Here is a 72,089-nt window from a genome sequence, read left to right on the forward strand (position 1 = left end):
CCTACAGTATGAGTGGTGAAACCTTAAACTAGCCTGTGCACTTGATCAATACCAGTGTATTTAATAGGATCGTCACATGTGCTCGATGCCTGCATTCCTGCGGTATTTGGTTTCGATATATGTGAAGAGAGAGATGCGTTAAAAATGTTATCTTGTTATCTATCGGATGAAGTTAGTTGAGCTTTTATAGTTCATAATTTTTCTCTGGTGGATGCAACAGAATAAGGGAGACAGAATGTTGGGGTGATAAGATGTGAAAGGACCCTGAGGAATGCTGATCTGTAGTACACGCTTGTAGTTTGAAGAAGCACCACAATGCCGTAGCAAAATCCACATCCTTCCCCCAGCTCCGGTACTGTCTTTTATGCTACCATGTGTTGCAGGACCAGGCTTCGTTTCCGTCGAATGATCCAACACAGTTCTGTCACAGTAACTCAGCTTCGCCTGTTTCTAAACAGGTTGCCGAAGGTGGTAGATGTAGCTTTCTCTGACTTCTACTCAGTTTCGACTTACATTGGAACAATCATATGCGCAAAGCAGTAGGGGGCGGTAGCGCAGAGTCTGAAAGGTAGTTGCAAGACACATAGCGTCTACCTAAAACCACGTTGGAATTTTACTGTAGCAGATAGGTTCGAGAAAGGTGGCTCGTTTTCGAGATATGTGAGTGCTAGAAGTATGAAATGGCATCGAGACAGAATGCATTATAATTACTGGAGAAATATCTAGTGGCGGTGGTTTCAGGTGGTTGCACATCTCTGTTTCATGCCACTCTACTTACCAGAATAACTTTCAAAATTGGATAATTTTATTACGACGATGCATCGTCGGCGATGTGTAACTGCACTGTTGGTGTTATAATATACACTATGGCGAACACCATCTATATTCAGTGGCATGGTATTTGTCTGGAAAAGCCACATCATTCGTAGCTAATGCCACACGTGGATTTATAGAGCAAGTATAGCTTTTAATATGGATACTTGTGTGCACCTGTAGAACCAAGACCGCTTGTGACAGTAACAGTAACAGTTGTTGCGATTGGATTTTTTAACATATGAGGCGGTTAAGGCTCTCTTTCTAAGACAGAGTGCTATCACTCACAAGAAACACTTAGGAGACATGTCCACACATCGCTGATTTTCTCTCACTATTATTTTGTATCATAGGTAGTCAGATATTGACGAAGTATTATACTTAGTAGTAGGGGGTACATGATAGTTTTGGCTTGACCATCAGACTTATAAAGTATGTGTTTGTGCTCCAACATATGCAAAGGAAGTGACTGTGTCCATTCATAAGGAAGGTATGGATTTGATGTTTAGTACTGTGACAGCAAAGGGAAGAGTATGTCAAGTCATAGGAATGGTACTGATATTCCTACTTCCAGAGCCATATCCGTCAACAGGGTGTATTTCCAAAACTTCGCTCATTGTCGAATGTTGTTCAACTGAGACCGCGATCGTAACATTTAGTTGTAAGTACAGGGTTAAAATATATATGTGAGTGATTTCTTAGGATGATTGATTCTACCTGTCTGTGCTTAGCCTGCAAAGCTGGTGACCTTTGCGGGGATTTCACGTTTCCCTTTAACGGTAGGAGTTCTCAGAATGGAGAGGCCTGTTGGAGTGTAGGAATGTAGATGAATTAACGCGTTGTCCTCTAGACTACCAAACAGCGAACTAATACTTAGTATGTGTTGGATAGCTTTCGTGACCAAGAGAAATTTTGCGATTGAATGTGGAGGTGCGTCTGCGCTGGACCGTTATTCCCCCCATGTAAATTGTTCGGTTGACTGCTTTAGCACATTTCGTACCTTTATTTAGTTGAGAGAAGATAGATTGTGGTGGGTGCATCTGTAATGTGGATGACACGTTCGCCGGTGCTCTAGACATGAGAAAAACTTTAGTTGACCTTGCAAATTATACCGATGATTTGGAATCTACTATATCACTGACATCGGTATTCATGAGTGGAAATATCAGTTTTCTCACATTTTTTCGAGTTTCCGAGTAAATGTCTTTGCAGACATGACAGATTTCTAGCTAGTCAGTGATTTACAGCACGCCCCACCTAGCTAAGGTTTCGGATTTCTAGGGAAATAATTTCCAGTCTATATCTTCTTAATTATATCACATGAGCGGTATTGCTATGCAAGTGATATTCATATGTGCTTGATATCGAGAAGTACTGCGAAAATGGTATGATATTCTAGTAAACCATGCGAAATTAGATATGTTCTTGTAATCTCAGAGTCTGGAGATGGGTGTAGAAAATCGATCAGACAAGCAAGCAGGACCAGACCACAAATAGTAATGCTTTTGTGCCGAGGGGGCGAAACAAGGCCGAATTTGTAGAACAGTTCTGAGAGTGACTTCGATCCACTGAGGGCGCTCTGGTCCCACCCAGCTGCATGATAAATATCTACTGGTGTGAGTATACATACTGTGCTGTCTGTCTTCGAGGTATATGTACAAATGATGTAAAAGGGCTGATTTTGTATGGCACAGGATACAAATTGTATGTTTAGTACGTCCAGATGGTAGGTGGTGATCTATTGCTGGATTGGAGATCAGCTTCACGCTCTAATATTCAAGCTCATGTCCTCGATGGGAGAGCAGTGTAATTCAGTAGGTGTCTTTCCGTATTTGATGATATGTGTGGTACTTTGAGACATTTCATTGTCGGTGAAATATGGCGACCAGTGTAAAATAGTTTTTTGCTGCTGAAAGTGACATCTGTAGAAAGAAACAAAAGGCAGATGGTGCTTCCAAAGGACTGAGGACAATCGTGATATATAGCCAGTGTGAGTGTAGGTATACGATAATTTTTTTTCGGGTGCTGCACAGATAGAAAAGATAACTGCACTGTTTGTGTAAAATATGTATATATTGCATTGTAAAGTTATTGTGGCTTATGTTGTGTAAGATGTATATATATTGCATTGTAAAGTTACTGTGGTTTATGTTGTGGCATAACTAGAGAAGACGACTCTGTGTCCTACTGTGAGGGATGTATAGATTTAGCACATTGATAACTACAAGGGTATGAGAGAGATGCTTTATGTGCAAAATTATGTGTGCTGTAGATATTGAGATTCGTTCCAGAAGCACAGCCGTCACAAGGATACAGTACCTGTACATCGATCGGTGTCAGACTGTAGCAGCAATTGTAATAATTAGTTGTAGTTACACTGGTAAATATGTTCCTGGCTTCCATTATTCTCCTGAGTCTCTTATGTATTTGATTATCTGTAGATGACTTTGCCTGTTTAACTGTCAATGCCATTTAACGATCTGTGAAAAATAATTTTACCACTTAAAGTCTTGTTGCAGAAAGAAAGAAAAGGTTGATGATGCTTCTATGCCGGCGACATCAGTAATTTGGCGGGTAAATTCAATAAGAGCCAATCATAGTGCTCGTTTCATTCATAAGACATCCTTTGTGCTGGCATATAGAAGTCTCTGCTTAGCGGTGGGAACGTTTGTGTGTGTTGAAAGCAGGAAACGTAACATGAGATCAACAGGATATCACGTTAGGGCCGCTAGGAAGAGTGCAGTCGATGTTATTCTTCGCCATTTTCGTAAACAGGCTCTGTTAGGGCAAGAATTTCCGTGCATACAAGCTGAGACATCACGAAAACTCCTAGAAAAGTGCATGTTAAGTATTTCTGGGCCACTATGCAATTTACTAGAGTTCTACATGGTTATTATTTTTGATATCCATGTGGCTTCAGTACAACACTGAGAACATTACTAGATGCGCTTGTGATGGTTTGTAGCTACACACGGCGATACGTCAGCCACACGTCATACACTGTCTGGTAGAATCACTAGGGAGAATGCATCTTCTGCTATTCTGGAATGGATTTCGGCAGCGTCGCTCAGCAATAAGCTCTTCGCCGGACCATAGGTAGATGGAAAATTGACACCAGCAGTGGCAAATACATGCTCATGTGCGCCACCTTGGAGGGTAAATTGTTCTTCACTCCTGTCCGGTCACGTCAGTAACAGCGCCTAGGTGAGCATGTATTTTGAGAGGAATTTCTCAGGTACCAAGTACGAAAGGGATGTCGCCACCTCATATTTATGGGACCCGATCGGGCACCTGTGTGTGGTTTGACAGCTGATGGCTGCATAACTTCGCGTGGGTGTCTGTAGCCTCCTGTTTGGTATAGTGCACAGGGGGGCGGTGGGCAGTCTCTGCGCATGCCTGTTGCACTATTTTGAGAGTGGGTCTATGGTCTGCACTATACAGCATTTGGACTGTTTACAATTGATTTCATGTCTGCCCATCTGTCTACTGCATTATTTAAGGGGAGTTTTCATGTCTGTACTGAAAATATTTTGGTGAGTTGGGAGTTGTTTGTGTGTCTGCAAAGTGTTATTTAGGAGTAAGTTTCAGATCTCTGGGTTGTGTGGCGAAACCCAAAGCACGTGTTTTGTATCAGTCTGATAAATATATTTCATTCCCAAATAAACTGTTCCAAAAGAAAAAAAGTACACTTCTTCCTTACTCTCTCCATCAGACCAGCACAGGCTGAGTCATTTTCGCGCAGTTTTCCCTCTCCAGACCACCATCTTGGATTACATCACATGAGGGATGACAGCACCCCCTGGTGGCAGTATTGCGTATTAGGTCGCTTAGAGTCTAGAGCTTGTGGTGGAGACCCTGCCTGCAAAATAAAAACTTATGTCCAGCACAGGCAGAGTCGTTTCCCCGCCATTTTCTCTCACTATCTTGGATTATGTCACAGAATGGATGACAGCGCTCTCTGGTGGTGGTACTGTGTACTAGGTCAGTTGGAGTACAAACCTCATGGCGAACACACCGGATGGTGGTGTAGCCTTTAATTGTTTAAATAAAGACTGGTGCATAAATTCGACAGTTGATGATTAGCAAGCATGTCTGCAGACTCTTTTAGATGGATTATTATTTTGACAATTTATGGGTTGATTAGCTCTCTGGATATAAACATATTGTATTATTTATGGATGGTTTGCAGGTCTGTAGGCTGTGTGGCATGTCAGAGTGTGTGTTCTGTATCACTGTGATAAATATACCTAAATAAATTTCTCCAACATAAATAAAGTACAAACCTTCCTCTCTCCACCAGCCCAGTGCAGACTGGGTCCTTTTCTCACCAATCCCTATGAAAAGGTGGCTGTCCGGTGACTTAGGTGAGTAGAGGTGAGCTTTCCTTCCCACAATTTTCTTAGGTTGGTAGATGTAGCCCAACTGACCTGTCTTTACTGCCAAAATTCAAACTTGGCGCCAATTCCTAGGAAGAGGTAATGGTCGGGTGACTTAGTTTAGTGGGAGTAGCCCAAGTAACCTATCTTCCAGCGATTATCTTAGGTTAGTAGAGGTAACTGCAGTGTGATGCATTATCCTGTTGGAATTTCAACTTCCAGCCATTTTTCTGGCGGAAGGGACGGGAGGGGGGTTGGGTTAGTGGAGGTAGCCCAATTGACCAGTCTTCCCGCAAAAATTCAAACTTTCCGCCAAAATCCGCCATCTTTGATGACGTCACTTCCACCATCTTGGCTGAAGTCATGAGTTGTTGCCAGGTCTACACGCCGCCATCTTGGATACATCTTGATACAATGCAGAGTGCCTCAGAACGCAGGTTGCCAAACACTTACTTTATGAGCACAGCATTGTATTACAATGAATCATGGTCTGTGGGGAAACCAGAAACGAAGAGAATAAAAGAGTTTGAGATGCGGTGTTGTAGAAGAAAAAGAAAAATCGTATCGAAAACACCGGCAAGGTGAAGGGACATGGTGATAGGACACCTATTAAGTCACCCGGGATTATGTTCCATTGCATCCATGGTACAAGAGGGTTGCAAGTACTGCTTTGTGATGAAGAAGTGGAACGAGAGAGTGATTTGGAGCAGACTGGATCGAACAAATCAGAAGATTGGTGACCGAAAAAAGAGTTTACCTTATCTCTCATCATTGAATTTTATTGCAACTCTTCACGGATATTGTCTCCAGTATTTTCGTTTTATATTATCTATTGGCTCGCCGAAGTCCATCTATAACTTGCGTGATTTACTCTTTGAGACGAACATGTATTGTAAAAACGTCATGTAACAAACGCCTGTAACAAAAAAAAATTAATTTATATTTTATTCATTTATTTCAGTCAGATTAGAGCCTCCAGGCTTTCCCTGACTGGATCATGGGATCACACACACAGGAGGATTGCACCATTCTTTACTTAAATAATGAAAATAATTATAATGCTATAAACGGTAATACTGGCAAGAACTATAGAAATGCCGGCCGGTGTGGCCGAGAGGTTCTAGGCGCTTCAGTCTGGAACCGCGTGACCGCTACCTTCGCAGCTTCGAATCCTGCCTCGGGCGTGGATGTGTGTGATCTCCTTAGGTTAGTTAGGTTTAAGTAGTTCTAAGTTCTAGGAGACTGATGACCACAGATGTTAAGTCCCTTAGTGCTCAGGGCCATTTGAACAATTTGAACAATAGAAATGTAAGATGATTTGAAACTAAATTTGCGTATATCTAAGATAATCTGAAAAAAAAACTTGTTGCAATAATAATAGCACACTACCCCTTAGTGTTATTACGGCTAATAACAATAATAATAATAATAATGATAATGGTAGAGTATACGAGTATGGTCGTAGATGGATAAGAGTTGAAAGCTCCCCTACCGTAAAAAGTACAGCAGTGTGTTATAAGAGAAAGAAAATGAGCTAAAATGCTACAGCTAGTGACTCCGGCGAATTGGAAGGACCTTGCGGGAAAGGAGAATGCTTTGTTGCTTGCAAGAACAAAGAAAATGACATTGCTGTTAGTTTAATAGGTAATTAGATGACTTCTGAAAAAGTATATTTGTTTCAAGTATCTATGATTGTGAGTGACATTATATTGAATTCGGCTTACAGCTACCGAAAAGCATTCAGAGAACGTGACAATGAGGTGAAGTGAGAAGAGAAAGAGTTTTATGGGTACAGGGCGAGGAGAGTAATGACAGACTGCATATTATCAATTAGGCAGGATTTATGAAAATCTGTGCGCTTATCTGCACATAGCCAAAATATCAGTGCATCTGATGATGCACCCGTGGTCTAGGGGTAGCGTCTTCGATTCCTAATCAAAATATCTTCGGTCCCGGGTTGAAATCACGCCGCTCCTTAAATTTTGATTAATAATAAGAATTGGCGGCCGAGGACTTCCGGCACGAGAAGTCACCACTCGTTCAGCCAACGGCCTTGTGAAAGAGGGCGGGGGGAGCGGACAGAGGTTCAGGGCAGTCTCTTGTCCTTGGGGTGGGAAACTGCCCCTAAAGGCGGAAGTATCAGCAATGATCAACGGCATGAGGGTGCAGAAGGTAATGGAAACCAGTGCACGAAATACACATAACATGCATCCAGAGGACATGTGGCATGTAATTGAAGAAGTGTCATGATGATCTCTCCAGTGGAAAAATGTTCTGAAATAGTTCTCCATTCGGATATCCGGAAAGGGACTGCCAAGGGGGAGGTTACCATGAGAAAAACGAAAGGATAACGTTCTACGAGTCGGTGCGTGGAATGTCAGAAGCTTGAACGTGGTAGGGAAACTAGAAAATATGAAAAGGAAAATGCAAAGGCTCAATCTAGATATAGTAGGGCTCTGTGTAGTAAAGTGGAAAGAAGACAAGGATTTCTGGTCAGATGAGTATAGGGTAATGTCAACAGCAGCAGAAAATGGTGTAACGGGAGTAGGATACGTTACGAATAGGAAGGTAGGGCAGAGAGTGTGTTACTGTGAAGAGTTGTTCTTATCAGAATCGACAGCAAACCAATACCGACAACGATAGTTCAGGTATATTTGCCGACGTCGCAAGCTGAAGATGAAGAGACAGATAAAGTGTATGAGGATATTGAAATGGTAATACAGTATGTGAAACGATATGAAAATCTAATAGTCACGGGAGACTGGAATGCAGTTGTAAGAGAATGAGTAGAATAAAAGGTTACAGGAGAACATGGGTTTTGGAGAAGGAATGAGCGAGGAGACTCATTGAGCTCTGTAACAAGTTTCAGCTAGTTCAGCAAATACTCTATGTAGGAGGAGGTGTACTTGAAAAAGGCTGGGTGATATGGGAAGATTTCAGTTAGATTACATCATGGTCAGACAGAGATTCTGATACTGGATTGCAAGGCGCACCGAGGAGCAAACATAGACTCAGATAACAATATAGTAATGATGAAGAGTAAGCTGAAGTTTAAGCCATTAGTCAGGAAGGATCAATACGCAAAGAAGTGGGCTACGTAAGTACTAAGGAATGACGAGATACGGTTGGCGATCTCTAAAGCAATAGATACAGAAATAAGGAATAGCTCAATAGGCAGTGCGGTTGAAGAAGAGGAGTGGGCATCTCTAAAAAGGGCCATCACAGAAGTTGGGAAGGAGAACTATGGTACAATGAAGGTAACAACGGAGAAACCATGGGTAACACAAGAAATGCATAAAGTGATCGGTGAAAGTAGGAAGTACAAAAAGAGAAATACAAGTCGCTGAGGAATGAAATAAACAGGAAGTTCATGGAGGCTAAGACGAAATGGCTACAGGAAAAATTTGAAGACGTTGAGAAAGAAATGATTGTCGGAAGGACAAACTCAGCATACACGAAAGTCAAAACAACCACCGGTGAAATTAAAAGGAAGGGTGATTACTTTTAAGAATGCAATGGGAATTCCACTGTTAAATGCAAAAGACAAAGCAGATAGGTGGAAAGAATACATTGAAAGCCTCTGTGAGGAAAAAGAATTGTCTGATGTGATAGAAGAAACAGGAGTCGATTTAGAAAAGATAATGGATCCTGTATTAGAATCAGAATTCAAAAGATCTTTGGAAGACTTAAGATCAAATAAGGCAGAAGGGATAGATAACATTCCATCAGAATTTCTAAAATCTTTGTGGGATGTGGCAACAAAACGACTATTCACCTCGGTGTGCAGAATGTATGAGTCTGGCGACGTACCATTTGACTTTCGGAAAAGCATCATCCACACAATTCCGAAGACGCCAAGAGCTGACAAGTCCTAGAATTACCGCACAGTCAGCTTGACAGCTCATGTATCCAAGTTTCTTACATGAATAATATACAGAAGAATGGAAGACAAAATTGAGGATGCGTTAGATGACGATCAGTTTGGCTTTAGGAAAGGTAAAGGCACGGGAGAGACAATTATGACGTTGTGGTTAATAATAGAAGCAAGACTAAAGAAAAATCAAGACACGTTCATAGGATTTGTCGACCTGGAAAAAGCGTTCGACAATGTAAAATGATCCAAGATGTTCGAAATTCTGAGACACGTAGGCGTGTGGTATAGGGGAGAGACGGGTCAAATACAATATGTAGAACAAGCAAGAGGGAATAATAAGAGTAGACGACCAAGAACGAAGTGCTCGTATTAAAAATGGTGTAAGCCATGGATGCTGCCTTTCGCCCCTACTGTTCAATCTGTACATTGAGGAAGCAATGATGGGAATAAAAGAAAAGTTGAGGAATGAAATTTAAAATCAAAGTGAAATGTTATGAATGATGCGATTTGCTGATGACATTGCTATCCTGAGTGAAAGTGAAGAAGAATTACATGATCTCCTGAACGGAATGAACAGTCTAATGAGTTCAGAGTACAGGTTGAGAGTAAATCGAAGAAAGACGAATGAGAAGTATTAGAAATGATAACAGCGAGAAACTTATTATTAGGATTGATAGTCACGAAGTATTCAGTAAAATAACCTATGACGAACGAAGGAAGGAGGACATCAAAAGCAGACTAGCAATGGCAAAAAGGTCATTCCTGGTCAAGAGAAGTCTACTAATATCAATAATTGGCCTTAATTTGAGGAAGAAATTTCTGAGAATGTACGTCTGGAATTCAGCATTGTATGGTAGTGAAACATGAACTGTGGGAAAACCGGAACAGTAGAAAATCTAAGCATTTGAGATGTGGTGGTAGAGACGAATGTTGAAAATTAGATGGACTGATGAGGTAAGGAATGAGAAAATTTTCTGTGCAGAATCGGAGAGGAAAGGAGTATGTGGAAAACACTGATAAGCAGAAAGACAGGATGATAGGACATCTGTTAAGACATAATGGAATCACTTCCATGGTGTTAGAGGGAGCTGTAGAGGACAACAACTGTAGAGGAACATAGGGATTGGAATACATCCAGCAAATAATTGAGGAGGAGGTTGCAAATGCTATTCTGAGATGAAGAGGTTAGCACATGAGAGGAATTTGTGGAGGGCCTCAAAATTAGTCAGAAGACTGACGACAAAAGAAAAAAAGACGAAAAATATGATTAAAAAGTCGTATTTCGGAGATATAACCCTTTTCAGAGGCAATGAGCTCGCACGAGAAGTACTTTCCATGATAATATCTCTTATAATCAACAACTGGAATGACGAGCGTTTGTACGTTTCCTTTTGTGGGACACAGAGAGATGCTGGCACCTTCTTGCAAATAGTAACTCAGAAATAAGCCCTGTTTAAGTTTTTCTCTAATACATTCATAGACCCTTCACAGAGGAAGAGTAACTTCAGTGTGTCCCACTTGGAATTAAAGATGATATGAAATTCAAAAATTTTGTGCCAATGAGGCTAGAATGTTAAACTAAAATTGCTTAGGTTTTGGATGAGTGAGGTTTAGATCTATATTCCGCACCTGTTGGCACAGGTCAACACTGGTTTTGCTCTGGTTATAACTACAGGTAATCAGTATACATTAGGTATTTACAGCCGGACAGAACTGATGAAAGTCGTTGACGTACTATGAGAAGATTAGGGGAATCCGGGGGACGTTTACGCAGAACACTTTTGACGAAAGCAATGGAAGATTAATACCTCCAGCTATTGAGGACTCTCAAAAACTCCACGGCGCAAGTCGAATGAATGTCTTATTCCGGAGAACATAACTGTGCTTTTATTGGACGGGAGTAAATTTTGTTAGTCAAATATCGAAGCTCCTAGGGAGGATAACTTTTAGAATTAAGAGTAGATAAGTATATGTCCGTTTACAGGGCATTGTTCCACCTCACAAGGTACATTTGAATAATTTCAAATCCTGAAATTTACCACAGTTGTTTCGGAAATAATTTAAACATACATGAAATACATGTATTGGCAGTTGCTAAAGCGGACAAACATCAGCTATATAACGGAATGAAAACATTGACAATTTGAGCCGTACCGGAACTCAAACCACGATTTCCCGCTTTACCCGATCGGTCGCCTTAACCGCTTTGTTATCCGCGCACGAATCACGGCCAGATCCATACTTCCACATGTCGTCGTTCATGCGTCATAACATGTACTCGTACACATTATGTAATTCCCGTTTGGGGGGCGGGGGGGGGGGGGGGGGGGGTTGGAGGAAATTTTACTTGAAAGACGCTGCTTGGTATCGGCGGATAAATACAACATTGCAGTGCCTATGTTGTTAGGGAATACGATACAATTTTCCTTCGGACATGAGTTGTGCAGGTTATGACGCATGAACGACAATATGTGGAACTTCGAGTGTGGCCGTGGTTCGTGCACGTACAACACAGCACTTAAGGCGACCGCTCGCGTAAAGCAGGAAATCAGGATTAGAGTCCCGGTCTGGCATAAATTTCCACTGTCGGCATTCCATTACACAGCGGATGCTTGTCTGTATGCGCAATTGCGAATACATTTCATGTATTTCGTGGCGGGTTTTGTCGCTGCAGTGCTTGTTCCTTATGACATGCAACATAGCATCGTTCCTCTTAATGACACAGGCACTGCAGTATCGAAATTCAAACATGGCAATTGGGCACGTTAATGCAGTTCTGTTGGGGTACTTTTACTCATTATTTTGCATTGCCTCCCTACCCGATAACCCAGTCAAGGAACATCGGTAGGAAACGCAATCTAAAAAGATGAAGGCACGGAAGAACAAAAGTAGAATTTGTTAGAAAAGCAATTTGAACATAATGAATCTCAAGCAGAAAGAATTAAATGTATGGGAGTCAATAACGATGAGGGCAAGAAGCTGCTAAAAGCAAGAACAAGGAAAAATGTGGATAGGCCCCCTTCTGATGTCTTCACTAGTGTTATGCCCAGTAGCAGGTTTTCACATTGTAACTCTTCATGCTCTTCTGTGTTCTGCCATCCTCTTCAGGTTCGTGTAATTTTCGCTTCCCTTTGTGTCGTCTGTTACCTTGTCTACTCCCTCTCATATTTCTCTCACAATTTAGTGTTCGCGTCTCAACGAATGTCCTATCCAGTTCTTCTTCACTTTTCATAACATGTCGCAATCTGATGAAGGGGATGAAAATTGCCTTTGTATTTACTGCTTGATACAACCGATCAGAAAGAAATCAAGAATGGGCACAGTGAATTATATGTAAAAGGTGGACTCACAACGATTCTGCCACAGGAAACCCACAATGTTTTGTGTGCGCAAATTACAACTCGACAATGGTGACGAATAGACCTTTAATTAACGTTCAAACAACTATGTAGATCGTAATATGCTAAGAGGTGGAAGTTTGCTAAAAGTTTGTTTCCTGCCAGTAGAGTTATTGTGTTTTACGATCTTAATTAGTGCAAGAAAGGTTGTAATTTTGTATACTGACAAAAACATAACTCGAAAAGCTTAGTAATGTGGTTTCTTTACTCGTTATTGTGCTCAATGATACGCGTAAACGAGCCCCCATAGGTGCATAAACACGCCCCGTACGCAGGGCACATTTATTTACTCGGCTTGAGCCTACACAAAATTATTTAGGACTCTTAACTGTAGTGCAGAGTTAGGAGTATATATACCACGTTGTACTTTAATAGCCATGACTAAATAATTTTAAATATGATAAAACAAACCCAAAAAATTTAAAAATTCCTGGCAATAAATCCTCGTAGATATGTCCCGGTCTCTCATGTAGGACTTCATGTGCACTGCACACGTACTCCGCTACCCTTGTAGCCGCTTCCTGCGTGTAGTGCACGCCTCACCTATTCAGGGGGACCCTACATTTCTCCACCCCATAGCGGATTTCGAGAAATTTGCACCCCAGATCTCCGCAGAATCGTCTTATAATTGCCACATCAAGATGAAGTGCACATGATAAACGGGTATTCATTTGACAACTATATTATACTAGAACTGACAAGTGATTACATTTTCACTCAATTTGGGTGCATAATTCCTGAGAAATCAGTACCCAGAACAACCATTTACAACAAACTTCATGAGGGAATAACTATACTGTGAAGCTGTTAGATTGCTACTCACCCGCCGAGTAGCAGGCAGTCAAGATGGAAAGAGTGTTCACGTAAGTTTACGACCAAAGCCTAAACCATGCGGATCTCGTGATCCAGTCTTCATTGCCGTTTCTGATGCCAAACATGGAACATTATTGCCAGAAGTCTGACACTAGCGAAACTAATAGTAAATGATGCATTGGCTGTACGTATAGGTTTCTAGTGCCGGTAATTCACAATTTTCCACGTCTGGGCTACAGCTCGCTGCTACTTTAGCGAGCTGCAAACGGTCTGGGAATTGTGTACTTCCTTTTCTTCTTCTTTTCTTTCACTATGGCCTGTATCGTAGACCTGTATCCTCTTCTCCGTATCGAGCTATCTTTTTCTTGGTCTTCCTGCAGATCTTGTATCTAAAGGTACGAAATTTGTTTGTTTTGGAAGAATCTGACATTCTTTGTGGACGTTCTAGCGAGCTTTGTCGATTTTCTCATTTAGAGTATATATCCCAAGCTCTGCTCTTATGTCTTCATCTCTTAGTGTATATAATCTTGCACAGCTCTTCAACTGCTGTAGAAATTTCATTTCTGCCTCTAGGTTTGTACTTTCTTGCTTTTTGGCAGTTCTCCTAAGTTACTTCCAAACAGCAATGTGGGGTATCAAGTATCTTAGCAAACTTTATTTTCGTATCTGTTTTCACTTTATCTCGTAATTTTCTATTGATTATTCCACATATCGTTTGATATTTCTGCAATTTGTTGTGAATGTCGAGTTCATTTTGGTAGCTTATAATGTTCCCCAGGTAACTGAAGTGACTAACTTGTTCGGTTGTTTTGCTTCCTACTATGATCATAGTCCCCAGCAGTTTCGTCCTTTTCAAAGCCATCACTTTTGTTTTTGGAATGGATGTTTTCGTAACATATTCTTTAGAAATTTGGCTCAGTTTATCGATGGATCTTTGTGTATTTCTACGTAGGCTTTCTATCAAATTTCTAACTTGCTGAGGGTATTCATTCTTGTATAATACTTTCCATAAGATTCTCCTAGCTGGATATAAGGTGATCTCTCTTTGAAAAGAGACATCGGTTTTGTAGTTCACTAGGTGCTGAGAACTGGCAGGTATTGCAACATCTGTGGTGGTAGATTTCCTACAAGTGTTGAAAGTGCAAATATGATCACTGATGTCTATGGTTATATCTCAATAATTTACGCAGTTGCATTGTCGTGTTTATAATTTTACTGCTTGTGGAAGTTTTGAAGTTTCAGAAGTTGTGTGGTAGTACGTGTCCGTAACCACAACTCAGCATCAGCATACCTAAACCAGTACACGACCTTGGAAGAGGGTGAATTATTCTCCGAAAACTGTTTTTCAAAATGTTCCATGAAGATTACAGCAAGGACTGTTCTGAGGAGGAAGGGTCCCATCGCTGACCTTCCAACTGTTAATATATGCTGCAATTAAACCGGAAATAATTTTGTGTAGCTAACCTTACGTCATCTGTGACACCTGGGTTAACTCTTGATTTATCTAGTATGTAAGAATTCTTAGACACTCTTCAATAGGTATATTATTGAATAAGGTTCTAATATTAAATAAAATTAGCTTGGCATTAGGGGGGATTTGCATGTCTTTTAACTTGTTCACTAAGTCATTTCGGAAAACCATTACTAGGTTACTAGGTTTAAAAACTTGGTTTTGATCTTGATCAGGTCATTTAAACTCTCTGCCTAATATGTAACATGGAACTGAGAATGAAGACACCACAGGACGGACAGGGATATTACCTTTATGGATTTTAGGTAGTCCATAAAGTCTTGGAGTTATAGGATCCATTATGGTGAGAAAGTATGCATCAAAGTCTAATGGTATACTTTTACACTCTTTAATAACACTTAATTTTATCATTATAGGACTGTGTGTGGTCTTTCTGCGTCTGCTGGAAGAAGTTGGTGGAGTTTAGCAAACCTTCCACGTTGTTAACATATTTGTTCATTAAGACAACATATTGCTTTTGTCTGTGAGGATTGCTATGGCATTATTGTCACTCATTTTGTTCTTGAATTGTGTAATACTTGTTCTTTCGATGGTGCAGCAGTAGAAATGGGGTTATATATTCCCAGTTCATGGGTCGAAAATTGATCAACACCTTTTACCCAATGCTAAACATCGCGCTGTAACTTCGGAAAAGAATGGAATGTACAAAATTACTTGTAATTGTGGCAAATACTATGTAGGTAAGTCAGACAGGACAATGTCCACCCTCTTGAAGAAACACCATACAAGTTGGAAACTAGTAAAAGGAGACCATCTACTTAAAGAAGGCCGTATTTACTAGGTCCAATATGAACCATTACATGACTCTATAAAGGAAGAAAGAGGAACTTCCTTGATATAATACAAATTACTAAACATTTGTCCATCTGCCCAACCTTAGCACTAAATGACCAGACACTGTTCCCTTTTTAAGCTCTTTTAATTGTAGATTCTGCTCACAGTCCCATCCAGGGCATCTTATAAATTACCGCCTTTACTTAAATGCCCCGTTTTTCCTGTAGTTCATTTACTACAATTTCTCTTGTCATGTTAAAAAAATACTTTCTGTATTCACGTGACTAGTGTATCTCATATATTTGTAATTTACGATCTATGAAAGACAAGACATACTTCGAACATGTCACCAAAGTTTATTGTTAAATTATTTTTTTTTTCTTTGAACAATTGTTACAATTTGTATATAATTCATTTGTCAATTTTTCACATATTTTCTCTGAATTAAATAATCTTATGCCATATTTACACTGAAATAAATCCTCTCGTTTCATTCCTAAAACTAACATAGACATTTTCATCTCTGGAAAAGGAGATACTGTGTAGATGCACTAGTTTAAAATCTTTAAGGCAACAATATTTCATTGCACCACGTACTTACCTTTGTACCTGTTGACAACCGAAAACGGTTTGCGAAATAAATAATAAATATTGTAGAATATTACACAATGTTTTCATTCATAATGCATAAAATATTCTACCAAGAAGCGACAGAACAGTCAGTCATGTAAAACAGAATAGCAGATTTACCAGTGCGTAGCGATGTTGCAGCCGCAGCTGCAGCGGGATCAACAAACTGCTCCGGAACGTGTTAAGTTCAAGATCGGACACCAAATAAAGAGAAAAAAGACTAAAGTCCAGAAGGAGTTATCGATTTACAAATGATCTACCACCATCCAGAATGGTGAAGTGTTCATCGCGATGCAAGGCCAAAATAAGAAAAGAGCTAACATGCGATAATTTCACTCATTGCTCATAACCAGAACAAACAACATGAAAAGTGTGTTATATGGAAACAATGTATATAATGATATCAAGTATCACTCTCTCTGCCATATTCAAATGTAGGAACAACATAATTTTCAATAATCAATGTGCCAGTACGTAACAATAAAAAAAAAAAATGGCTCTGAAAACTATGGGACTTAACAGCTATGGTCATCAGTCCACTAGAACTTAGAAATACTTAAACCTAACTAACCTAAGAACATCACACAACACCCAGCCATCACGTACGTAACCATCGATTTGCTTGCCGAACCAGCAGCAGACTGAAATCCATCGACGTCGCGTCTATAGAGTACAAACATGTTGTAAAAATAATTATGTGGGACTATTTTTTCCAAAGCTGGCTGTTACTCTGATTTGTTATTGCTTCTACAATATGCTCTTCTACTGTAAACAGGACTTCTTTAGCTTGTTATCGGACCGGTAACAAGATTATTAGCACATTATATGCACAGCACATTATTACGTACGGCAGCCTTGGATACTTCAACAAATACGATGCGCTTCCAGTATAGAAGAACTTGAAGTGCCTCCACATTAGTGTGACTGTGACGACGCCTTGAGTTCGCTGCTCCGGATTGTTGTGCTGACTATTTTTGACATAATAAATCGTTAGTCATGTCAGTCATGTTCTACCAAATACAACAAAACTTTCGAAAGATTGCTCGCAATTGACGTGGTGAAACTCTGATCGAAATTTTATAGTTGTAGCCTTACTCGTTGTTACTTAACACTTTTATTGCTGCAGCTTGTTGTCGCTGTACCAATCTGACACAAAGAACATTCAGTTAAAAACTAATCATGGTCTGAAGTTTCTTCAAGATACTTTCCCACTACATAAGTTCCTACAATGCTAAAAAAAATTGTATCCTCCGAAGAAACTCTAAACACACTTACGGGTTGCTTACAGCACCACTATTGTATCCCATTTCTCTCTTCGTAATACGTTACAAACTTATTTCCACAGATGTGTTTCTACAACTCATTAAATAATGTGCAGCTATGTAGTGAAAGAGGTCAGTTGAAAAACCAAATACTAGTAATATTTCCTTTGGCATCAGCTAAGTACGATGGTAGCTACCATCCTTTCCATATCCTAGATCTTCAGGTCGTCTTATCCTCCGAAAATCGATCACTGTAATAAAACACATCTGATACAGATTGTTCTTTCTGGATAAAATCCGAAATGAATGTGTTGCATTGAAGGAAAGAAACTGGAGAATGGAGTAGAGTGTTCCTGTTCATGCAGTGTGTTCATAGGTCTTTTTAGTTACTGTATGCTTTTTATCTATGTAAACGACCAGTAGACGGAGTGGGAAGAGAACGGCTCCTACAGGCTGTAAGGATACATTACGCCAAACCACAACTGCCACGAAAATACATCTAGTTCACTGAGAAAGAGACCTTACAGACTGATCTTTTTCGAATTTCTTCGTACTTTCCAAACCAGAATTTTAAAGCAGTATGACGTGCTTCTAAAAAGGACTCGAGAAATTGCATTTGAAGATTAGAAAATTTCAAAGTACACTCCTGGCAATGGAAAAAAGAACACATTGACACCAGTGTGCTCCGGACACTGCGAGAGGGCTGTACAAGCAATGATCACACGCACGGCGCAGCGGACACACCAGGAACCGCGGTGTTGGCCGTCGAATGGCGCTAGCTGCGCAGCATTTGTGCACTGCCGCCGTCAGTGTCAGCCAGTTTGCCGTGGCATACGGAGCTCCATCGCAGTCTTTAACACTGGTAGCATGCCACGACAGCGTGGACGTGAACCGTATGTGCAGTTGACGGACTTTGAGCGAGGGCGTATAGTGGGCATGCGGGAGGCCGAGTGGACGTACCGCCGAATTGCTCAACACGTGGGGCGTGAGGTCTCCACAGTTCATCGATGTTGTCGCCAGTGGTCGGCAGAAGGTGCACGTGCCCGTCGACATGGGACCGGACCGCAGCGACGCACGGATGCACGCCAAGACCGTAGGATCCTACGCAGTGCCGTAGGGGACCGCACCGCCACTTCCAAGCAAATTAGGGACACTGTTGCTCCTGGGGTATCGACGAGGACCATTCGCAACCGTCTCCATGAAGCTGGGCTACGGTCCCGCACACCGTTAGGCCGTCTTCCGCTCACGCCCCAACATCGTGCAGCCCGCCTCCAGTGGTGTCGCGACAGGCGTGAATGGAGGGACAAATGGAGACGTGTAGTCTTCAGCAATGAGAGTCGCTTCTGCCTTGGTGCCAATGATGGTCATATGCGTGTTTGGCGCCGTGCAGGTGAGCGCCACAATCAGGACTGCATACGACCGAGGCACACAGGGCCAACACCCAGCATCATGGTGTGGGGAGCGATCTCCTATACTGGCTATACACCTCTGGTGATCGTCGAGGGGACACTGAATAGTGCACGGTACATCCAAACCGTCATCGAACCCATCGTTCTACCATTCCTAGACCGGCAAGGGAACTTGCTGTTCCAACAGGACAATGCACGTCCGCATGTATCTCGTGCCACCCAACGTGCTCTAGAAGGTGTAAGTCAACTACCCTGGCCAGCAAGATCTCCGGATCTGTCCCCATTGAGCATATTTGGGACTGGATGAAGCGTCGTCTCACGCAGTCTGCACGTCCAGCACGAACGCTCGTCCAACTGAGGCGCCAGGTGGAAATGGCATGGCAAGCCGTTCCACAGGACTACATCCAGCATCTCTACGATCGTCTCCATGGGAGAATAGCAGCGTGCATTGCTGCGAAATGTGGATATACAGTGTACTAGTGCCGACATTGTGCATGCTCTGTTGCCTGTGTCTATATGCCTGTGGTTCTGTCAGTGTGATCATGTGATGTATCTGACCCCAGGAATGTGTCAATAAAGTTTCCCCTTCCTGGGACAATGAATTCACGGTGTTCTTATTTCAATTTCCAGGAGTGTATTATTAAGCTGTCGAAGAACATAAAATGAAACAATAACAAATAATAACTGAATCTGTAGCGTATAATTCTTGTATTCGCGAAGCCCTTGATTCAGTATTTTCTTACTTACAAATTCTGTATTATCAAACGGAAATGTTAATTCACATATATTGAATTGTACTTTTAAATAAAAGTATTTTTTAGTGACTAGTTGCATAAAAATACATTAAAAGTTGATACAGGCAGGCAGAAAACATTATTGGTAAATGGGAAAAATTATATACAACAATAAAATTGTTCAATCTCTGAAAATAAAATCTTCTTTTTTTTTCTACTTGATCTTTCGTGTATTTTCTGTAGAAAATTTTAATTTATTTTGAATAATGTCATTTTTATGTAATTGGTAGTTAAAATTAAGATTTTTATTTTTATTACAAAATTATGATTCAGTATTTGTTAACAAAAATTTCCATTGGGATATACATATATATTTTATAAGTAACAAAAAGGCCCTGGTAGTGGTAACTGAATAAATATTACACATTCAAGTACCTGCAGTTCTTTGAACATGCTCCAAATGTTTTGATGTTAACAATGCTTCAAATCCTAATTTTCATACGCAATGTTCTTCCGTTTCTTCATTTCTTTACTTGCGTCCTCCTTTTTTAGGCAATCAATCTTGTAAGTACGAAGAAAATCGAAGAGCGCAGAGCATTTTGCATCGTTCCTCTACGTCGTTTTGGAGCAACTGAGGAGTTCGATCTCATAGTACTAAAGGAGAAATACATGCGTGGCGAAGTGTTTGGGAACACATTAACTTTAACAGGTCGAGCTACATAGTAGATCGAATATAAAGTGTTGAACTGCTGAAACCTCAATGCAGTGATTGATGAAGTATTTGTGAGTTCGCTGACTGCGATCAGAAGTGCTTAGTACTAGCGTTATACTAAAGGATATCAGCACAAAACTTGATAGAATGAACGTGGTTTGTCGGTTTTTTTGACAGACGTACCTCCAAGATAACAAGAAATGGTGCGTGGGTTTACTTACGTTTCAAGAGACTAGTTTCGATCGTGGTAAGCTAAATACTTCATTTTGTGTTCATGGAGACGATTGAAGAGCGAAACCATAGCAGTAGTCATTCTTCTAGTGAATGTCTTTCATGCTAAGATCGGGTACCAAGGATCGGTTCTACGTGGAACGAGTAGTATCCCTATAGGGAATAATAAGAAATCTGTCAGTGGATTACGTACACATCTCATTAGTTCAATCTAAACCAGTATTTGAACTGCATGAATAGGAGACTTGATGTGGAGAACTCCAAGTCACCCGCCTTCCGCAATACGCTAAGTTAAACCTCGCATTGACTTAGGCAGTGGGAACATTTCACACTGTTCATGGTGTCCTGCCCGTCGTGTAGAGACAGTAAGCTCTGGGGCCCATTTTCAGCTATTCACTAGCAATAGGCAATGTGTCGGCACATGTTTCACATCCTATCTTCTGTCATAACCACCCATCAACGATAGATGACAATAGCGACTACGACGACGTCGACGAAGGCGACGACGTCGACGAAGGCGACGACGGCAATAACAACAATAACTACTACTTCTACTACTACTACTACTACTACTACAACTGTCATTTCAATAACGACAACAACAATAACAACAAAAAAGGCACACACCACATAACGCTGTTTATTCTTTCATCACGGATACATCCACAAAATAAATGGATTTACGAAAACCACTCAAGTACCGTCAACTAGAAAGGCTTGTACCAGCCCGTAAGCTTACTCTATCAAGTAAACAGTGGTCCATATACACATTGACATTCATGTCCACAGAGTGCTCAAGTGGAGTACTGAATCATTAATTGAACTATTGGCTGATACTAAACGTCGTTTCCCTTATCACCTAAATAATAGGTGGTCGCATCGTACTTTCGGTACTACTACTGACAAAGTGGTTTCTAGTGTTGACAGCCATGTCACCCACCTTCTTCGCAAGAACTGAAAATAAATTTAACATTCAATCTATCTCTAAGGCATTAGGCCAAGGCAGAAAATTTGGACGACTTTAGAAAGGAATCCGGAATTTGTGTGAGGTTATGCAGTGAAGTAACTGAAACCTAAATCGAAATGGCTTGATGACCATGTGTAAGTAGGCTGTTTAGGTTTTCTTATTGGTAATGCCACATAGCGCTCTGTATGAAAAATCACTGGCTGTGCTGTGTGCAGTCTGTGGCTGGTTAGCATTGTTGTAATACTCGCCATTGTAGTGTTGGGCAGCTCGATGTTAGTGGCGCGTAGCGTTGCGCAGTTGGAGGTGAGCCGCCAGCAGTGGTGGATGTGGGGAGAGAGATGGCGGAGTTTTGAAATTTGTAAGACTGGATGTCATGAACTGCTATATACATTATGACTTTTGAACACTATTGAGGTAAATACATTGTTTGCTCTCTATCAAAATCTTTCATTTGCTGACTATGCCTATCAGTAGTTAGTGCCTTCAGTAGTTTGAATCTTTTATTTAGATTTAAACGTAGGCCTAATGGACATAAACAGTAGATTAAAATGGCTAAATAACTGTTACGAAAATGCTGAAACAAATATAACCAGTTTCTTCTAAAGATCTTGCACCATCACGATTCGGACACAGTACCTGCTATTGAATAACTAATGAACTTTGGCGGAGAGGCGTCCTCGCTTTACAGACAATTGCTGATGCCGCCAGTCACTGTTACTGTACCACCTGACTGTAACTCTGATGCAGAACAAATAAACGTTGCATCAGTGACAACAACTGTAAGTAAGCTGTTTAGGTTTTTTTATTGGTAACGCCGCCGCCACGTAGCGCTCGGTATAAAAATCACTGGCTGTGCCGTGCGCAGTCTGTGTTTAGTCTGCATTGTTGTCTGCCATTGTAGTGTTGGGCAGCGGCAGCTGGATGCTAACAGCGCGTAGCGTTGCGCAGTTGGAGGTGAGCCGCCAGCAGTGGTGGACGTGGGGAGAGAGATGGCGGAGTTTTGTAATTTGTAAGACTGGATGTCATGAACTACCATATATATTTTGACTATTAAGGTAAATACACTGTTTGTTCGCTATTAAAATCTTTCATTTGCTAACTATACCTATCAGTAGTTAGTGCCTTCCGTAGTTTGAATCTTTTATTTAGCTGGCAGTAGTGGCGCTCGCTGTGTTGCAGTAGTTCGAGTAACGAAGATTTTTGGTGAGGTAAGTGATTTGTGAAAGGTATAGGTTAATGTTAGTCAGGGCCATTCTTTTGCAGGGATTATTGAAAGTCAGATTGCGTTGCGCTAAAAATACTGTGTGTCAGTTTAAGCACAGTCATGTATAATTTTTCTAAGGGGACGTTTCACATGTTAAATACACATCCCAGCCTCTGCTTCGCACCAATCGATTACCTCGGACAGATCCTCCTGTTTGGTAAGGCAGAGATTACTTATTTTACCTACTGTCAGTTTAAGTGAAACTGGAGTGTAACGTGAAAAATAGACTTCTTTCTTTCGTGGGAGCACACTTTCAATAACGAAGGCATGCATGAGCCATCTACCTCAAACTGGATCTCACGCGGAATCTTTCCAATCTGCAACGAAGGTCATACGTCATTGCGCTGACATCGCGAATTGCTACAGCTCAGTACCGCAATTACAGAACAAGACCAGCAGGCCTCTAAATCTCCGCACCTTCTCATATAAGGCTCCAGCCGCGACTCCATGTATGGTAGTGCTCTTCTACTCATAAGCTATAATAATGTGTGTACGGTGCGTTGCTACAATGATTACGAAAAATGGCATGCGCACGGGTGGGCGAATACCTTATATCCGGGAGATTAATAACGGAGCACCTTCCTAACAGAATGCTTATGTATTGCTTGCTCTCTCCAGGATAGACTAGACACGTTTAAAATTCTGTGCACAGTGAAACATTTTTATTTCAATCACTTTGCCTTCACCATACGTCAACAGTATTGGTTCTCACAAGTCACAAACGATACTGACAACATCGGAACCGAAAATCTGATAAAATATATTATGTACCTTAGCATGTGAAACTCTCGTTTAGTACTCCTGACTGGTTTAATTCAAGAAAGCTACCCAAAAATATAGTGTTGTTTCTTTCCGTGTGGTGTGAAAACTGTAAGGGACAATCAAATGAAAACCGAACGCCCGCCACAACGGGGCGACGAAATCGTTGCGTTCCAAAGTAGTCACCACACACATGGAGACATTTGTCTTAATGTTACGTAGACTGCGGTCGGGCGCTGACGGAACCAAAACCACACCCATTCTTGGATCTCCCCGTCCGACTGAAACTGATGTCCACCCATGCCTTTTTTCAGGTCTCTAAATATTTCAAAATCACATGGTGGAAGACCCAGGTTGAAAGGAGTATGTTACAGTGTTTCCAAACCAAATCACTGAATTGTAGCCTTCTTCATATTGGCAGTGAGGTAGCGGGCATGCAACACGATGATTCCGTCCGACGACATTCCTGGGTTTTTTGACTTTATAGCGCGTCGCAGTTTCTGCAAAGTGTCTTTAACACTGTGCAATGATAGCCGTTCCACACTCGAGAAACTGGACGAGCAGAGGGCCCCTATAGTCAGAGAAGGTCATCATGACCTTACCGGAACTTGTGTGAACAGCTTTGGATTTCTTTGAGATGGGGGATGTATGAAGTTTCCACTGCTGGCTTTGCCGTTTGCACTCGCGCAATCGGAATTCTGTCGGACGGAATCATACTACAGTGCAATAACGCCCGCCCGCACATTGCCAATTCGACGAAGGCAACGCTTCAACGATTTTGTTGGGAAACACTGCAACATCCTCCGTACAAGCTGGCTGTTTCACCGTGTGATTTTACATCTTTGGCGACCTGAAGGAAGACGTGCGTGGACGTCGATTGCAGCTGAACGGGGAAGTGCAAGAGTGGGTGCGATTGTGGATCCGTCAACGGCCGACCGCGTCCTACGGAACAGGAACTGAACGTCTCGTCCCCCAGCTGGATAGATGTCTTAACGTGGTGATTACTTTTGAATGGAACCATTTCTTTGTCTCATTGTGTGGGGGTTGTTCGGTTATGATATGACTGCCCCTCAGAGGCTGTTTTTTCTCTGCCAAACTTACGAATAAACACAAGAAACAGTAAGACAACAAGCAGTCACACATTTGAAGAAATTTCTTCATTTTGAAGTTTCATAAATTTGGTTTTACTGCATTAAGTCATTCAGCTATCCACACGAGCGACAATGTCTGCAACGAAATGTTTTCCACTGCCATCTCACTGAACAACCGACCTGAAGTGATGTATTTCAACGATATTCAAAGTCCTTATTACAGCCTCACCGTGTTATTGTCATCCTCTTAGTCAATGATTTCTTCTCACGACCAGCTACGTGTAAGACAGGCAAACGCTTTTGGTCTTGGGTGTTCTATATGTCTTAAGTCATTCAACGTCCGCCCCCTTAACTGAGTGGTCAGAGCGTTTGACTGCCATCTAGTGGGCACGGGTTCAATTTTCGCCCGGGTCGGAGATTTACCTCATTCGGGAACTGGGTGTTGTCTTCATTATCATTTCATCATCATCGACGCGGCGTCAACTGAAAGGAGTTGCAAATCGGCTGCCGAACATCCCCACGTCTGGACTCCCGGCCATCAGTGCCATACGATCATTCATTTCAAGTCATCCAATGCTTTGTGGACACGGGTTTTAAGTACCACACGTCAAGTGCAGGACAGTATCTCCCACATAAACACGAAGGGGGGTTATAGTTGAGAAATAACTCAGCTCGTAATATTAGAGAAATATTAATTAAACTGTAAAGAACAATACAGATAACACGATTGAGGGTCAAATCTAGGAGATTAGGCCGCCTCATATTCCTCACCAAACAACAAAATCATCGTTTCTCCTCCTCTGCTGAGATTTTCTTGAGGATTCTCCTGGTGCCCTTCGTGTTAATGCACCAAAGGGCTCCTGAATACCACCCCAGAAGCGGGATCTAAACATCGAGATTTGAGCTGTGGAGCAGAATTTGCACACATCTCTGAGAAGATTTTCCCTTCAGAGACTATGGCCACGAATTGCTGCAGGCCTGAAATGCTAATATTATATTCTATGATGATTTTTCCATTAATTTCTCTTGGTATCTTTATTGTACAAAAAATATTTAAGAAACAGAAAGAGGGCTAATGTTTGATGTCACGTGGCGTGTATGCCAATGGAGCTCAATACTACGTGGTAAATTCATTGGCTGATTTGAATAGTTCATCGTTCTACTAAGCGTAGTTCTGTTGAAAGTTACGTTCCTACGGCTTCAAACAGCGACATTATAGATAAACGTTTCTCTAACGAATAGTTATTTCCAGACAACTGGTTTCGATTAAGCACCCATCTTCAGGTGGTCTACATACGCATAAAATGTGTAAGAAACATTACAAGGCAAATAGTCACAGACCTATATCATTGACGTCGGTTTGCAGTAGGGTTTTGGAGCATATACTGTATTCAAACATTATGAACCACCTCGAAGGGAACGATCTATTGACACGTAATCAGCATGGCTTCAGAAAACATCGCTCTTGTGCAACGCAGATAGCTCTTTATTCGCACGAAGTAATGGCCGCTATCGACAGGGGATCTCAAGTTGATTCCGTATTTATAGATTTCCGGAAAGCTTTTGACACCGTTCCTCACAAGCGACTTCTAATCAAGCTGCGGAGCTATGGGGTATCGTCTCAGTTGTGCGACTGGATTCGTGATTTCCTGTCAGGAAGGTCGCAGTTCGTAGTAATAGACGGCAAATCATCGAGTAAAACTGAAGTGATATCAGGTGTTCCCCAGGGAAGCGTCCTGGGACCTCTACTGTTCCTGATCTTTATAAATGACCTGGGTGACAATCTGAGCAGTTCTCTTAGACTGTTCGCAGATGATGCTGTAATTTACCGTCTAGTAAGGTCATCCGAAGACCAGTATCAGCTGCAAAGCGATTTAGAAAAGATTGCTGTATGGTGTGTCAGGTGGCAGTTGACGCTAAATAACGAAAAGTGTGAGATGATCCACATGAGTTCCAAAAGAAATCCGTTGGAATTCGATTACTCGATAAATAGTACAATTCTCAAGGCTGTCAATTCAACTAAGTACCTGGGTGTTAAAATTACGAACAACTTCAGTTGGAAGGACCACATAGATAATATTGTCGGGAAGGCGAGCCAAAGGTTGCGTTTCATTGGCAGGACACTTAGCAGATGCAACAAGTCCACTAAAGAGACAGCTTACACTACACTCGTTCGTCCTCTGTTAGAATATTGCTGCGCGGTGTGGGATCCTTACCAGGTGGGATTGACGGAGGACATCGAAAGGGTGCAAAAAAGGGCAGCTCGTTTTGTATTATCGCGTTATAGGGGAGAGAGTGTGGCAGATATGATACACGAGTTGGGATGGAAGTCATTACAGCATAGACGTTTTTCGTCGCGGCGAGACCTTCTTACGAAATTTCAGTCACCAACTTTCTCTTCCGAATGCGAAAATATTTTGTTGAGCCCAACCTACATAGGTAGGAATGATCATCAAAATAAAATAAGAGAAATCAGAGCTCGAACAGAAAGGTTTAGGTGTTCGTTTTTCCCGCTCGCTGTTCGGGAGTGGAATAGTAGAGAGATAGTATGATTGTGGTTCGATGAACCCTGTGCCAAGCACTTAAAAGTGAATTGCAGAGTAGTCATGTAGATGAACCAGTGTATGTGTCGTCTATGGATTAACACTAAATCGTTTTGCGAAGATGCTGTGGTGTCAGATACGTAATAGTGAACAAAAATATGGCAACAGCGAAACTACAAACCATTACCATGCCTAATGCGGTGAAAGAAACGCATTGGCACGCAAAATAGTTTCCACTCATGGGTAAATATAGGTCTTATATGGTTTTCAAGGGAATCTTATGCAATTCTTCCTGCAAAATAGAGGCAAGTTTGGGTAATGATGATGGAGGTGCATAGCTGTCATGCTCCCGCATCTCCAAAGTAGACCAGAAAAGCTGAATACTACTGAGATTTGGTGCCTTTGGTCGCCAGGGTATACGCGACACTTCATTCTCGTGCTCAGAAAACCGCTGCTGCACGACGCGACCTGTATGAACAGGGGTTGTCGTCTTGCAACACAGAATCACCATTAGGAAACAATCATTATACCTTTGATGGACCTGGCCAGCCAAACTGTCACATAATCATTGGCAGGCAAGGGGACGATGGAATGTCACGGTATAGCTGCCCAAATCATAACAGAAACGCCGCCATGTTTCATTCTTAGGACATAAACTCAACCAGAAGTTGGAAACGTTATGAAAAAAGACTCATTCGAACAGACGACCGACTTCCAGTGCTCCATAGGCCAGGTTTTATGTCTTCCGTACCACGTTTTCCCATTATGCTCAAAAAAATTTTCACATGTGTGTGAATTCCTGAGAGACCAAATTGCTGAGGTCATCGGTCCCTAGACTTACACATTACTTAAACTAACTTATGCTAAAAACAACACACACACCCAATCTCGACGGGCTACTCGAACATCCGGCGGGAGGGCCCGCGCAATCCGTGACATGGTCCCGTTATGGGCGTTTGCGTTACCGATGCGTGGTTTGGGAATTCCAACTCCCACTGCAATTCACTGCTTACGCCTTTCGTGTTGTTTTGGTGTTTACAGTGTTCACGAGTGTGGCGTTGTTCTTCAGTGACTACCCAGCCCCTGTCCTCTTACTTTTCGTCACAACCCTCTGCAATGACCATCTGTCCTGATTACTCAACCATCCTTTCGTCCGGGTTGTGACTGAACGGATGATTTTTGTCCGCTTTTCTCTCTGTACATTATAAATCTTCAATACTGTATCTGTTGAAACGCCAAACACTTCGGCTACATAGCTTACGGAAGCTCCCTCCATACTGGAACGTTTCGAGGCACGGCACAGTTTCCATGTATTTGTCCAACATCTGTAAATATAAAATCGTGAGGGCTTGTCATATAAACGTGCTTCTTTTATCTCATACCTTTTCCAGGCGTCACCGAGGGTAGATATGAATACTCTATTGCAATGTTAGGCACATTGTGTAGCCAAAATCGTACCATACACTGGCGACAGGATAATTGATGTTTGTTTTCGAATGACGTGTGACATTTAACGCAACGTCCTGATAGCTTACAAAATGTACTTGCTTGGCTATGGTTAACATTCATGGAGTACAAGAAGGGACATGAATTGTCAAACAGTTAAGTTTACACACTAAAGCACGGCCTTCACTAGTGTAACCACCAAGTGTAAAATAACCAACGAAAGCGTGTACGTGTTATTCATTTGAACAATATGCAACCGCTTTGAGAAGCATGCGTTGGTCCGACCTTATAAAGGGGTCGTACAGTTTAACGAGAGCCTCGAAAACGGTGCAGTTTTGCAAAAAGCATAAGTATCACAAAAAATCCTGCAACCGAGAATTTAAATCCCTCCACACTTCGGTTTAATATCACGTTACTTATCTGTTTAAACACCGAGCCAGAATGATAAACAGCAGTTGCTTATTTGTGGGGGCCAAGGCAGCATTCGTTGTAAGTGATTTAGCATAAGCATGGAAAATCTAATTTAGGGCGGATCGGACTATGACTAGAACTCAGCATCTTAAACATTGCTTTACCTCGCTCGCTCATTTTTTGTAAATTTGTGGCAAGTTCTTCTGGGACCAAACTGATGAGGTCATCGGTCCCTAGGCTTACACACTGCTTAATCTAACTTCAACTAACTTCAACTAGGGACAAGACACATACCCATGCCAGAGGGCAGACTCGAACTTCCGACCGGGGAGCTTCGCGAGCCGTGCAAGGTTCCCAAGGCCGCGCGATTACCCCGCGCGGCTAGCTCGCTCAAATTCAGACTATCCATGCAAATACACCCAGTACCGAATGGAAACCTACACGCAATAGACACATGATTTGCCACCGATGACAAAACTGTACTCGATATGGTGTAATGGGATTAATCAGCGGCGCTTTCGTTTACTATATTCTAGGGGGACATGAGTTGTTTCTCACTGTCCCTGGAATAATTCGTCGACAAAAATCAATTACGAATCATAATTTGAATTACTGTAAGCAAGGGATACAAGTTGTAAGCCGTGACGGGCTGGAGCACTCTAAGCCTTTCATTATAGGTAATAAACGGCGATAAGCTCGGTACATAACAATCGAATGGGTTTGCTACTTAACAATCAATTGCAGCGATGTTTTACAGTTCCCAGTCGCTGGAATACTTCGTAGAAAGTCCAGGTGTTCCACAGTTGTCCACAGCTCGTGGTCATTCTCGCTTCCCACGCCCGGGTTCCCGGGTTCGATTCCCAGCAGGGTCAGGGATTTTCTCTGCCTCGTGATGACTGGGTGTTGTGTGACGTCCTTAGATTGGTTAGGTTTAAGTAGTTCTAAGTTCTAGGGGAGTGGTGACCTCAGAACTTAAGTACCATAGTGCTCAGAGTCCTCACTCCTGTCGTGTGCCGTGTGGAATCCGTAACATTTCGTTATCTGTTACCTACATCATGAATTACGAGTTTTCTTCAGGAGTATAGACCGTTGCCGGATAATGCTACTCCCTTGTTTGCGCAATAGTCTTTTTACAAACAGATCGCCGCGACTTTCAGTTCGGTGAACGTGATGAGACGCCTTGCTAAACCCGCAGGACAGGACAGGTAGTATAAATTGTGGAATGGGGCCAAAATAAGCGGCTGTCAGTTCCATTTGAACATACAACTTTATTTATTTGATCAAACATCACAAGAGCCAAGAATTTTTTTAAAAAAACACAGCATTAATTTACCGGCTGAATGCGCCATACAATGTGATGCCTTAAGAGCAAGACCACTTTAATTTACAATCGGCTGAAAGCCAATAACTTAAGACTCACACCAAAATCAGAAATTTAAAAGACCAAGGCCTTACCTTACACCAGTTCTTTAAATTAGGCTGAAGGGCCAAACAATCTTATGCCTTAAGGGCAAAACAACCTTAGTTTAAAAAACGGATAGAAGTCATACAAATACCAAGAACAAATAAGAAAAAGCAGTACACCCAACGGCGCTCAGAAGTTTCCGGGGGTGAGAAAGGCAGTCAGTCCAACCATTCTCGATCCGACGACAACCCAACCGACAGTCAACAGAGCCACCGATAAAAAAACATCCGCTCCACCCGACCAGCATACAAAAGGGAGTTCAAAGGAACAACATAGAAAGTATTGTCGCCCACAACCAGTTATACATTGAGCTGTCGAACTACACACCATGCTGGACACTGACAACACAATGAGGAAAATATACTGCCTGAATTTACGTCAGCGGCCAGGGCACGTAACTGCCACAAGGCTGGTGCACTTCAGTTCAAAATAACCAAGTACAGTTAAATTCAACTGGTGAGTGGCTAAATATTGCCCACTTGAAAACACACGTTGTTGCTCGCGTGAATGTCCCAACAGCCGACAACGAAATCCAAACGACACAAAGTTGAACAGTCGTGACTTGCTGGTAGATGAAGCCAAAACTCAACTTTCGTGTCCAGGATTGGTGAGACACAATCCTCGTAGAAATTGGAACACCACCACACACTTTGACCGTGAGTAGACGCTGCCAGCGGCCTCGGCTAAACCACGCGCCGCGGAGATTTCCTCGCTGCTTCACACCAACCGACCAACTGCCCAGACCTGGAAACGGCGAAGCACCAAATATACGTCGGCCGATGAGACGACCCACCGAACGACCAACCAATAGTCGCCCCGCTCCAATGTCTCTTCGTCGGACAGTGCGTGTGTGTAGCCAGCGGTCGGCGGCCACTGGCTGTCGGCGCCTCACCGGCGCTCTGTCCCGGACTTCACTGCTGCTGCGTCCCGACTGCACTGCTGGTCTGTCTTCAATTGACTGCCAGACACACGTTGACCCAGAAGTACTATCAGTTGTTCCAGAGAGGGCACGACAGAGCACTTATCTCTGAGCGCTGCTGCTCACAGGCACGTAAGGCAGGAAGTTAGTGACGACAGTAAATGGAATAAGAAAACGAGGTGGCAGTACTGTACTTGAAAATGACAAACAACGAGCCATGCACAGCTCACGGGGCTTACTGCCAAAGAAGAACCAGTAGCCAATGGATAGGTGATGACCCAACGAATATAAAAGATTGATCTCAATCTGTTGTAAAAGCAGTCGCCAGCTATGAGAAGTTGGAGCTGAGGCCATGCACTCTCGGATGCTTATTTCAGTGATTTTCAATCAAAGGTCGTTTGAGTATAGAGTTTGAGACGTATGTACAACTGCGGGGGAAATACCATTGGCTCCAGTTACCTGGGACGCTGATTTTAATTTCGTTTTTAATAATGGTTACCTTAACCAAGGCTGTAAATTAACCCGTTAATCTGCACGTAGTAGATACGTTTAAAATTATTTTTACGATGTCCTTCCTCCCTCATCCACCTGCAGTCATCCTAAGTAGTGACTGGACCTGCAGTAACAGAATCAGGAAACGAAATACCAAGTATCACACAAACACACACACTCACACATACAGACACACAAATACACACACACATTGGTCTATGGTTAGGTTACGTTACTGTTTTTTAACGTCCCGTCGACAACGAGGTCATTAGACACGGAGCGCAAGCTCGGGTTAGGGAAGGATGGGGAAGGAACCATCCCGGCATTTGCCTGAAACGTTTTAGGGAAATCACGGAAAACCTAAATCAGGATGGCTGGAGACTACTGCGTCACCTCGCTCGGTCGTTGGTCTATGGATTGACATGCCGATATCTGTCACGCTTAAGTATTACACAGTAATAAATATATACAGCTGGGCATTAAAAATCCATCTCCATAGAAACAACAAACACGAGATTGATGTGAACTGTACTACATGTTTGCAGATGATTAATTGTTCAGCGCAGCCGCACGTCGTAGGATAAGTGCAATCTACATTATGCGTATAAAAAAATCCTAAGCAACGTATTTATTGTTCAGAAATCATTGTCGTTGGTAATTAGTGAGGAATCTTGTTATGCTTCGTGCAAGCAAGAGAAACGTGCACTAACGTGCGTCGCAAGTCAACAGCGATAGAATCGTGACAATATGAGTAATAGTTTATAGTTCCAAATTAACGTGTTGGTCGGGATCGTAGTAATAAGCATCCCCAGCGGAGGGAAACATCTGAAAATATTAAAAGCAAATAAATCGCCAGGTCCAGATGGAACCCCAGTTCGGTTTTACAAAGAATACTCTTGGTCCCTTACATAGCTTATATTTATCCTGAATCTCTCGTCCAGCACGAAGTTCCAAGCGACTGGGAAAAAAGCGTATGTAAACATGTACATGAGAAGGGCAACACAACGGTCCCGCAAACTTATAGATCAGAATCCTTAATATCAATTTGCTGCAGAAGTCTTGAACGTATTCAGAGTTCGATTATAATAAATTTACTTGAGACCGAAAAGCTTAAGTCCACGAATCATCACGGTTTTAGAAAGCATCGCTCGTGCGAAACTCAGGGCCCTTTTCCCACATGATATTCTGGGAACTATGGATGCAGGGAAACACGCAGATTCCATATTCCTAGATTTCCGAAAATCATCTTACAGGATGGCCCACTGCAAACTTTTAAAGAAAGTACGAGCAAATGGAATCCGTTCCCAGATATGTGATTGGCTCGGACACTTCTTAAGAAGAATAGAATCCAGCATGTTGTCCTCGACGATGAGTGTTGATGAGAGGCAAGGGTATCGTTAGGAGTGCCGCAGGGAAGTGTGATAGGATCGTTATTACTGTCTACATACATAAATGATTTGGCGGACAAGGTGGGCAGCAATAAGCGGTTACTTGCTGATGATTCAGTGGTGCACGGTAAGATACCGAAGTTGAGTCACTGTAGGAGATTGTGTAGTGATTATCAGCTACAGTAGCTCCAAATGTAGAAGAACGTGAGGAAAAACAACCGCTAATGGTCGGATACAGCATTAGAAGTGTTTTGCTTGACACAGTTACGACGTTAAAATATTTGAGTGTAATGTTGCAGAGCGATATAAATTGGAACGGGCATGTGACGACTGTGGTAGAGAAGGTGAATGGTCAGTTTCGGTTTTCTGGGAGAATTTTAGGGAAGTGTGTTTCATCCGTAAAACAGAACGCATATAAGTCGCTAGTGCGACCTGTTCTTGAGTACTGCTAAAGTGCTTGGGATCCAAACCAGGTCCATTAAAGGAAAACATCGAAGCACTTCAAAAACGGGCTGCTAGATGTGTTACAATATGCAAGTATTACGGAGATGCTTCGATAACATCCCAGGAGGGAAGGCGCCGTTCTTTCCCACGAACACTATTGAGAAAATTTGGGGACCGGCGTTTCAATCTGCCGAACGATTCTACTGCCGCGAAAATAAATTTCGCATAACGACCTCGAAGATACGATCCCTGTATAGACAGTGATTTTTTCCGTCGCTCTGTTTGATAAAAATTTTGAAATTGGTGGTAAGATCTTATGGGACCAAACTGCTGAGATCATCGGTCCATAAGCTTACACACTACTTAATTTAACTTACGCTAAGGACAACACAGACGCCCGTGCCCGAGGGAGGATACGAACCTCTGACGGGTGGGAGCCGCGAGAACCGCGCAAGACGCCCGAGATCACGCGGCTACCCCGAGAGGCCTCCGTTTGCTGAAACGACTGGTACAGATAGAGGGTACTTTCCGCCAAGTACAGAACGACCGCTTGTGGAGTATGTAAGTAGATTTAGATTCCACGACCGTCATAAGAATATGAACTCGGTGAATTCAGGAATGTCATACTAACCAGCATGCAGGACTTCACTTGCCCTACGGGACTAACGCGCTAGAGGATAAGCATGTCTTTCTCTCAATACCACAGAATCATACCGCTATGTCATGTACCCTAAGTCAGGAAATCTGCTAGTGTGCATACACATGGACAGTGCTACATCGTCTAGAGCACCACGGTCTACCGGCAGGACGACCACTGACGCGATAGCAGAGAGCAGCGTGACGTCATTGTTGCGCCCAACGACAACACTTCATATTTCCAGACGAATCGTGGTTCTGCATACAGCATTACAATGGGCTTACTATTGTGTGGAGGCTCAGAGGGTAAAGAACGTTTTTTATATCATAACACACAGGGTGATCTCCTAAAACGTGCATCGAAAATATTGCTGGAATGAAAAGTACTACTTATTTGTGATTTTCACCGAATGGATTGGTAGACTGGGGATCGTACTGCCCTCCGATCAACAGATTGTAATGATACTTAGAGAGTGTATTTTTTGTGCAAACATACCCGTGTTTAAATGGAACAATGGCTATCGAGGCAACGGCCTTACCGCAGTGGTTCCCGTCGGGTCACCGAAGTTGAGCGCTGTCGGGCGTGGCCGGCATTTGGAGGGGTGACCATCCGGGCCGCCATGCAATATTGCCATTTTTCGGGGTGCACTGGCCTCGTGATGCCAGTTGAGGAACTACTCGACCGAATAGTAGCGGCTCTGGTCGAAGTAAACCATCATAACGACCGGGAGAGCGGTGTGCTGACCACACACCCCTCCTAGCCACATCCCCATCTCAGGATGACACGGCAGTTGTATGGTCTCGTTGGGCCACTTGTGGCCCGAAGACGGGGTGCTTTATGGCTATTGACGTTAACAGCAGGGTAAATAGGAATGTCAGTAGTATCTGTTGCAGCATTCAAGAGCGATAAGTTAACGAGATGCCGCATTTTGTTAAGTTCTCACCCCGACACTTGTTCAATACCTGTGTCAGCACACAAAAGAACAACTCAAGTGCATACACTTGTTATGTGGATTCCGACCAGTAACGAGACAACTGACCATCACAGCTTGTGTTCAAAATGACCACCGGCTACCGCAATACACGCTTCCAGTCTAGTCTGGAACGACTGATGCTCACTTGCTAGAGTTCAGCACAGATGTCCGAGGAGGCTGAAGTAATATGTCATTGCATATCGTTAGATGTAGTTTCCATGTCCATGCAGACAGTGTCTTTCAGCTTTCCCCACAGAAAAATTTCTACACGCATCAGATGCGGAGAACGGGGCGGCCAAGACACAGTTCCTTTGCATCCGGTCCAACTATTTGGAAACAATTCATGAAGGCATGCTGTATTCCATGGTACAGTATGCGCTGGACAGCCATCATGTTGGTATCACAGGTGCCTCTGCAGAAGAACGTCTTCTAGCATCCGTGGAAGATGGTCTGTTGCGAGGATGCGATACTGCTGCGCGTTCAGTATTCCGTCTATGGAAAACGAGCCTATAGGCTGGTGGTTCACTGTCCCACACCACACGTTTACACTCTATGGACGTTGACGTTCCACGTCACGAAGCCATCGTGCATTGTCAATACACCAATAGTGCATGTTTCGGCGGTTTACCTGGCCATTAATGATAACTGTAGCTTCATAAAAGTTACTTGATACATCTGATGTACTCTGTCTTAATGCCCACATATACAAGTTAACACGATTCTCGTAATCGTTCCCATGCAGTTCTTGATGGAGACAGAGACGTGGTAAGGGTGGAACCTATGTCGATGGAGAATGTGTGGGAAACTTGCTTGGCTCATGCGACTTCGGCGTACAATTGCACAGAAGCTAAAGTGCGGATCAGCTGCAACAGCAGCAAGAACATTAATTTTCCTCTCTTCTGTCGTCACTTGTTTCCTTGTGTTACGCTGTCTTGGTGTTAACGCTACCACATTCACGTCAGTGGTTGAAGAGGTTGATAAAAAATTGCCGAGAACGTTCAAGATGTCTTGTAAACGACTCGCATTAGAATCCTGCAACAGACACCACTGACATTCTGATTTATCCTACTTTTAGTTTCTTAATGCCAATGGTATTGTTCCATTTAAAAAAATGTATGTTTGCACAAAAAATACATTCACTAAGTATTATAACAGTCACTTGACTCGCTAACAATACCAACCCATTCTGTGAAAACCGCACAAGTTTAAGGTGATTCACCCTGTCAACTCTGACAGTGAATTGTTACTAATATTTTATAATCACGACGCGTTTTTGCAGCTTGATGCCGTCATCAGGTAAATTTACAGCTACTTTTACATTGCAGTTAAGGTGAAGTGAGAGTAGATCTCTTTGCTATCTGTGCCAGTAAGGTTATGTGTCAAATAAACGCCTTTTCATTAATGTAAATGTGTTATAGTGTACGTGGTGAGCATCATTAGTCATTCTGTGGTAATTTCGTTGCGCTAACAAAATGACTAATAATGCGTATCACATATTGTACACACTGTAACATATTTATCTCCCTCGCACATAAGCTCAGTGGCAGACACAGCAAAGGAAACTAACCTCTCTTCTTCTTAAATACAGTGTGAAAGTAACTGCAGATGCACCTGATGATGGCAAACATCTGCCGAAAAGCGTCGCGCTAGTAAAATATTAGTAACAAATAAGTGTTGCAGTATATATTATCTCATGAGAATGTTCCAATACAGTCACAGCCGTCAAGTAACATCCCTATAATAAGGATAAATTTATCTACAACGGACGTTGCCAAGACGCAATCGTCACCCTGATAAAGCCGAAGCAGGTAGCTTGAAGGGATAGGATACAAAGGATATTCGACTGTTGCCACGTCCAATACATTCTCCAGATCTCTTAGTCACGGAAAACAACCGATCATGGGCTGTCGAGAGGCCGACACACCATCAAATTACATTATGAGCACATATACAGGTTAATTAAATTGGCTCTAAGCACTAATGGCACAGGGTGTGAGCACGTTTACAGGTTAATTCAAATGGCTCTAAGCACTAATGGCACAGGGTGTTTCCATAGAGTTTGTAAAAATTTAACAGTACAACAGGGAATTATATACTGGACAATTTAAGGCAGGGGACCTGGGGTCGAAGAAACCAACTTAAGAAAATGTAAGCAATCCGTCTTCAGGCCACAAGTGGCCTACCGGCACCATCCGACCGCCGTGTCATCCTCAGTGGAGGATGTGGATAGGAGGGGCGTGGGGTCAGCATACCGCTTTCCCGGTCGTTATGATGGTATTCTTGACCGAAGCTGCTACTATTCGGTCGAATAGCTCCTCAATTGGCATCACGAGTCTGAGTGCACCCGAAAAATGGCAACAGCGAATGGCCTCCTGGATAGCCACCCATCCAAGTGCCGACCACGCCCGACAGCGCTTAACTTCGGTGATCTCACGGGAACCGGTGTAACCATTGCGGCAAGGCCGTTGCCAACTTAAGAAAATATGGGAGTAAAATTTCCTACCACGTTGTCTAGCATTACTGTTATCCAGCTTATTTACAACTAACACGCGTACAGGTTTACACATACTGCGCTGTTTATTTAAAGGTACATTCTTTAATTCCTGCTTGGAAACAAGGAGGACGACCCTGATTACGAGGAAGTCATGATGCAGGTTTTGTTTACTTTACTATGTTTCATCGTATTTACATAGTCAGAATGTGCTCTGAATCAACACATTACTCAGTGCTATTCAGAGATGTACAGTGTGATACTGTGGAGCAGTACGGACACAACATTTCTTGGTCGCTGGATTGGAAGTGGAGGTCCTATCACATGGTCTGCAAGGTGACCTGACCTGAATCCCCTTGATTATTTCCTATGGGGATAGTTAAAGAAACTTGAGTATGAGACATCAATGCACATGGAGATGGAATTAGTTGCTAGAATTGTAGCTGCCTGTGACCTGACGCCATCCATGGTGGCCGAGGGGCTCCAGGCGCTACAGTCTGGAACGGCGCGACCGCTACGATCGCAGGTCCGAATCCTGCCTCGGGCATGGATGTGTGTGAGGTCCTCAGCAGTTAAGTCCCATAGTGCTCAAAGCCATTTGAACCATTTGTGACCTGACTCGAGGCATATCAGGGATATTTGTCACAGTGCGTCAGAACTATTTTCGCCAATGCCATCCTTGCATTAAGATTGATGGCCGTCAGTTTCAACACATTTTCCTAAAATACAGTATAAACGGAACGTTCATTGTGTAACTGATGGTATTTGTAGTTAACTAATTAAATAAAGAAGTTAACAGTGATATGAGTTTATTCATATTATCTCCTTACGCTGACTTCTCCGACTCCAGGTTCCCTACTTTAGATTGTTCAGTGTAGCATTCTCTATGTCCAGTTAAATTTTTGCACGCTCTTAAATCAAAAAGGGCATCTTATAATCTTCCTTACCGCATGACCACAAGCAGTCAGCAATGCAACGTAATAATGCGGAATTTCGTCGACACAGCCACCCCAAGGAATTTTCACCATATTGGAGAATAAGAAGTGAAAAATAAGATAAACTACAACAAAAATCTACACTACTGGCCATTAAAATTGCTACACCACGAAGATGACGTGCTACAGAAGCGAAATTTAACCGACTTGGAGAATATGCTGTGATATGCAAATGAGTAGCTTTTCAGAGCATTCACACAAGGCTGCCGCCGGTGGCGACACCTACAACTTGCAGACATGAGGAAAGTTTCCAACCGATTTCTCATACACTAACAGCAGTTGACCGGCGTTGCCTAGTGAAACGTTGTTGTGATGCCTCGTGTAAGGAGGAGAAATGCATACCATCACGTTTCCGACTTTGATGAAGGTCGGATTGTAGCCTATCGCGATTGCAGTTTATCGTATCGGGACATTGCTGCTCGCGTTCGTCGAGATCCAATGACTGTTGGCAGAATATGGAATCGGTGGGTTCAGGAGGGTAAAACGGAACGCCGTGCTGGATCCCAACGGCCTCGTATCACTAGCAGTCGAGATGACAGGCATCTTACCCGCATGGCTGTAACGGATCGTGCAGCCACGTCTCGATCCCTGAGTCAACAGATGTGGGCGTTTGCAAGACAACAACCATCTGCACGAACAGTTCGACGTTTGCAGCAGCATGGACTATCAGCTCGGAGACCATATCTGCGGTTACCCTTGACGCTGCATCACAGACAGGAGCGCCTGCGATGATGTAGTCAACGACGAACCTGGGTGCACGAATGGCTACACGTCATTTTTTCGGATGAATCCAGGTTCTGTTTACAGCATCATGATGGTCGCATCCGCGTTTGGTGACATCGCGGTGAACGTACATTGGAAGCGTTTAATCGTCAGCGCCATACAGGCGTATCACCAGGTGTGATGGTACGGGGTGCCATTGGTTATACGTCTCGGTCACCTCTTGTTCACACTGACAGCACTTTAAACAGTGGACGTTATATTTCAGATGTATTACGACCCGTGGCTCTACCCTTCATTCGGTCCCTGCGAAACCCTAGATTTCAGCAGGATAATGCACGACCGCATGTTGCAAGTCCTCTATGGACCTTTCTGGATACAGAAAAAGTTCGACTGCAGCCCTGGCCAGCACATTCTCCAGATCTCTCACCAACTGAAAACGTCTGATCAATGGTGACCGAGCTTCTGGCTCGTCAGTATACGCCAATCACTTGATGAACTGTGGTAGCGTGTTGAAAGTGCATGGGCAGCTTTACCAGTACACGCCATCCACGCTCTGTTTTACTCAATGCCCAGGCGTATTAAGGCCGTTATTACGGCCAGAGGTACTGATTTCTAAGGATCTATGTACCCAAATTGCGTGAAAATGTAACCACATGTCAGTTCTAGTACAATATATTTGTCCAATTAATACACGTCTATCATCTGCATTTATTCTTAGTGTAGCAATTTTAATGGCAAGTAGTGTATCTTGATCTGAACAGGTTATCTGATTATGAACCTGTCGTTTGGAAACAGGTAACGGCAAATAAATAGCATTATAAAAGTGATTGGTTGCTGTTATCTTATGTGTAACAATTACCCTGTATTTTGTACACAGCCACGGTCTCAAAATGTCAGTTTTCGACGAAATATTATTACTTTCTGTCCTTCCCGGTGTTGCAATTTTGCTGCCCCGGAGTGTAGAGTAAGTATAACTTCTGATAGGGTAATGATAGAGTGGAAATGGCGGTCGTGTGATGCCTCCCTACGTTATCGAATGGGATGAGGTATCAGTCCCAAAGCGGACAACGGAGCACAAGTGGTGTGCGGGTTATCTGGCTGGGCAAGACGACTCGATGACGGCGGCGATAGTAAGTGAGGATGATGATAAATGGTGCCGCTCGCCGCGAGGACGAGTGGCGGTCCATTAGCGCTGGCGGCGTTATCTGGCGGCGCGACGGCTGTCGATCCCCGCGCTGTGGCGGAGCCAGATAATCTGCCGGCCCGCCGGGCCCTTTGTAGCTCTGCCCGTCAGCCGGCCGCCCGCCCTGGCCGCACCCCGCGGGTGCCGTGAAGCGCTCTTCCGCCAGCGCGGAGAGCCTTCGTGGAGTCCACTGGTCCTACTCGTACTGCAGCTGTGTCATGGGGCCACACTACCACTTGTGAACATTGAATCTCACACATAAAACACTGAAGAGCCAAATGTATTTGGAGTCTTATGGGACTTAACTGCTAAGGTCATCAGTACCTAAGCTAACACACTACTTGACCTAAAGTATCCTAAGGACAAACACACACACCCATGCCCAAGGAACCAGATGCACAGTCCATGCTGCAGTGCCTAGACCGCTCGGCTAATCCCGCGCGGCAAAGAAAACTGTAATACTCCAGTGGAAGACTCTGCAGGAGAGACGCTCAGTAGCTCGGTACGGGCTTTTGTTAAAGTTTCGAGAACATACCTTCACCGAAGAGTCAAGCAGTATATTGCTCCCTCCTACATATATCTCGCGAAGAGACCATGAGGATAAAATCAGAGAGATTAGAGCCCACACAGAAGCATACCGACAATCCTTCTTTCCACGTACATTACGAGACTGGAATAGAAGGGAGAACCAATAGAGGTACTCAGGGTACCCTCCGCCACACACCGTCAGGTGGCTTGCGGAGTATGGATGTAGATGTAGATGTAGATGTAGATGTAGATATCGTATAGGGCCCTCGCGAGGATGCAGAAGTGCCGCAACGTGGCACGGACTCCACTAATGTCTGAAGTAATCCTGGAGGGAACTGTCACCATGAATCCTGCAGGGCTGTCCATAAATCCGTAAGAGTATGAGGGGGTGGAGATCTCTTCTGAACAGAGCGTTGCAAGGCATCCCAGATATGCTCCATAATGTTCATGTCTCTGGAATTTAGCGGCCAGTGGAAGTGTTCGAACACAGAAGAGTGTTCCTGGAGCCACTCTATAGCAATTCTGGACGAGTGAGGTGTCGCATTGTCCTGCTGCAATTGCCCAAGTCCGTCGGAATACACAATGGACAAGAATGGATGCAGGTTGATCAGACAGGGTGCTTACATACGTGTCACCTCTCAGAGCCGTATCTAGACGTATCAGAGGTCAAATATCACTTCACCTGTACACGACCCATTACAGAGCCCCCATCAGCTTGAACAGTCCCTTGCTGATATGCAGGGTCCATGGATTCATGAGTTTGTGTCCATACCCGCACAAGCCCATCCGCTCGATAAAAACTGGAACGAGACTCGTCCGACCAGGCGACATGGCCGGCCGTTGTGGCCGAGAGGTTCTAGGCGCTTCAGTCTGGAACCGCGCGACCGCTACGGTCGCAGGTTCGAATCCTGCCACGGGCATGGATGTGTGTGATGTCCTTAGGTTAGTTAGTTTCAAGTAGTTGTAAGTTCTAGAGGACTGATGACCTCAGATGTTAAGTCCCATAGTGCTCAGAGCCATTTGAACCGGGCAACATGTTTCCAGTCATCAACAGTCTAACGGGCCCAGGCGAGGCATAAAGCTTTGTGTCGCGCAGTCATCAGGGGTACAAGAGTGGGCCTTCGGCTCCGAAAGCCCATATCGATGATAATTCGTTGAATGGTTCACACTTGTTTGCGGCCCAGGAATGAAATCTGCAGCAATTTGCGGAAGGATTGCACTTCTGTCACGTTTAACGATTATCTTCGGTCATCGTTGGTCCTGTTCTTGTAGGATCTTTTTCCGGCCGCAGGGATGTCGGAGATTTGATGTTTTATCGGATTCCTCATAATCACGGTACACTCGTGAAATGGTCGTAGGGGAAAATTCTCACTTCATCGCTACCTCGGAGATGCTGTGTACCATGACTCGTGCACCGACTTTAACACCCCGTTCAGACTCACGTACATCCTGATAACCTGCCACTGTATCAGCAGTAACCGATCTAACCAGTGCGCCAGACACTTGTTGTGGCCGACCGCAATGCCGTATTCTGACTGATTACGTATCTCTGTACTTGAACACGCATGCCTATACCAGTTTCTTTGGTGCTTCAGTGTACACTTATTATGACATTATTAATTTCTGCTACAGAATGACTATGAGGGTTTGTAACGATTCACTGTACAATACTTATTTTGACTAGTTAATTAGTGGTAGTACTTTATTGTAACGTTGTGTTACATTCACTGAAGGTGAATTCCATTGGCGAGTAACCGGATGGTTACTATCCGTCCGTACCAATGATCTGGAAGGTGGTCAGATTTCTTCGAAATCCACTTATTTACAAAACCATTGTCGTAACATTTTACTTTTCGAACTAAAACTAAACAACAGTATTACTTAAAAAACTCAAACAACTAAAAATACAGAGTCCTCGATGGTGTTGAGCAGCAGTCGTGCAGTATTTCTTGAAGGAATACACCGTCATTTTACTGTATTTTTCCGTGTTCAGCCGAAATTCCGGCTTTCACGCCATTGTAGAGTACAATGCCAAAAGCAAAGATATGCGAATAGTAAGACGTAAAGTAAAAAACTGACAATTTAGAAACATTAAATGCTACCTGGTGCAAAATTACGAGATATACACTTACATCTTAGATCATTAACAAATTTTGTAGCGTACTGTATGTGATGACAAGTTCACAGTTCAACATGTGTTTAACGTGGTATATGTGGTACAAAATTAACGTCTTGTAGGAATACAGCACAACGCAACAGGGAACATAAGCCCAAAGCACATGCCCCAAGACCAGCACATGCCTATAAAACTTAAATATAAAAGTGCTGCCAAAAATGCAGAAGTCCTTACACATTGCAATATAAACTTATAACAGATATAAAAAAATGGTTCAAATGGCTCTAAGCACTATGGGACTTGACATCTGAGGTAATCAGTTCCCTAGACTTAGAACAACTTAAGCCTAACTAACCTATGGACAACACACACATCCATGTCCGAGGCAGGATTCGAACCTACGACCGTTGCTGCAGCGCGGTTCCGGACTGTATCGCCTATAACAGATATAACCTCACTAGTGTTGGGTGTCGTCGGACTGTATTTGACTAACTTTGTTGGTGGCACTGTGAACCATCACCTTTGCGTTTAGGTGTAAATATCAGATCGTTAGTAATATGAAGTGAACTTACGGTATGTAAGGAACAGAATGCAGAGGATAAATAACAATATAGTAAGCGCCAGAAGCAATATGAAAAATGCTAAATATTACAATAAGAACCAAAAAACGGGTTGGGACGAAGCAAAGCTCAGGATAAAAGGGTTTGGGAGAAGAATACGAGAAGATATTGGTATGTGAAGGTCGTATAAGATCAAGAAAAAGAAGAAAGCAAGAGTGTGATTGGAAGGGGTAGATGGGATGGGGAGGTAAGGGTGTTGGGAAGGTGAGGGGTGTCCACTTGTGGAGGACAGTGAGTAAGATGGATATGTTGGAAATGTACTGTTGGAAGCATGCACATGCTGGGGTGGATAGAGGGTGCATTGGAGGGGAGGGGAAGCAGCAAAAGAAACATGGGTGGATATTTGATTGAGTGTTGAAATCACGTAGATAAGAATGTGGATAAGGAGGTGGGACAAGGCTTGGGGGTGGGGGAGGGGGTACACAAGAAATTGCTGCAGACAGAACGATAAACAAGGGCTTGAAGGCTTGAGAGGGTCAAGAGGGCAACAAACTACGACGGACACAGCGATAAATAAGGAACTGACGAAGGGAGGGGGAACGAGATTACTCCATTGGATTGGATTAATATAGTAATGATGGCAAGAGTGGATGAGAGAAATGGGGGAGTGGGCAGGAGGCTAACTCACAGAAATGTTCAATGAATTGCAAATATAAAAGACACTAAAAATACTCTTCTATGTAGTGCCATATATTTGCAAGGACTGCACTAGTGTGCAAAACTTAAGGGCGAAAGGAAATTTCGGACGATGCGTCACTGGCAAGTAACATCTCGAAGACACTTGGACCATACATAGACAGAACAACAACAGTATAGTACAGGAAATAACTGAAAGAAATAGGCAATGGGACTAATAGAAACGAAACTTTTATTCAAAGACAATAATTACACTGAAGTCAAGGCGACTCATGTCGGTCCCCTCGGCATTACAAAAGGCTGGACATGCTGCTTGAAAGGGCGTTTGATCACCACGGACGACAGTGCATGCTGGGCAACGTGCGCCTATGCTGACCGTAAGGTTGGTAAGGAATTCTTGTGGTAGGACACTGTACTGCTCCACCAGCGTGGTTGACAAATGCGAGTGGCCTTTGGTGCATGTAAGAGAGGTGTAATACCGCCCCCCCCCCCCCGCCCCCAACGTATTCCACACGTGATCGACAAAATTTAAGTGGGGGAAGTGGTCAGGCCAGTACATTCGCTGAATATCTTCTGGTTCCAACAGCTCCTCCACCAGCGGCGTTCGATGCGGTCGTAAGTTGTCACCTATAAAAATGCAATCAGGCTGAATGCAGCCCTGAAAGGACGTAAGTGGAGAAGCAGTAGGGGAGACATGGGCACATTTACGAGGAATTCTTTTCGAAATTTTTAAATTTTTTTGGGTTAGATTTACCGTGTTTGAACTGTTTAGTCTTTTGACATGGTTATTAACGTAAAACTCGGCATACATACTTCTAACTCAACATTACATTTAAAAGTACAAAATAATTTTATACATCCTCAACTCGAGTGCGCAAACGTGGTCCCGGTATGAGGCACGTTTTAGGCACTAATAAGGGCACGTTTTCGCATATCGCAGAACACAATAAGAAGTAGACAAAACACATTACTGAAGTTCTCAGAGTATGTTTGTTGGCTCTGAACACAATTACAGTCTACTTACACCAATTAGCGTAGTAAAACACAAGAATTGTAGTGGCAGTAAACAGATTTTTTAGCGAATTCCCATCTATTAGCATAATATAGCCTCCATATAAGTATGAATGTTATTTAAAGCCCTGATAATCATACTCATCGCCCAGTCGGACGTTATGTACACAAAAATTATCGTATTTCCCGAGCCACAATTGGCGTGAGCTCACATTTTATATCTAAGATACTGGACCCATTCTTGATTTCTATTTGATTGGTTGTATGATTTCAGCAGTAAATAAAAAATGCAATTTTCATCCTCTTCATTAGACTGCTGCAGGTTATAAGAGAAAGAAAGATGAACTGCGAGGGACATTCGTTGGGCTGGGAGTGTTTGCTAATAGACTCTTTGCAGTGAGTACTTTGTGAGAGGAGGTTAAGAGGAAGGAGGAGATACTGGATGATAGATGACATAAGGGAAGCGGAATTTATGCTGAGCTGCAGAGGAATGTAAAAGATAGCAAAAGCATGGAAAGAACAGCAGAACAGGGGAGAGTTACCACGTGAAAACCTACCTTTGCACGGAACATTAATGATGAGATCATATATTCTTCTGTTGTTTCTTTTAGCAATTCCTTATTCCTAGCAGTCCTTGCTCTCACAGAATTAATTCTCCCTGCTTCAGATTCAAATAACGTTTTTTAAGAATGTCTACATTTTATTCTCCTGTGACTTCAGTTTTTTTAGACTGCGTTGCTAACTGCTGTTGTCTCAAAGTTTCTTTGACTGGGCTACCAAACAGAACTATGTAAATGTGTCTAATCCTCAGGGTTGAATTAGTATCGAAACAGACTTCCGAATCATACAAATGTACCTCGTAAAGAAGGAGAATATTCTCTAAACCAACATCTTTATATTTATTCTCAGCTCCAAAAACTGCAATCCCTAGAAGTTTCGTCATTTGAGTAACGAAATTTACTCACCTTCCACAAAAACACAAATATGTTGGTCGTGCTAAGACATACACTGAACTGGCATCGTGAAGTTTGTGAGAATCCTCAGTAGACGGCAGAATTAGTATTTCCCTGTCGGTGACGCTCTAGCAAGAATGGTTCCCGAGAATGATGATCTGCGTTAACGTGCCACGTACGTAAATGTGTCCCGGTCTGCACAATAACATTGACCGGTGAGCGTACCGTTTTGAAATATTTGGTGGTCAGTATGCCCCTGGACCACTAAAACGATCATGTTCGTCCATGCTAGATGTATCCTTATATGGTGAGAGGTGGAAACACGTATTGTACTCAGGAACATTGTCGAACATGATCGTGTTGATTCACTCAGGAACACTGTCGACTATGGTCGTGTTGATGGTGATCTGTCACCAATAGTGAACTCCAACAGCAGTGGACCTCTTTGCCTAGGTATGCGTAATAGGTTACATTTGTTTACATTCAGGGCCAACTGAAAGTTTTCGCATCAACCGTCGATACTTTGCTAGTCTCCCTGTTATTCGCTACAGTCTTCCTCTCTGTAGACAGACAAATTAACAGCCTCGTGGACCTTCGGATTCTATCCACTGCAATGATGACCCAAAACATTATGACCAACTGGTAATATCGTGCTAGTTCACGGTGGAAGAACAAACATCACCGATTCTGCGTAGCAAGCATTCAGCCAGTTATTCTTTCTAGAGATAAAAAATATTCAAATGTGTGTGAAATCTTATGGGACTTAACTGTTAAGGTCATCAGTCGCTAAGTTTACATACTACTTAGCGTGCATTATCCTAAGGACAAACACACACACCCATGCCCGAGGGAGGACTCGAACCTCCGCCAGGACCAGCCGCACTTTTAGAGATACGTGGTTCAAGATTTTTACTCATAGGTCACACAGTTACGGATCGGTGGTTTGTGTACGCAGAGCTGGCGTTCCAAGTGGGTTGCAAAGGCTTAAGATAGGGGCGAATTTGGTGACGAAGACGTCAACGTGAGTTCTCGCTCCTCAGACCATTGTAGCACGATTCTGGCTTAGTGACAAGGGCATTTATTTTGCTGGAAGAAGCCATCCTTATCGGCGAAAACAGGCATTAACGCAACTATGTTCAAATGGATCAAATGGCTCTGAGCACTATGGGACTTAACATCCGTGGTCATCAGTCCCCTAGAACTTAGAACGATCTAAACCTAACTAACCTAAGGACATCACACACATCCATGCCCGAAGCAGGATTCGAACCTGCGACCGTAGCAGTCACGCGGTTCCTGACTGAGCGCCTTAACCGCGAGACCACCGCGGCCGGCTCAACTACACTCCTGGAAATGGAAAAAAGAACACATTGACACCGGTGTGTCAGACCCACCATACTTGTTCCGGACACTGCGAGAGGGCTGTACAAGCAATAATCACACGCACGGCACAGCGGACACACCAGGAACCACGGTGTTGGCCGTCGAATGGCGCTAGCTGCGCAGCATTTGTGCACCGCCGCCGTCAGTGTCAGCCAGTGTGCCGTGGCATACGGAGCTCCATCGCAGTCTTTAACACTGGTAGCATGCCGCGACAGCGTGGACGTGAACCGTATGTGCAGTTGACGGACTTTGAACGAGGGCGTATAGTGGGCAAGCGGGAGGCCGGGTGGACGTACCGCCGAATTGCTCAACACGTGGGGCGTGAGGTCTCCACAGTACATCGATGTTGTCGCCAGTGGTCGGCGGAATGTGCACGTGCCCGTCGACCTGGGACTGGACTGCAGTGACGCACGGATGCACGCCAAGACCGTAGGATCCTACGCACTGCCGTAGGGGACCGCACCGCCACACTGTTGCTCCTGGGGATCGGCGAGGGCCATTCGCAACCGTCTCCATGAAGCTGGGCTACAGTCCCGCACACCGTTAGGCCGTCTTCCGCTCACGCCCCAACATCGTGTAGCCCGCCTCCAGTGGTGTCGCGACAGGCGTGAATGGAGGGACGAATGGAGACGTGTCGTCTTCAGCGATGAGAGTCGCTTCTGCCTTGGTGCCAATGATGGTCGTATGCGTGTTTGGCGCCGTGCAGGTGAGCGCCACAATCAGGACTGCATACGACACGGCACACAAGGCCAACACCCGGCATCATGGTGTGGGGAGCGATCTCCTACACTGGCCGTACACCTCTGGTGATCGTCGAGGGGACACTGTATAGTGCACGGTACATCCAAACCGTCATCGAACCCATCGTTCTACCATTCCTAGACCGGCAAGGGAACTTGCTGTTCCAACAGGACAATGCACCTCCGCATGTATCCCGTGCCACCCAACGTGCTCTAGAAGGTGTAAGTCAACTACCCTGGCCAGCAAGATCTGCGGATCTGTCACCCATTGAGCATGTTTGGGACTGGATGAAGCGTCGTCTCACGCGGTCTGTACGTCCAATACGAACGCTGGCCCAACTGAGGCGCCAGGTGGGAATGGCATAGCAAGCTGTTCCACAGGACTACATCCAGCATCTCTACGATCGTCTCCATGGGAGAATAGCAGCGTGCATTGCTGCGAAAGGTGGATATACACTGTACTAGTGTCGACATTGTGCATGCTCTGTTGCCTGTGTCTATGTGCCTGTGGTTCTTTCAGTGTGATCATGTGATGTATCTGACCCCAGGAATGTGTCAATAAAGTTTCCCCTTCCTGGGACAATGAATTCACGGTGTTCTTATTTCAATTTCCAGGAGTGTATTTTCACCTAGTACACTGCTGCCATGACACTTTCGATTAGTAATACAAGTGCCTTCCGGACCGAGCTGAATAACACCCACTGCATGATACTGCCGCCATCCGTCTGCGGGCATGACACGGCGCATATTGCTAGCAGCTGCTCGCATGGGTGAAGGTGTATCCGTAGAAGACCATCGAGCTGGTGTGACAAGAATGTGTTTCATAAAACCAGGCAATACATTTTCATAGATCCAAGGTCAAATCTCGATTATCCCATGTCCACTGCAGATGTAATTGGTGATAAAATGGGTCAACAAAAGAACACGTATTGGTCGTCTGCTGCGGTGCGCCATGTTCAACAATATGCGCTGAATGTTGTGCTCCGAAAAACTTGTGCCTGCACCAGCCTTGGACCGTCAGATACGCCACAGATCTCCAGCTAACCTTGTTTGCAAAGTGGAAGAACTCTGAGCCCCACGGTCCGTGATTAGGTGTAGACGTCCAACACCTTGTCTCCCATTCGTGGCTTCACTGCCCTTCAGCCAGTTTCCAAAGATGCTCACAGCAGCAGCACGCAAACAGCCGATGAGGTTCGTCCTTGCAACGAAAACACAGTTGATCTACTGGAAATCACAATTATAAACATGACACCAAGTGTATCTAGAACAGCAGTGATGGTCTGTACAATTTAGGAGCATAAGTAACTACTTCACTGTGTATAGTAACATACAGCAGCTAACTGCTCGTTGTTGTTTTAGATAAACTTGGTGACATGTTGTAAAGTCAAGCCTACACACTACACTGTTTTACGATTTCACTGGCTTATTTGACGAGTGCTCCCCTTCCACCCAAGTATTTCCATTTTCATGAGTTATTCTCCCCAACACTTGAAAATGTCTTCATTGAAGAAATTACACAGTAATAAAAGCAAAATAGAGAGATATCTTAAATCAGCCTACGGCAGTCAGACTGACATAATACTTTCATTCCGACAGTTTGACGTAGATGTGGGAACTGGTGCAACTGCAAACAAATGATGAAGAATGCTGTTAGGCCGTGTCAACTCGAACAGCGCTCGGTTCCTGATACTGAAGTAAACGGAAGATCCCATAACAGGCAGCTCATACAAATATGTAAACATCAGTGAAACGTTGAAAAGAGATGAAGGGACGAAGACTCTACTCAGAACAATCTCCACTAGGTGAAGCAGTGCAGTAGACACTTGCCACCTACTGCTTTTATCGAGGAAATCGTGGAGGAAAGAAGACGTGAACGGTCTCGACAGAAACGGCAAAGTCTCAGTTCGTTTTGGCCCAATGTCTGTCACACTCATATCTCTCTGAGTCTATGTGTGTTTGTGTGTGCCGGTGCGATTGCAGTCGACGTAGCATTAAGTGCTGAAACACACAACACCAAAGAAACTCAATTTTTTAGACCAAAATAATCGCTGCCGTAAATATATTCAGAGAATAAACACGCATGGATGAAATCAAAAAGTCAAGGTGAGGCACTATGAGCCAGTACGTCCTCTTAACATACTGTTTATTGTATTGTCCAGAGACAGACTGCCTCAGACCAACGTGGATATATCCCTGGGAAACCAACTACAGAACACACTTCACCCTAAAGCAAATATTAGAAAAAACAGTTAAATTCGAGATTAGCACACATTGCCTGTTCGTTGACTCAGAACAGTAATCGGTAACATAGACTGATAGCAACAGTACCGTGATTTGACTGAACTAGGAAATCCTGAAAAATTACTTCGGTTTGTGTGAATGACAGCGAATGCGGCACATATTTGTACTAGAACGGGAAGGATAGTGTCTTTATCAATTAGATATACAAGATGGTGTGAGGCAAGGAGATGTGGTAGCGCGTTTCGCTTTTGATTTTACGTTGTAAAAAATAATTAGGGACGCAAACCAGCAAGGCTGGGAAAAGACCTTCTAGGAATGTATGCAGGTACTCACGCATGTAAATGACACAAATTGTTTCAAGAACTCGTAAGGCATGAAGGAGACCTGCAACGTACTTCAGCAGGCTAACAAGAAAACATGGTTGAATACTAACAAGCAGAAACCAAAATATATGGCTTCTATGGAACCACGTGAGGAGAGCGTGCAAGCCTCATTAACTTTGGGAAAACATACTTTGGACAGATATGAGAAGTGTAAATACTTGATATCGACAGTCGCCCACCGAAATAACATTTCCGATGAAATTAAACAGGTATTAATAGCAACCAATAGGGCAGTTTTGCGTAAAAAAACATCGAGGCGCTTAACTCCTATAAACAAATTAACTGTTTATAAAATTATGTGTTCTGACTGTGCGCCGCGGTGTGTTTCTACCTTGAACTCATGCGTTTGCTGTTTAAAGGTTTTCCACAATATCCTTTCCCTCAACGTGGCCACTTCAGGCCACTTGCACTGAAAAGAAGAAGGAAAGTAATGAAAGATTAAAGGTTTGTGACGGCTCATGTGACATGTCTGGATATTTCAGTCGACGAAAGCACTGCGCAGAAAAAGAGTCAGCATATGTGTCTCGGTCCAGCAAGCACTAAATTTTAATCTCTCTGTAATTCCCAAGAAAACGACGTTGTGCTCTAGCTTTTCTGACATAATTGTCTTACACATGTATTGTTGGATGATATAAAGGATACGTAGTAACTCTTACAATACTTCTGCACACATTTTATTGCTATTTCGTGGTTATTCTACAAGACAGATTCTCGGAATGCTGCTGGCAGCAGAGATTGTAAATTCTCCTCAGTCAGATTCATGTTCTCAAATGGACTAGTAATATTACGGAGCTATATTACTCCGTTACCAAATAAATACAGCGTTGTTAATGACGAACTGCAGTTCCAAAGTCTTAAACGCTGCCACATGAAATACTGGCTGTAACAAATGTGTGAAATTAAAGTCTTTGCTCTCTAGCAAAGAACAGTGCTGGCAGAGTAAAGTGACGTATCGCCCTGTCCCGGATACCATGTCAGCTGCTGCTGTTGCCTTCTTTTTGCTCGAGAAAAGGGCAGCAGAGTTTAAGTTATAACAAACTTGTTCACTTTTTGTGGCGGCTGCACTTTAGTGTATCCACAAGTTCTCTTCATGAAGCTAGTTTGCGCTTAATGAGGCCGTAAATTGTATTCCCTTTATTCGTAGTACATTTCCCTTACCAGCGCCGATTGATGTGTAGTGCTGTCTGTGTTGTACATTTCGCGTCGCTTCTTTTCCCGTTCTCTGCTTCACGTCACTTACATTGAACGTCGTCTAATCAAGAGCTCTCTTCCACTAGACTCTATTGTACACATCGTTCCTCCGTGGTATTTAGCTTTGGCACATAGTTTCAGGCGTTATCCTTTCATTCCGTCCTATGTATTTCTCTTACTACAATTTCATTGCAAGTTCTTTGCACTGAAATTAAATATGTCTGCTCTCTCTGTCTGTGATCCTAGATTATACTAAATCCATTTCAGTGCCAGCGTCTTCATCTGCTCAACAATATTTTGCGTCTGTATTTATTTCTCCTGATTTTCCGTTTTATAGTCAGAATATTTATTTGTGCTTTTCCTCCAGTTATTTATAATATTTCCATAATTTTCATCCGAAACAGGCAACACTGGTCCACTTTCTGACTGGTCAAGGCAGTTAAGAACGTTTCTTTTTACGTATAAATAATGCTGAATGGTATTAACGTATTTCAGTATATTTACATAAGAAAGTTCATAACGTGCCTTTATGTGCACGTGGATTGAATTCTCCTTTTTCTAGTATCTTCAAATTGTACCTTCTAAAATTTCAGAATTCCACTGCAATACTAAGCGTTTTACCTGTCGCTTACTTGTAAAACAATTGTCCAAAAGAAGAAAGAAATGTAAAAAGGGGATGTGGAAGATCTGCGGATTGATCGATTCAGACATTCCCTCTCTATGACTTCTCTTTACAAGGATGATACATAACTAGCGTAGACAAGAATATCAGATGTATTTCTACAGTTTACTTCACGAGATTAAAGGCTACACTGTGCTTATAATTAGTTAATACAATACAATTAACCACATTCCAGGATGACTGTGTTAATGGCGAGAAATGGAGGCAACTAGAAGTCAGCAATACCATTTGAGAAAAATTTTGACGACTTTCTCCAGATAGACATGAGAAGATCTTAAGAGTACGTTTATATCAACATCTATATAAACCGAATTACTGCACAATTCGCAAAGTTCCCCCCATTCACACCCGAAAAAATTAGCTTTACTTCGTTATTACACACTTGAACAACACTGAATAGCCATAAGTGTGGTCTATGTCGGGTTTCAGTGCTGAGAAAACTACTTTTCAGGGAATGGTGAAGCGAAGCAACCGCCTATATAATTCTACCACTTACCTGTCTGTTCTTAGAGGTACCATGAAGCAATCAATGATAATCATGTCTCTGCGCATAACTTGACTTCTATAAATTTACTGTTAGTGTTTTTTGCAAATGATTAGTGTACCGGGTAAAATAACGGTTTCATCATATTACGTTCGTACAAATAGTCGTAATGTTGAGTATATGTAGGGTAGAAATCAATTTATTAGACTTCAGTTACGAATTATTAAGTCTGTGGTTAGCCTGCATATAACTAAACCAAATATTTAGATTTTTGTGTGGATGTTTGTCAAAACTATCAAGAATCTGTTATTCCTTGCTCTTGTGTTTGCAACTGATATTATTCTTAATACTGCACTAGATTCTGTCTATGGAACATTTATTTATGTCCTTTTTTCTCATCAGTTTCTATAGACATAACGTTTTAATGATTTCATGTCGTGATTCACTAGTTAATTAATTTGCCATATTTTGCGACATAAAGCGCTAGTATGTTAACGCAAGGTATTTTAAACTACTTGAATACTTGTGAAACTATTTTTAATTAATAAAAATAAATAAATAGTCTGTGGCTGCAAGAACGATCTTATAACTTTTTAATTCTATGATTCAATTGCTAGATTGCTAGAGTTCACGTCTCATCGTCAGACGTACATTAATACAACCCAGGTCGATGTTAAGTATTAATTTTCCAAATCACAGCAGGTTGTCAACGAACTCCAGGTGTACATACTACGTTCACAATAACACAAAGGGACACCTAGGTGACTCTGTGAACGTAGAGTGCGTACACGTCGAATTCGGTGGACAGCCTCCTGTTACTTGGGAATTAAGTGCTTAAAATCGATTAGATGTGTACTAAGGTACATCTGAACACGAAACATGAAATCTTTCAATTTGTCATGGAATAAAAATGTTATAAAACTTTCCTTGAAGCCTAAGGCTATTTTATTTATTGTTATCATAATAAAGGGCTACGTTCCCACAAATCCACTACCATGTACAATCAAGAAAAAAATAGTTACTTTTCTCTGGAATTAGGATTTACATAAATATTCTTGAATTTGGTTCATTTTTGGTACTATTGCTACAATGAATATCGGTACCCTACAAGATAAGATTTTACCATTGCCTTCTTTCTTCATTTCTTGTAAACTACCTCCTCTCCATCTCATGATCTTATCAGTTCCAGGATACGGAAATGTTACTTGTAGCTGTGCGGTCAATGTTTAATGTCTGAGAACGAAAGCTTAGAACAATCTGCAGCCTAGTACCACTTTCTGTCAATGGAAACGAGACGTGTAGTTTTACGACCGAAACCAATCAAAGACTGTTGTTGTCGCTCCGAAAGCAACGGAGAGATACATCGTGTGAGATGCCTGTTGGGAATTTATAGGAAAGGAATCAGTACAAACAGATCGGACAAAGCGTAATTATGACTATAATGGAAATGAAATGGTGGGTGGGACAGGCATTCGATTGAGCGGTTCCAAGTTAGTGTATATACGGATCATTGATATGTCATCTGATGCTTTTAATGTGTGTTAACAGCTTTTTCTGCTCGTCTTCCACGCGTGACAAATCCAGTGTCATTTACCGACCACTGGAAAGCTGCCTTTTCTACCCCCATGCAGCACCACTACTGAGTCGCTGCTGGAGAAATGATTATACTTCGCATTTGGTTGTTCTTGTTAACACGTAGCGTTAAATCGAATACTGGGCCAGGCTGAATCTTTCTATCGAATGTACATATAAAAGTGACTTTAAGAAACATCTGCATAATAACATGAATCTAAACGTCAAACGCCCTGAATACGTGACTTGCAGTACTATTTTGGGCTGACTCAATAAACACAAATGCAAAAACCAAACTGCAAAAGTTATGTCAAAACACCAGAGCAAATGTGCGCTTGACTATTCATAGGATAGACACCCAGTCTCGCTGAAAACCATAATACATGGATAAGTCTAGATAAGGCCATTATACAGCAGTGGATGTAAAGTGGATTATGCTATTTGTTTTTATTTTTAACCCTTTCGTTCTACGTTCCTGATAGTTGACCGCGATGTAGCAGAACGTAGCTGTCTTGAGACAAATATCTCAGTGGGCCGGGAACGAAGCAGACGGAGTGATCAATTGGGAATGATGACATAGTTTACCGATAACTAAAGTCGTTAAAAGTCAAACGAATTACAAAATGCTGTACACAAAATATCTCATGGCAAGAAGACTGGCAACTGAAACTGAACAATAAAAAGTGTGAAGTCCTCAGCGTTAGTACTAAAGAAATTTCGCTAAATTTCGGTTGTACAACAATTCACACAAATTTGAAGGTCTTCCAATGAACTACATAACTAGGGATTACAATTACCAGCAACTTAAACTGGAACTGTCACATAGAATAATTTTCTAGTCACATTGGGAGCTTACATGTAAGGAAGTGTGCAGAAAAAATATCGTCCCCAGTGCCTTACGTAACCGTTTCGTATACAGCAGTGGATGTCAAATGGATTATGCTCTTTGTTTTTATTCTTACACCTTTCACTCCACGTCCCTGAGAGTTGAGCGCGATGTAGTAGAACATGGTTGTCTTCAGGCGAATGTCTCAGCGGGCCGGAAACGGAGCAGACGGGACCACCAGTTGGGGATGATGCCATCGTTTATCTCTGCTACAGTCATTAGAAGGTCAAAACGAATTATGAAATGATTAATACAAAAGAAAGCTGAATGGTGTGAGAAGTTCCATTTGAAGCTGACCAATAAAAAGTCCAAGGTCCTCAACGTTAGTACTAAGCAAAATTCGTTAAATTTCGGTTATACGACAAATCAGGCAAATTTAAAAGTTGTCGAATCAATTAAATAGCTACTAAGTATTACAATTAACAACAACTTAAATTGGAACTATTACAAAGAATTAGTTTCCAGTCACATTGGAAGCGTACCTTTGGTTACATGTAAGGAAGTGCAGACATTAAACACCGTGTCTACAGCTTAAAGTAACCACTTCGTATCCCAAAGCTAATAATATTGTTCAGCCGGCCGCGATGGCCGTGCGGTTCTAGGCGCTTCAGTCCGGAACCGCGTGACTGCTACGGTCGCAGGTTCGAATCTTGCTTCGGGCATGGATGTGTGTGATGTGCTTACGTTAGTTAGGTTTAAGTAGTTCTAAGTTCTAGGGGACTGAGGACCTCAGATGTTAAGTCCCATAGTGCTCAGAGCCATTTCTTTTTAATATTGTTCAATTGGGAATGTGTTGTAAGACAAGAAAATAGAAAAGGCGAAAATGGCACAATTGCAACGTGTAGGATGCCAATTGTCACCATAGCAAAAGAGTACCACATGCAACAATATCTACATATGTCCTAATTCCAGATAACAAAATTGCACATCTTGAGTTAACTTATGTAGTACTTTACTTCGCAAAAAGGAGCTAGATTCATTAGCTGCTGAAATACGACCTGGAATTACTGCAATTAACTTCCGAACTTCACTGCCTTTAGAAAATGAGGGCAGGAAAGCCAATAAATGAATGGACGCATTTTAGACTCTAATGCAATGTTAAGAACAGTATCAGCTAAAAATGCAAGCGCTTGAAATAACTAATTCCTGACAGTGTTGACGAAAAAAGTTCAAACAATACACAGTTTTATTAGCAGAAGACTTAGGAAGTCAGACAAATTTTTCAAAGAGACTGCTTACACTACGCTCGCCCTCTTCTGGAATACTTCTGCCTAGTATTCGACGCTTACCAGATAGGACTGACGACGGATGTCGATAAAATTTGATAAAGTTTTGTGTTGTCATGAAATATGGCAGACAGTATCATCGATTTCATGAGCTAGTTTGGATGACAATGATTAAATCAAAGACGATCTTCATTTTCCGGCGAGATATTTTCATGAAATTTCAAACATCAACTCTCTGCTCCGTATGCCAAAAAATGTTTTATTGGCTGCCACTTATGGTACATGACCATCGTGAAAAGATAAGACGAATCAGAGGCCCATTGTTGCTGTTCTTCTGTGTGTACCTTCAGTATCCCATTATAGTTTTATTTGATAGAGGTCCAACACGCATGAGCTGTCATCTAGAGTGGGTTACGTGGATGTTCTGTATGCAATATTTCTTACAGTCTGACTGCATTTCTCTAGAATTCTATCAATGAACCGATGTTTTCCACCTTGCTTTACCTACGACTGACTCTATGTGATCGTTCCATTTCATATCTCTGCAAATTGTTACACTCAGTTATTTCTATGAGCTAAGTAATTGCAGTTCTGACCCATTGATGTACGAGATGCGACAATAAAGTAACGAGACTGATGTGAAAAAAATGTTGCTTACCGTCTTAGTCCAGTTTAGTGTTTTCTCCTTCAAAGTAGTTCCCTTCTGATTGCACACACTTTTTCCAGCGCTTCTGCCATTTATGGTAACATTTCCGGAACTCATCTTCTGTAACATTCTCCAAGACCCTTGTCTTTTGGACAGCTCGTGTTGTTTGAAAATGGCGTCCCTTGACCTCCCTTTTGACTCTTGGAAATAGAAAAAAGTCTCATGGAGCGATATCTGGTGAATAAGGTGGCTGTACTGCCGCAAGTAGTGAAATTTGTTTTGAGGTTAAAAATTGCTGTACTAACAGAGCAGTGTGGGACGGCGCATTATCGTGATGCAGAATCCAATTATCAGCAATGTTGGCACGGACACGAAGAACTCTTTTACGAAGTCTTTCTAAAATTTCTTTTTAGTAATATTGGTTAACTGTTTGTCCAGGAGACAACCACTCTTTATAAACAATTTATGAACAGTTCACTGACATCCGTCCGTGAGGTTGGTGGTCGTCCAATGCGGTCTTCATCTTCAACATTCGTTCTGCCTTTACTAAACATTTTATGTCAACGAAAAACTTGAGCTCTTGACATACCCTCCTCTCCAAAAGCCTTCTGAAGCTTACCGTAAGTTGTCGTCTCGTTTTCACCCAAATTTTATGCAAAAAGAAATTGCATACCGTTGCGCAATATTATGAGGTTCTATTTCCGTGACGAGAGACACAAACAAGTGTTAACTTATTACAGCACAACTCACGACTGAGCAGTTGCATCGATGTGCCACTTGGACTAGAATCAGTTTACAGTCCAAGGTCAAAGATTTGTGCCTACGCAAGCCTGCAGGGTTGCCACATCTTGCAAAGAAAATCAGTCTCATTACTTATCTCGTAGTCCCCATAGAATTCTATGGGTTTTCGTTTTGTGAAGGGCAAAATTTTACATTTCTGAACATTTAAAACCATTTACCAATTATTGCCCCAGTCTTAACAAGAGCCAACTGAACACCTGTGCAGCTTTTTCTGACACAATATCGTCACAGATAACCACATGATCTGCAAAAATCTAAGGCTGTTATTGATATTGTCTGTAATATCATCGATGTACAACATAATCCGTAAGGGTCCCAAAACACTTCTCCCTGGGGCACATATGAAGTTATTTCTACATCAGTCGATGACTCTTGATCAAGACACTCTGTGAACATATTGGAATCGAAACACAGAGATGGCCGAAATATTAAACGTTTTCTTAAAAACCGTTTCACTGAGAAAGATCATACTGTGATTCGTCCCTTATTGTGGCACGAATGTCAAAATGACAGACTGCGAAATAATGGCCACAGAATGGAACAGCAACCGACGGGATCGAATAAGAAACGACTTGCTCTTCTTTTAGCAGGAGGAACGAAGTGTTCAAATGATTGGAAAAAAGCGCCTGTCATTTCCGTTTCGACAAGGGTAGCTGCACAAAACTAATGGGCTCTGACGTCGGCCTATTGTGGAACTTTGGAGCATGTTTTATACTCGCGTTTACTACATTTCCAGAGACCGAAAATCTCCTCTGTAGAATGAATATGGGTTGCGAAAACAACGATCGTGTAAAATCCAGCTCGCTCTATCCGTCAACAAGACACGGAATGCAGTAGCTACTGGCGTCCAGATAGGTGCCAAAGGAAGGAGACATATACAATATTGCACTGCTACTTAATGAACAAAATACGATCGTATGGAAAATTAGTCCAGCCGTGTGACTGTGTTTAAGAGTTGCAGCAAACAGAATACATCAGGTTGTTGTCAGCAGAGGGAAATCTCCGGACGTAGAAGTAACTTCGGCCGTAACACAAAGAAGTGTTTTAGGTCGATTATTTTTCACATTGTATGTAAAGGACCTAGTGAATAATGCTCGAAGTTCCATAAGGCATTTCGTGGATTATGTCGAGAAGTGGCAGCGCTAGAAAATTGGAGCGAAATACATTAAGATATGTAGAAGTTCGGCGCTTGCCACAAGGATTGTTGAAGCAATATACGACGTTCCCCAAGGAAGTGTTCTAGGCCTTCTGTTGTTCCTGATCTATATTAATGACATAGGAGACAATCTGAGTAGCCGTCTTAGATTGTTTGCACATGATGCTGGCATTTACCGTCTTGTAAAGTCTTCAGATGATCAAACCGATTTAGAAAATGATTTAGATAAGATATCTGTATGGTGCGAAAAGTGGCAATTGACCCTGAATAAAGATAAATGTCAGGTTATTCACATGAGTACTAAAAGATATCAGCTAAATTTCGATTACGCGATAAGTCACACAAATCTAAGGGCTGTAAATTCAACTAAATATTTAGGGATTACAATTACAAATAACCTAAATTGGAACGATCACATACATAACATTGTGTGTAGAGCAAACCAAAGACTGCGATTCATTAGCAGAACGCTTAAAAGGTGCAACAGGTCTACCAAAGAGACTGCTTAACTACGCTTGTCCGCCCTATTCTGGAGTATTGCTGTGCGGTGTGGGATCCGCATGAACTGGGACTGTCGGGTGACACCGAAAAAGTAAAAAGAAGGGCAGCTCGTTTTCTATTATCGCGAAATAGGGGAGATAGTGTCACAGACATGATACGTGAATTGGAGTGGCAATAATTAAAACAAAGGCTTTTTCGTTGCGACGGGATCTTCTCATGAAATTTCAATCACGAGTTTTTTCCTACAATTGCGAAAACTTTCTGTTGGCACACACCTACATAGGGAGAAACGATCATCACGATAAAATAAGAGAAATCAGGGCTCGCACAGTAAAGTTTAAGCGCTCGTTTTTCGCGCGTGCCGTTCAAGAGTGGAACAGTAGAGAGACAGCATGAAGATGGCTCACTGAACCCCCTGCCAGGCACTTTATTGTGAATAGCAGAATAATCACGTAGATGTAAATTGACAGTTCACTTTCAACATATGCAAATGTAACAGTGCGCATAAACGTGTAAAAGGACACATCACTGTGTGTTACACAATTGCAGAACAATCACTGGAAATGGTTACATTCATTAAATGTCTTGGAGTACGACTATGAAGCGATTTGAAAATAAATAACCACATAAACTAGTCGTTGCTACGATTGCAAAGGAGGTAACCTAGAAAACCCTCTTTCGATCAATACTTTTATTATAACTCATCAATCTGGGAACCGTACCAGAGAGGAGTGATACAGAAGATTGAGGAGATCCAAAGAAGAGAAGCACGTTTTGTTAAAGATCTATCTAGTAGGCGCGACAGCGTTGAAGAGATGTTCAATCAGCTCCACTGACCGACGCTGCAAGCCGTTCTTACTGCGAACCATTAGCGGCTGGAATACGAAGGAGGGAAGTGGCATTGTTACACAAAATACCGTCCGCAGCAGACCCTAAGGTAGATTGCGAAGTGTATAAGTAGATACACAGGTTGGAAATTATTTAAACCGACAAAACTATGGGAGGATGCACGCTAAATCTAAACAAGTACTTTTCTCTAGTGTCATAATTTCCGTGAGGGCGTATTCACTCATCACTTGTAGTGAATTATTTGTTGTTAACAGTTCCTGTTGTACCAGTAGAGAGCAAACGTCACTCTTCAGTAGTAATACCTGTTTCAGATTCACATTTAGTTGTTATGTCTCGGTCCAGCACAGTACTTTGTTCACTAATGTAGCGATACAGCGGGAGTGATTAAGTCGATACTGTCGACATAACGGAGAGGTCTTCACATATTTGTAGTGAGCTTAATGCACCTGCCAGATCTACTCGCGGTCATAGAGTGCGGTTATACATGAATGTGTGGGCAGGTGTTGGTGACTGTTTCGTATCTAGTCCGTTAGAAAACACGCATTGTTACAATTACCTCGCCAGAGCGTTGCCAGGATTGGTGCCCCTCGCTACTAGATAGCGCATACAGTTTGAGCATGACGGAGTCCCGGGACATTTCAGTCGTCATGTGCGTCGATCTTGACCGACAATATCCAGGAAAGAGGATTGGCAGAGTTGATCCTGTATCATGGCGTACTCGTCCCCCTTATGCGACCCCTCTGAACGTTTTTGTATCAGGAGAGATGTGCAAACTCGTTTATAAAACCTCTGATAGGATCAGGTTGCCCGGACAGTAGCAGCAGCAGGAGAAAGTAAGGACACTCCTGCAGTCTTTGACAGTGTTAGAACGTTACTCACCGGTGTAAGCTTTATTTACAAGTCAAGGGAGACATTTTTGAAGTAATTGTGTCAATGTTGTTGCTTCTTGGTAATAAAACCTAAAAATTGTTTCTATAACTTTATGTCTACCTTAAGATTTGATGTAGACGTCCAATGGTGTATCACAAGGAAAGATTTAAAATTATTTTCAGTTTCCCTTCTAACATAACAGAAGTAGCTGGTTTAATTTTTTTTTCTGAAGAAAACTCCTTCTATCGGTTCTGAAAAAAAAATATTCACAGGAAAACATAATATGAGATAAAAATATTTGTGTTGGTGTCCCGTCCAATCTCCCAGAGTTAATCGATTTCAATAATTTTCCCCCTGCAGATGTTCAAATGGTTCAAATGGCTCTGAGCACTATAGGACTTAACATCTGTGGTCATCAGGCCCCTAGACTTAGAACTACTTAAACCTATCTAACCTAAGGCCACCACACAAATGCATGCCCGAGGCAGGATTCGAACCTGCGACCGTAGCGGTCACGCGGTTCCAGACTGAAGCGCCTCGAACCGCACGGCCACACGGGCCGGCCCCTGCAGATGTAAATAACATGCTGCATCCTCCCCATCAAGTGACAATGTTTTCCATCGTCACAGACAGAAATCAGTGTGTTTTGCGTGTAGGTGCGCGCTACGCGCGTGCATGGATAAGTAGCGAGCTGGTTTTGATGATGATGGTGATGGTGAGGCCGATATCACCTTGATTTATTGTCTAAGGACGGTGGTTTTCTTTCCGGAGGGGTTCATGCAGTTCAGCTGTTTGCAGTTTTGGTGTCCGCGCGCCAGCGGAGCTGTCTGTGGTGTTACTCCGGCGACCACCTCTGAGGTTCGGACTGCCCGCGTGCATTGGCGGCAGCGCAGGGCACAGTAGAGTGTGCAGTAGGGACAGCGTCCGGCGTGAAGCGCGGCCCCGCTCCCCGACACTCGCGCACAAAGCGCTTTGTGCCACAATCGAGCGTCATTATGGCCGGCACAAAGGCCGCCTCTCCATCACGCCGCCCCGCCGCCCGTGTCACGGCCGAAAAATAAATGTTTAGTGTTTATTAATGTAAAGAATCCGGTCGGCACGCCGCGGCGGCCATATTTCCTCTCGCATCAGTTGCTGTCTCTCTGTGTCTTTCGCTTCTCCTCCTCCTCGCCTGCCTTTCCACCGCGCTCTTGCACCCGCGTCGCTACCTCCGGTGTCCTCCCCATCCACCTCTTCTCTCCTCCACACCCCTCCGCCCCCTCCCCCCCCCCCCCTCCGGCACCTCTGTTACAATTGGATAAAATTGTAATGGAAATGCGCCGTTTCTTGCAGCGGGCCCCTCTGCCAGCTCTTCCTCGCGGCTCCCTCTCGCACCGTGGCCAGATAACACGTCCGAGCGGAGCTATTCAGCCCTATTGACAATGGCAGGTATTGATAAAATGTGTTCTGGCGTGTTAGGGACAAGTTTTCCCGGCGCGCGGGAGGCGCAACGCGGCCGGGGCCGTCCGGGAGACGGAGCGTTGGCCGCAGTTTTAAATATTTGTATCCCGGTAACCACTGCGCACAGCGCCTCCCTCCCCGCGCTCCTTGTTCTCTCGCACCGTGTAGCTGTCTGTGACCGGTCCGGCGACCGGCTGCCGTGTTAAAATTAACGGGCCGGGCCACTAAAAATGTCGGCCCTCTCCCTCGCTGCCTCTCCCCTTCGGAAACCAGCAGTGTTAATCATGCGGCACGGACAGCACCCGTGGCTTGCACGAGTTCTACCGTGCGTCAGCGCGCTGCATTCGCCACCCGAATAGCTCGCCGACCGCTTGCGATGTGGAGGTTGCTTTGCTCACTATTTCAAGTTCTCCAGCTTCAAATCCGCACTCCTATCAGAATCTGACGGAACTCTTGATTCCTAGGATTCTACATAGAAATTAACTCACTGTTATCATAGTGCACAAAAAAGAAGTAAATTCGTTGTTCAAAGTTCCGGAGCAAAGGCTCGAACTGCACCTGCACGGGATTTGAAGTATAGGACACGAGTGTTTGAAAGAAATGATTGCGACATTCATCTAATGAGAGTTTGGGAAAACTTGCGGAAAATGAGACTGAATAGTCAGCGATTAGAACCCCTTTAAAATTTTGTTTTCCCCTTCCTCTCTGTCCGCAGCTCGTGGTCGTGCGGTAGCGTTCTCGCTTCCCACGCCCGGGTTCCCGGGTTCGATTCCCGGCGGGGTCAGGGGTTTTCTCTGCCTCGAGATGACTGGGTGTTGTGAGATGTCCTTAGGTTAGTTAGGTTTAAGTAGTTCTAAGTTCTAGGGGACTGATGACCATAGATGTTAAGTCTCTTAGTGCTCAGAGCCATTTGAACCAACCTTCCTCTTATTCTTGCGTCGACTCCGGCCAACACTCGGTTCTGGCGAATAAGGGTCTTCTTCCTATCTCCCAGCACATTTTGATTCTCTCTCTCTCTCTCTCTCTCTCTCTCTTTCTCTGTAGTTGTTCGTGTTTCTGGGTGTGGACATAGAAGCAATTCAGAGGCGGGCTGGGCTGCTAGATTTGTTACTAGTAGGTTTGATCATCACGCGAGTGTTACGGAAATGCTTCAGGAACTCGGGCGGGAGTCTCTGGAGGAAAGGAGACGTTCTTTTCGTGAATCGCTACTTAGGAAATTTAGAGAACAAGCATTTGAGGCTGACTGCAGTACAATTTTACTGCCGCCAACTTGTATTTCGCAGAAAGACCACAAAGATAAGATAAGAGAGATTAGGGCTCGTGCAGAGGCATATAGGCAGTCGTTTTTCCCTCGTTCTGTTTGGGAGTGGAACAGGGAGAGAAGATGCTAGTTGTGGTACGAGGTACCCTCCGCCACCCACCGTATGGCAGATTGCAGATGTAGATGCTGACGTTTCGTCTCTTTTTCCTGAAAACACTTGAGGTTTTTTTATTTTGCTTTGAATTTTTCTCCGTTTTGAATTCTGCTTCAGTCATATTCACCACTAGGAAGTGTTTCTTTTTTGTATACCACCCCAATAATTATTGTTCTTTTTGTTATTGAAATACTGGAAGATTCTTTTAGTTAATCTATTGCCCAGCCCGCCCGGTTAGACGCGAAGTCTAACGCACGGCTTTCCGGATTGGGAAGGGGCGCCTGGTCCCCGGCACGAATCCGCCCGCGGACGTATGTCCAGGTGCGGTGAGCCGGCCAGTCTGTGGATGGTTTTTAGGCGGTTTTCCATCTGCCTCGGCGAATGCGGGTTGGTTCTCCTTATTCCACCTCAGCTACACTATGTCGGCGATTGCTGCGCAAACGAGTCTCCACGTAGACCTACACCACCATTACTCTACCACGCAAACATAGGGGTTACACTCGTCTGGTGTGAAACATTCCATGTGGGGGTCCACCGGGGGCCGAACCGCACAATGACCCTGAAGGAGTGCTGCGGTGTGGAGCGGAGGAGGGGTGAAGTGGACTGCGGTAGTCATCGTGGGGTTGTGGACCACTGCGGCTGCGGCGGGGACGGAGCCTCTCTGTCGTTTCTAGCCCCGGTTAACATACAATACAATACAATAATCTATTGTCCGCCTACCTTCTCACGTGTACAAAGAAACTGGCACGCCTTCTCCGGATTATGTGTCAGAGATTTTAATTACCGGTATTTTATTTATTGTTATTTTCCCACAAAATCACAATTTTCGATTTTCACAGCCATCTTCAGACGTAGTTTTCACACACGACAACTAATAACTGACAACGCAAGCCCTTCACATACAGCAACTAGATCTGAAGATAGTCGTTTAGGACAGTCGGCAACTGTCGTCTGTAAAGATAATCGTAACAGTGTAGGAAAATAAATTAAAAAATAATTAGGTTCCACATTCAAAATTTCAGCTTCTTAATGATCGCCACTTCACGTCCGTTACACAGAACATGTCTTTTTCTGAGTGTTGTCGACGCTAGAAACGGTAGTTACCTGCGAGGAAATTCTACCTGATACAAGTGGTAGCAATATCTAATTAGTTCCTCACAAAATATTCACTTAGAGAAACGCAAAATTGTTCCCTACACTGAAAAGCGTCATACAGATTTGTGAGTGAGAACTAGAATCAGCCATTTCAAATAAATACTCGAAGGAAGACAAATTTAAGATATGAAGTGATTGGATCACATCTGCTCAGTTGTGTGCCAAGTATACAGCAGACTACGTATCATTGATGGGATACCGAGAAACAGAGAACGCCTACAAAATGAACCTTCTGTCTCTGTACACAGCTCACATACATGGGGTCCGTATGAGGTTTGACCCACAGCAAGTAAGGAAGAACTGTACAAAAGGGCCGGCCGCTGTGGTCTCGCGGTTCTAGGCGCCCAGTCCGGAACCGCGCGACTGCTACGGTCGCAGGTTCGAATCCTGCCTCGGGCATGGATGTGTGTGATGTCCTTAGGTTAGTTAGGTTTAATTAGTTCTCAGTTCTAGGCGACTGATGACCACAGATGTTAAGTCGCATAGTGCTCAGAGCCATTTGAACCATTTGTACAAAATGGCAAATGCGTTTTGTGACTGGCAGGGCAATGTAACATAAATACTTAAAATCTTAACGTGGTCATAACGCGATTAAACGCTTCCTGTCACCCCTTTCTAGTTATCCACTGCCCGGCGGCGTCGCTCTTTGCAGCCGTCCACCCACCGGTTAGCGCTGACTGCAGAAATGCATGGCTTGCGAGGAGCTGTGCTTCGTCGTCTTGCTGGCTGGACTGCTGGTAGCACTGTGGAACTCACGAGTGGCCTCTTTGCTGATTTCGTGAGATATTTTACAACCACCCTCCGCAATGCTCTATGGTTCCTGTCCGTCAGTACATCAGGCCTGCCTGCTCTTGGTTTAGCAGTGGTTGATCCTCCGCGTTTCCACTTCACACTCACATCATCGACTTGGGCAGCTTTAGAAGGCGCCGAAATTCCCCAGTGGATTTGTCACGCAGATGACAACCAATTATCATTCCGCATTCGAAGTCACTGAACGACTCATTCTGCTGTTACTGTTTCTCTGCTAACAACACAATAATCAAAAATGGTTCAAATGACTCTGAGTACTATGGTACCTAACATCTGAGGTCATCAGGCTTAGAACTACTTAAACCTAACTAACCTAAGAACATCACACACATCCATGCCCGAGGCTGGATTCGAACCAGTGACCGTAGCAGCAACGTGGATCCGGTCTGAAGCGCCTAGAACCGCTCGTCCACAGCGGCCGGCGTCATAATAATCTATCCGCTTCCTTTTACTCTGGCAGGTCTGCCTCTCATGATAGCTAGCTGATTCGCTTTGCATAGGGGATCAGACGGCGTGTAGTGGACCCACACTAATTAACAACCAAGAAAACAACATAACAAGTTCAAATTATTTCGAATATTATATTTAAAAAAATTCTCAAATTATTTCACGTATATTTCAAATTCTGTACAACTGTGCGTTTGTATACTGCTGTATTTGTATAATGATAATTCAAAACTTCATGTATGATCTTATCGTGATCAGCACCGATAGTTATGCCGATCTGAATCGGGCAAATGCAGATGACACGTAGGACGCGAAAATTTAGTACGTACACAAGCCCTTCGTAGAGTCGAAGACACAGTCGGAAGAAGACAGTCAATAGAAAAAGATGTAGTGAGTGTGCTCGCTCTGTGGAATCAGATCTCTGAGTAAATGATAATCTGACAATATTAAATCTGGCATGAAGTGGGCCGTATGTACTAAGCAAAAGACTGAGCAGTGCTCTGTGATAATGATTTTTCGTAAAATTTGTGATGATTACCGTATGAAAGCTATGATCGAAAGCACGGGAGGACAGTGTGTTCTCGTAAAGATGTGGCTAATATACAACGTGAGGCAAGAGGAATATTAGAGACAATGTATTGTGGAGGTTTCCTGCTCTGATTACCACCCTGTAATAAATTATTTACGTCACGTGCAGCAAGCGGAGTACACGGTGCAGTTACATTAATGTGTCCATCACCTGCGTTCGACGTCAACGTGCAATAACCACTTACAGACGGCAGGTAGTAGCATTTACAGTCGAGGGTATACAAAAGCGTGTCCAGGGACGCCGACAACCGTTCAGTTGTTGTCAAAACGCAGAAACGGGGCGATTTATCTGACGTCCAAAAGGGCATGATCATTGGATTTGGGACCAAGGGTGGCAGCATTTCCCAAACGGTTAAGTTTGTAAACTGTTCGCGTGCCGCCGTGGTTAAAATATACCGTGCGCCATTAAACAGCACGCATCCCTTGGGCATGGGTGTGTGTTATTGTTCTTAGCATAAGTTAGTTTAAGCAGTGTGTAAGTCTAGGAACCGATGACCACAGCAGTCTGGTCCCGTAGGAATTCACACACATTTGAACATTAAACCGCGCTACCCAAAACCGGCGCCGAGGAAACTGTGGTGCAGAAGGAGCGCCGCGCGGGATTAGCCGAGCGGTCTTAGGCGCTGCAGTCATGGACTGTGCGGCTGGTTGGCTGGAGGTTCGAGCGCTCCCTCGGGCATGGGTGTGTGTGTTTGTCCTTAGTATAATGTAGGTTAAGTAGTGTGTAAGCTTAAGGACTGATGACCTAAGCAGTGAAGTCCCATAAGATTTGTTCAAATGTGTGTGAAACCTTATGGGACTTAACTGCTAAGGTCATCAGTCCCTAAGCTTACACACTACTTAACCTAAATTATACTAAGGACAAACACACACATTCATGTCGGAGGGAGGGCTCGAACCTCGTATAAGATTTCACATACATTTTTTTTTCCACGAGGAGCGATAGACAACAGGGGTGAAACACGGCTGGGCTGCCGACATGTGAACGGGTGAATAGTCGTGCAACTGTTGAGCAATTCCCCCTCCCCCCTTCCCTTTTTCCCAGAACAGTCTCTCCCGGCCTCCTCAGCAGGCTCCCAGTTCATGCACCCATATCGACTACTGTTCATCGGCGACGACGGCTGGGATTCGCAGGTCGACACCGCAATTGAACGTCCTCTGAGTGCTGACACATGGACTTTACATATGAATCACGTATTATGCTACATCAGACAGACAGCAAAAATCCTCCAACATTCGCTGGAGTAGTCCATGCTGGAGGAGGGAGCGCCATGGTCTGGGAAATGCTTTCGTGGCATTCCCAGGGTAAACTCTTCATTCTGGCAGACACAATGGATTAATAGAAGTATGCATCTATTCCTGGAGACCATGTCTACCAATAAATGCAGGTAACTTTTCCTCTGGACGATGGCATCTACCAACAGGACAATGCAACGTGACAAGAAGCTCGCAGTGTACGTACGTAGTTCGAAGAGCACCGGGATAAGTGTACCGTGATCGCCTGGCCACCAAGCTCCACCGATTTAAACTCAATCGGGCCTCTTCGCGCCATGGATCCTCAAACGAGAAACCTCGTGCTGCTTGCCACCGCACTGGAGTTGGCATGGCTGCACCTCTCTGACACTACTCCTGGATGTCTTCCACGGACTCTGACTCAAACGGTGGTTATTCAAACTTTTGACAGGAGTCACATTAATGTGACCCCTGCGCCTTAGAAGGGGTCCGACAGATGTCAATGCTCAGTTTGCAGAGGACACCTGACAAGAGGCAGTTGTCAATGTTAAAAAATGTATCGGCTCAACCACTTGTTTATAGTGTAAAACACTAAGATTGAAGCGTTTCGGAAGTCAAGCTTCCATCATCAGAATAATAAAAAGTAAAAGAATCTGTTAAAAACTCGCTAAAATTGAACATGCATCAGGCAATAGATAATGAAATTAAAACATCGTGGCTACTTCCCTTGTTGCAGCCGTGTCTTCCAAGGTGCATCTCTAGATAGTCGTGAAAATACAAAAACTCTAAAATGGTGTCGCCTATGGTGTACAACATCTAACCACATGCCTCTGCCTTCTATCGTCGTAAACCGCACCGTGCGTCTCCGTTGATACCACACACCACGTAGCCAAACACGACACTAAAACGCGAGTGAGCTCACGCGCAAGTAAACAAGGAAGTCATACAGATGTCTATACAAACAAATAACTTACACATGTTCCAAGGACCTAATGAAATAATGGTATCCTGCCAATTGCTAAAAATGTAGTTACTAAAAGAAACCAGTCAAATTTGAAAAAGTTATTTGTATCGTCAGTTAGCTGTTTAATCAGTGTGTTCTGATTATCCACGATGCGTATCGTAATTTCCAGCTGTTCTAGTAGATCCAGTTTTTTGCCTTTGTACTGTCTATGTAAAATAACGAGATCCTGATCTATTCCCAACATGGGGTGACCCGTTTCCCAAATAGGCAGTTGTGGTCGGGTCTGGGCATCGTTTGAATGTTAAGTAAGTATAACTCCATTCAAATCACAAAATTACACTGAATTAGAAAAGACTGAAGTGGAAGCAAAACAAAATATTGCTGACACATTGACAATTCAGTCACGAGACCCATAGGCACATGTCACGGTGAAAGGCCCAGGTGCACAGGCGGTGACAAATACGGAGACCACGTGCTGCGATCCGGCCACGTGGCAGCCACGTGGGTACCTGGATCGTTACGCTGCAATGAAGAACTCTCCTCATTATTTGCGCTAAGCTGCTACCTGGAGTCTCTCCGCGTGGGGTGACACTGCCAGCGGCGGCGGTGGGCTCCTGATTTGCGTAATAACTGAGGGCACTGTCTGCAGGCCTCGTCGGCCTGCGGTACACTGCTGTCCAAAAAAAGTTGCAGCATCACGGGAGCGACATCTTAAAAGCGTTCCTTTTGTGTCGTGTATCACTCATCATACTTTCAGTATATAATGATAGGTCCTATTCGACACAGTTTATCGTATCGCGACATTGCTGCTCGCGTTCGTCGAGATCCAATGACTGTTAGCAGAATATGGAATCGGTGGGTGCAGGAGGGTAATACGGAACGCCGTGCTGGAACCCAACGGCCTCGTATCACGAGCAGTCGAGATGACAGGCATCTTATCCGCATGGCTGTAACGGATCGTGCAGCCACGTATCGAACCCTGAGTCAACAGATGGGGACATCTGCAAGACAACAACCATGTGCACGAACAGTTCGACAACTTTTCCAGCAGCATGGACTATCAGCTCGGAGACAATGGCTGCGATTGCCCTTGACGCTGCATCACATACAGGAGCTCCTGCGATGGTGTACTTAACGACGAACCTGGGTGCCCGAATGGCAAAACGTATTTTTTTTTCAGATGAATCCAAGTTCTGTTTACAGCATCATGGTGGTCGAATTCGTGTTTGGCGACATCCCGGTGAACACACATTGGAAGCTTGTATTCGTCATCACCATAGTGGCGTATCACCCGGCGTGATGGTATGGGGTGCCATTGGTTACTCGTCTCGGTCACCTCTTGTTCGCATTGACTGCATTTTGAACAGTGGACGTTACATTTCAGATGTTATTACGTCCCGTGACTGTACCCTTCATTCGATCCCTGCGAAACCCTACAATTCAGCAGGATAATGCACGACCACATGTTGCAGGTCTTGTACGAGCCTTTCTGGATACAGAAAATGTTCGACTGCTGCCCTGGCCAGCACATTCTCCAGATCTCTCGCCAATTGAAAACGTCTGGTCAATTATGGCTGAGCAACTGGCTCGTCACAATACGCCAGTCACTACTCTTGATGAACTGTGTTGAAGCTGCATGGGCAGCTGTACCTGTATACGTCATCCAAGCTCTGTTTGACTCAATGCGCAGGCGTATCAAGGCCGTTATTACGGCCAGAGGTGGTTGTTCTGAGTACTGATTTCTCAGGGTCTGTGCACCCAAATTGCGTGAAAATGTAATCACATGTCAATTCTAGTATAATGCATTTGTCCAA

General features: G+C 43.4%; 1 pseudogene; it reads right to left on the reverse strand.

The window, feature by feature from the left end:
• Positions 1-37,708: 37,708 nt before the first annotated feature.
• LOC126337385 (5S ribosomal RNA) lies at positions 37,709-37,826 on the reverse strand (annotated as a pseudogene).
• Between the last annotated feature and the right edge of the window lie 34,263 nt (positions 37,827-72,089).

The sequence above is a fragment of the Schistocerca gregaria genome, chromosome 2 (assembly GCF_023897955.1).
Source record: "Schistocerca gregaria isolate iqSchGreg1 chromosome 2, iqSchGreg1.2, whole genome shotgun sequence".
In the NCBI taxonomy this organism is placed as follows: domain Eukaryota; kingdom Metazoa; phylum Arthropoda; class Insecta; order Orthoptera; family Acrididae; genus Schistocerca; species Schistocerca gregaria.